We start from the raw sequence: 72,089 nt of genomic DNA, 5'->3' as shown, positions 1-72,089 counted from the left end.
TACTTGTCTTTTTTGGTCCTTCGTCATTTCCTACCTTCTCTACCTCATATCTCCCGTGGTTTAACTTAGCGGTTATAACGTATGGTCCCAGATATTTAGGTTTTAATTTTGTGTTTGTTCCAAATTGTGTTTTCTTTATCGCAACAAGTTCTCCTACCTTATATTCCTTCTCTGCTTTTCGATTCTTGTTAAAACTTTTCCGATTTTCTCTTTGGATTTTATTTATATTTTCTTGAGTTTTTTCTCTAATTGTGTCTCTCTCTAAGTTCAGTTCCTCTAAAGTTAATTCGTCAAGTATATCTTTTAAGTCGGGTAATTTTCCTACACGCATGTCTAAGCCAGTAAGAACTTTGAAAGGTGATGCTTTCGTACTTCTCGGAGCTGTACTATTTATGATCTGCTGAACTTTGTCGACGTGGCTGTACCAGTGAGCCGGTTCACTATGGCATAGCTTCGCAAGCATAGGTATAACTATTTTGTGGACTCTCTCCACCTGACCGTTTCCTCTCGGAACCCCTGTTGTAATCTGTAAGTGTTGTACGTTTTCTTGTTCGCAATATTTTTGAAATGCGTTTGAAGTGAATGCACTTCCCCTGTCCGTTATTACGCGTTTCGGATTACCGAAAACTGCCGCCTGCTTTGACAATCTGTCAATCACCTCTTCTGCCCCTGTAGATTTCGTTGGGTATAACCAAACAAATTTACTAAATCCGTCTATAACAACTAGTATGTGATTGTATTTTTTACGAGTTTCTGCCAATGGTCCGACGTGGTCTATATGATAGGTGCCTAAAGGTTCACATGTTTTATCGATTGGATTCAAAAGTCCTTCTTTTTTCCCTGACTTGGCCTCAATGACTATGCATTCTACGCAACTTCCAGTTACTTTACCAATTTTATTTTTTAATTTTGGAATAAAATACAATTTTTCAATAATGTCTTGAGTCTTCTTTGTTCCAAAATGGCCTTGATTGTGTGCTATACGTATTATTTCGTCTTCCATTAGAGGTGGGTATCACTAAAAGTTCTTTGTCAGAGGTCTTTATATAAAATTTCATTTCTTAAAAAGTAATCTTCGTATTGTTCGTTTATCAAAATTTTCTTGACAGCCTTAATCCACTCATCATTTTCCTGCGCCTCTCGTAATCCAAACTTTAGCGAGTCTTCGATTATTAAACAATATGCTCGACTGAGCGCATCAACATGCCTCATACGCGTTCCTGCTCTGTGTTCTACCGTGTAATCGTATTGTTGAAGATATATTGCCCATCTCATTATTCGGTCTGTAATGTCACGTTTGTTCATTGTCAACGCGAAAGCATTGCAGTCCGTCACTATTTTAAACTTCAAGTCCTTGAGATAAATTCGCCACTTTTTTACCGACATAACTACTGCTAATACTTCTAGTTCATAAGAACTATACTTTTCTTCTGCTGGGGTCGTCTTCCTACTCATGTATTCTATTGGATGTAATTGTTGATCTTCTCCGACTTTCTGTAACTACACTGCTCCATAACCATATTTCGATGCATCAGCATGAACCTCTGTATATGCTGTCGGATTAAACAATTTTAGAGCTGGCGCGTTCACTAATGCGATCTTCAATTCCTGAATAGCTAAAAAATGTCCGTCCGTTAAAACAAATTTCACTTCCTTTTTCAATAACTCCGTTAGTGGTTTAGCTATCACAGCGTAGTTACAAACAAAGCGTCTAAAAAATGATGTTAATCCTAAGAATCGTTGAATTTCCTTCTTATTTGACGGTATCGGAAACTTTTCAACAGCCCTAGTTTTTTCACTTGAAGGCAATATTCTACCTTTTTCTATGATGTAACCTAAAAAGTGTATCTGCCTCTTTAAAAATTGACATTTTGACCATCTGATATTCAACCCGTTTTCACTTGCTCGATTTAAAACGACCTTAAGCTTTTCTATTCCCTCATTTTCATCTTTGGCCGGGATGACAATGTCGTCCATATACACGATTATGGTGCCATCTCTCAACAAGTCATGGAGAAAATTGCCTGGATGAACCTACAAAATACTGCCGGCAATTAGATATACCAAACGGTACGCAAACAAAATTCATACTGACCCGTTTGCGTCACGAAAGAAGTGAACTTCTAGACTCTGGTTCTATCGGAACATGGAAAAATCCATCCTTTTAAATCTAATGTCAGTAAAAACATATGTACACCATATAACCTATCAAGAACTTCATCGATAACTGTCATCGGAAAATTATCTCTTATAATTTTCTCATTTATTTTCCTATAGTCTACGCATAATCTTTTTGATCCGTTTTTCTTAGTCGTTGGTACAATCGGCGAAGAGTATTCGAGAATTTGCCTACTCATACGGATGATGCCTTCTTTCAACCATGCACTGCCACCTGACTATTTACAAATTCACTGGTCTTTAAATGACATTCTACGAGGGCGCTGATAAACTGGTAATTCGTCCGATAAGATTAATTTCATTTCTATTGGTGACTTTTCCGGTTTCCTAGGCTCATAAGTTTTTATTAACTTTTCAATTACCCTCACATTTTCTTTACTGATATTCGATAAATCCTGCGTTTCCCCGCTCATCAATTTCCTCAAAATCGCTTGTTAAACATAACATTTCAAATTCTTTTAAACAAACGTTTTTCCCCTCAATGCTATTCCCAGCATCCGTTTCATTGCTTTTTTGCATCTCGTCCACAGAAGTGATATTGCTACCTGTTACCGCAGCAACAGGTACGACTGATACCGCAGCATCATCCGTCGCACATGGCCTACCATCACTCTCGACACGTGTTCTCGCTACTGTAACCGCAGCTACAGTTTTCGTTAGTGGTTTAAACAGAATTTCATCCTTGTTAACAACAAGTTCAAATTTCATTAGGACATCGCATCCTATAATTGCAGCGTATGGTATGTCCCTTTCTTTTACCACATGAAAAGCTATTTTCAACAAAACTTCATCCACATAGATTTCGGCATCAAAGCAACCCAATGTCGTGAATTTGCCTTTTCCTGCTCCACTCAAATGTAACTTATTCTTTCCTAGTTCTACGTCACCTAACATCATAAGTGTATCATATCTCATTACACTGTATTTACTTCCTGTATCTACTAACGCTGAAAATGTAAAATTATTCATAGTAATGTCCAAAAAATAAAAATCTTTTGATTTCTTTGCGATACCTTCTGCTTTACCATCTTCTATCACGCTTAGATTTTCTCGTTTTACATCTTTTGTCTGTTCTTTACATTCATATGAAAAATGTCCGGTTTGTTTGCATTTAAAACACTTAACAATGTTCTCTTTCTGACAATCTTTTGCTATATGTCCTTCTTTCCTACATTTATAGCAAATCTTTCTTGAATTATTTGGACTATTTTTAACGTCAACTTCACTTGTGTGAGAATGATTAGGTGCACTTGGCTTGTTTAACGAATAGTAAGGCCCTTTCACTTTCTCGTACACACGCAGTTGATCTTTCAACTCTCTTAAGTTCTTTGCCTGGTATAACATTGTCTTGTTCGCCCTAGCATCTGGTATGCCATCTACAAAATATGTAATAATGCTCTGGTCATCAAGTGCTATCGGTTTTCCCATTTCAATCAATACATACAGATATTCATTTAAAACTTTCTTTGTATTGTTTACGCCTATTTCTCAGAGCACGGTGAATTTCTGCTGCACATATTTTCTCTCCAAAACTCATCAATAAGGTACATTTTTTAGAGTTCCCCAATCTCTCACTCCCACTAACCCACGCGCAAATATTTTAGCAGCGCCATTCAGCAGTTGTTTCGCATAAAACAAACTTTTGAAGCTCATCCCAATTCACTGTGTCAGCCATACATCTTCAAACTCAACAATCCAATGATTGACGTCTATGGAATTGTCACCAGTAAAAGAAGATACGCTATCTCTGATATCGCGAAGTGTAAAAGCAACCCTTTCTGTTCTTCCCGTACGTGTTACATTTTCCCTTGCGTTAGCCACGGTCGTATAAAGAGTGTTCGCTTTCACTCATATCGTCACCCTGATCGTTCATTCGATTTTCATTAAAATGCCCTATCAGTCTACTTTGTAAATTTTTTTTCAGTCCATGTGTATTTAAATTAAGATCCCTTAATTTCGTTCTCAACTCCTCAACAGTCATCCCGCGTATTTCTTCGATATTCATTTTGTTACAAATATCTTAACTTATATTTACATAAATATGTGTTGTATAAAAATGAATATTAGAATATTTCTTATTAGAATATTTCTTACGAACTATCGTCTGCTCTCTCTTGCTCTTTCTGTCCTGCACGTTTCTGCTTCTGGTACAACTGCTTCTGTTGTTTCTGCTTCTTCTACTGTTTCTGGTACTATTGGTTTAGCTATTTCTGCTTCTTCAGCTGGTTCTGCTTCTCGTCGTTTTTGCAATGTTGCACCGAGTACTTGTTGTACTCTTTACTCAGCCGACACACTTTCGATTTGCGATTTAACGATATACTCAGTCGATGTCGCGACTGCGCTTTTTCCGTTAGACGCTGATTCGGCGTCGCTTTAAAGTTCAAATGTTCAACTGTTTGCACTCTTTTGCTTTGCCGACGCACTTTTGCGATTGCGCGATATGTACAGTTAATGTCGCGACTGCGCTTTCTGTAACATTCGTTAGACGCTGATTCGGCGTCACTTCAAATAAAGTTTTAAATTGCTGTACCTTGCTGTCTTTTTGTATGTACGTATTTATGTATACGCAAACTTGCACGCACTCACATATAAACACATATAAATACTCTTATGCTGTCTTTTTTTTCACTCTTTTTGGTTGAGCCCCCAATTGTGGGATTTTGCTACCACAACACGCTTCCAATTGAAATAAACAATACTTCACACAGTTCCAAAATTACGCTTTATTGCTAACTTTAATTCAAATTACAGTTTGTTAATTATAGTTTTTTGATAACAGTTTAATTATAGTTTGTATAAAATTGCAGCTCGCAATGACATTGAAAATGATTATATTAAAGTAACGTTCGGATTACACTTAACTTCACAAACTACCGAAAATATTAGATCAGGAATACCGAAGAAACACCTTGCGACGACGACACCAGTTTAACGACTGACTTTAGCTTCTGCTCCCTGTTGTCTTTCGCACTCTACCCGTCTTCGTTAAGCGGAGTTGCCACCGATCTATATTCCCACATATATATGATTTACTTGAAATTTTGTGTGAACCTTCTTTATGTAATCCTTTATCATTCTTACCAGCATCGTGTCAAAATTTTTGTTTTTAATATTTAAAAAAAATTCAGGAATTTCAGTTGCCATTTTTCAAAAAAATTTTGTTTCGTGTTCCCTGAGGTAGGGGCTATACCAGCATCCTTACTGATTAAGAATTTCTTTTGTTTTTTTTTTCAGACCACCAGCAGAGTCAGGATCAATGTCACCAGGATGCGCCATTTATTTTACACCTGTCTTTCCCCGCCCCCTCTAATTATTTTAATTTTTAATATTTTTTGTAAAATTTTTTTTCTGCATTCTTATGATATCAATAAAAACACCATAAAAAATGGATAGTAAAAATACTAATTGCCTTTTTTTTCGACTCTTTAAAAATTCCCTAAAATTCATGCTTCTAGAGTAGAATACCCCCTTAAATTGAAAGCAGCTCTGATGGACATGCCGAACTCTTAGTATAATAAATAATTATAATTAAAGGGTGATCCATTTCAAGGTTCCTTAGTTTTTTAAAGGAAACTCACAGAAACTTCAAATTTATTGAGAACTGTTTACCATTCGAAATAACTCTGTTGCCCGCGGCTTCATCTCAGATGTTCAGGCACAAGCTGTATTTTGTACGCTTTCAATTTAAGATATCGTCGTAAAATGTGTCAGGTCGTTCCATACGTCAGTCCGAGTTGCTGCAAACGGCCGTCTTCGGGCACACTCTCAGCTACGGCTGCTATATTTTCTTGACTGCGTGCTGAACGCGATCTATTCAGTCGAATATATCCAATAATGAGTTCTGGATCTCAGGGTTGGTGATGGTTATACTCGTAATTAAGCGTTGGCATGAATCATTTGTAGTCGGCAGCGAGCACGGAATTTGTGAAGAAAATTTACTGGATTTAATAAATTCAAAGCCTTAATAGTTCAAACAACTTTAGTAGCTCATGAGATACGTACGTAGATTAAACTTAGCAATCTCGGTTAATGTTCGGTGAAACAAACAAAAGTAAAGGGAGGAAAATTGTATAGTTTATCGGTGTAATGGGCCGGTGAAAATATGAAACAATTTTCTATTTAACAGAAAAGGTTTTCTTTATCAGAAACAAGCAAATCCCATCAAATATTTGGTAGCAAATCCAATTACAGTCATGGCTCGTGTTTTTCTATTTTGCAGATAAAATCACTTTGATCCCATTTTTAAATGCATTAAAATTCCTTTTGCCGTTCAAAATTCCGTTGAATAAATTCATATTAAACAAAACAGAAATTAAATCAATTTATGCTGCACATGTTATATAATATATTTTGATAAAAATATGGCTCAAGATTTTAAATAGAGCTAAAAGTAGGGGCATACATTTGGGCATACATTATGTATGCCTACACATGAACATATATTCATATACATATGAATACCATATAGATTGTACAAGAAAATAAATTAGCTGTGAAACAGCACAATATATTATAACAGCGCTGGTAGTGACATATCCAAAACAACAGCAACTCAAAAGAATCTGCTGATTCTTAATTACAGCGCCCTACAAACTTTATGAAGGTTCTTTAGTAAGTATATGCATATCTTCTGTATATTTATTGTTTATGTATATCTTCTGCGCTATCACTTGTCATCTCAACAAAAACCATTCTAGCAACAGGAAGTGCCCTCTTCAAAACATGCGAACGCAAAGCACTATATACATACATAATGTATATGTACTATCTTAAGTATGTATGAAAACATGCTTCAAAGTTCTTCATTGAATATACATAAATATAACTTTAAGTACATATAAGTATGTACATATACAGATGTGTATTCAAGCCATTGCTGTAATAGGGCATATTGAGTAGCTCTACAAATCAATAATCTACAGATGGAATCTTCATAGTAAAAATATGCGACTATTCGCCACAAGTCGACTGATGTAATTACATATTTGCGTATACGTGTGTGTATTTATGTATGCATATGCACAATATGTAAGTACCCATATATTTTCATCTAACAAATTTGGTTAAGATGTAAGGGCATACTCCCCATTAGAAGTCTATAAATAAAACCTATACACTTCGATTACTGTTCTCAATATTAAATTACCATGGCGACAGCGATTTGCTTCCGGTGTTGTACGCGACTAATACAAAACACTAACACATTTTTTACATAATTACAAAGGAGTATAAATATATATGTATATATAAAGTATGCTTGCTTAGGCGCATTCGCAAGCCTCAGAGACATAATTATACTGGTTTATGCTAAGCATAGCTATTTTAATATATTTACAATCTCAGCGCGATAGGCGACAATGCTTTTAAAATTCTTTTTTTCTTCATTATTGGCGTAGACACAACTTACGCGGTTAAAGCCGAGTTTACAACAGCGCGTCAGTCATTCTTCTTTTTCGCTGTTTGGCGCCAGTTGGAGATTCCAAGTGGTTTCAGTCCTGGAGAGTTTTCATTCATTCGGACGACATGACCTCGCCAGTTTAGCCGCTGTCACTTAATTCACTGAACTATATCAATGGCGTCATATCTTCTATAATATTTTATAAGAAACTGGCGTTCGCCGAGTTAAGAATTATTGTATAAATATTCTCACCAATTAATGAGTGGCCAGAAACGATTCTTTTACATATGACTCAAGCAGCTCACGACTTCTGGTCTTTGACCAAGTATCCTCTGGGTAGCCTAATAACATCCGTTCGAAGGTGAGCTAAAGTGAGAAGGCGAAACATCCCCTGCATAGGGTTGTGCGATGGGTTTGGGACCCGCCACGTAAAAAGCCTACCCCAATGAAAAACGACAAACAGCCTAGGATGAGAAACCCCTCCTTTGATGACGACCATGGCAAACGAAATAAGGACAACGATATCAGGGCATGCACCTGGAATGTCCGGTCCCTTAATTGGGAAGGTGCCGCTGCCCAGCTGGTTGATGTCCTCGTGAAAATAAAGGCTAACATCACCGCCGTCCAAGAAATGCGATTGACGGGACAAGGACAGAGACGAGTAGGTCCTTGTGACATTTACTACAGTGGCCATATAAAGAAGCGCAAGTTTGGTGTGGGATTCGTGGTGGGAGAGAGACTCCGTCGCCGAGTACTACCATTCACTCCGGTGAATGAACGTCTAGCCACAATCCGCATCAAAGCGAGGTTTTTCAACATATCGCTGCTCTGCGCCCACGCTCCGACGGATGAGAAGGACGATGTGACCAAAGATGCCTTTTATGAGTGCTTGGAACGCACTTATGAGAGATGCCCCCGCCACGATGTCAAAATCGTGCTTGGCGACTTTAACGCCACTGTGGGCAAAGAAGGTATCTTTGGCACTACGGTCGGTAAATTCAGCCTCCACGAGGGAACATCCCCAACTGGGTTGAGGCTGATCGACTTCGCCGGGGCCCGAAAAATGGTTATCTGTAGTATTAGATTCCAGCACAAAAAAATTCATCCAGCTACCTGGCTGTCTCTGGATCGAAAAACTACCAACCAGAACGATCATGTTGTGATAGACAGAAGACATGTCTCCAGTGTTTTAGATGTGCGTGCGCTCCGAGGTCCTAACATCGACTCGGACCACTATCTTGTTGCAGCCAAGATTCGCACCCGCCTCTGTGCAGCAAAAAACGCACGCCAACAAACACAAGGAAGGTTCGACGTCGAAAAGCTGCAATCACTAAAGACTGCCGAACCACAACACGTGCGGGATGGGATAGATACCGAGAATTGAAGAGGGAAGCGAGACGCATTTGCAGACAGAAGAAGAAAGAGGCCGAAATGCGTGAGTACGAAGGGCTTGATAAGCTGGCCGACAGGGGTAATGCTCGAAAATTCTGCGAAAAAATGCAGAAGGTGTCAAGACCGGAGCATACTCTTGTAGAACCCCCAAAGGTGATCTAGTGACCGATGCCCAGAGCATACTTAAATTATGGAGGGAACACTTCTCCAGCCTGCTGAATGGCAGAGAATGCACAACGCCAGGAGAAGGCGAACCCGATACCCCAATCGATGACGATGGAGCAGACGTCCCATTGCCCGACCATGAAGAAGTTCGAATAGCAACTACCCGCCTGAAGAACAACAAAGCGGCGGGGGCCGATGGATTGCCGGCCGAGCTATTGAAACACGGCGGCGAAGAACTGATGAGGAGCATGCATCAGCTTCTTTGTAAAATATGGTCGGACGAAATTATGGCCAACGATTGGAATTTAAGTGTGCTATGCCCAATCCATAAAAAAGGAGACCCCACAATCTGCGCCAACTACCGTGGGATAAGCCTCCTCAACATCGCATATAAGGTTCTATCAAGCGTATTGTGTGAAAGATTAAAGCCCACTGTCAACAAACTGATTGGGCCTTATCAGTGTGGCTTTAGACCTGGCACATCAACAACTGACCAGATTTTCACCATGCGCCAAATCTTGGAAAAACCCCGTTAAAAGAGAATCGACACACACCACCTCTTCGTCAATTTCAAAGCTGCTTTTTACAGCGAGCTCCGTCAGAATCGGGAAGGACCTCTCCGAGCCGTTCGACACCAAACGAGGTTTCAGAGAAGGCGATTCCCTATCGTGCGACTTTTTCAACCTGCTTTTGGAGAAAATAGTTCGAGCTGCAGAACTTAGTAGAGAAGGTACCATATTTTATAAGAGTGTACAGCTGCTGGCGTATGCTGATGATATTGATATCATCGGCCTCAACACCCGCGCCGTTAGTTCTGCTTTCTCCAGGCTGGACAAGGAAGCAAAAGAAATGGGTCTGGCAGTGAACGAGGGCAAGACGAAATATCTCCTGTCATTAAACAAATAGTCGTCGCACTCGCGACTTGGCACTCACGTCACTGTTGACAGTCATAACTTCGAAGTTGTAGATAATTTCGTCTATCTTGGAACCAGCGTAAACACCACCAACAATGTCAGCCTAGAAATCCAACGCAGAATAACTCTTGCCAACAGGTGTTACTTCGGACTGAGTAGGCAATTGAAAAGTAAAGTCCTCTCTCGACGAACAAAAGCCAAACTCTATAAGTCGCTCATAATTCCCGTCCTGCTATATGGTGGACGATGTCAACAACTGATGAGTCGACGTTGCGAGTTTTCGAGAGAAAAGTTCTGCGAAAGATTTATGGTCCTTTGCGCCTTGGCCACGGCGAATATCGCATTCGATGGAACGATGAGCTGTACGAGATATACGACGACATTGACATAGTTCAGCGAATTAAAAGACAGCGGCTACGCTGACTAGGTCATGTTGTGCGGATAGACGAAAACAGTCCAGCTCTGCAAGTATTTGACGCAGTACCCGACGGGGTAAGCAGAGGAAGAGGAAGACCTCCACTCCGTTGGAAGGACCAAGTGGAGAAGGACCTGGCTACGCTTGGAATATCCAATTGGCGCCACGTAGCGAAAAGGAGAAACGACTGGCGCGCTGTTGTTAACTCGGCTATAATCGCGTAAGCGGTGTCTACGCCAATTAAGAAGAAGAAGATTCTCACCAAAACTGCTAACACCATTTAATTCACTTGCATAAACAAAAAACGAAGGAATAGCTGTAACAAGAGACTTTAAGCTTCGATTAAGTTATGTTGTATTGAAGATTAAATATAAAGAACAGAACGATTTTGACAATCAAACGATACAGCCATCGAATTCGGTTTTCGCGGTGCCAATGCCTAAAGGATCATAAGTCTTCCGCAGAATCTTTCTCTCGGAAACTCTTAACGTCGACTCATCAGATGTTGTTATCGTCCATGCCTCTATACCATATAGCAAGTCGAGAATAAATAACAAGTGACTTGTAGAATTTAGTCTTTGTTCGTCGAGTGAGATCTTTACCGAAGGAGAATCTGTTGGCAAGAGTTATTCTGCATTGAATTTCGAGGCTGACATTAATGTTGGTATTGATATTAATTCCAATATAGGCGAAATTATCTACGGCTTTGAAGTTATGACAGTCAACAGTTACGTGGGAGGAAATATTTCGTTTTGCTCTCGTTCACCACCAGACCTATTTGCTTGGCTGCATTATCCATTTTGGAGAAAGTAGAAGCAACGGCGCGGTTGTTGAGGCCGCTGATATCAATACCATCGGCGAATTAATAATAATACCAATGTTGTTGGTTTGAATGCCAAAATCGCTCTGCTCTTTATTCCTAATCTTCAATATAACATGATTTAATTCTAAGCTTAAAGCTAGTGTCTCTTGCTACAGCTATTCCTTCAAACGTTTTTTGCTTATGCATGTGCACTAAATGCAGTCAGAAATTCTGGTGAAAATGTTTATACAATAATTCTTAACTCGGCGTACGCCAGCTTCTTACGCACAATTACGCTTTGTCTGAAACCTCGTTTGGTATCGAAATGATCGAAGAGGTAATTCTGTTCCTGACGGAGCTTTTGGTATTACTTAACGTCAGTTTACACAGCCGTATTAGTTTCGCGGGGCTATCAAATTCAGATATAGCGGCATAAAGGCAGCTCCTTTTCGTGCTGTCAAGAGGTGGTGTGTGTCGATTCTATTTTAACGGGTTTTCCCAAGATTTGGCGCATGGTGAATGTCTGGTCAGCTGTTGATTTTCCAGACCTAAAGCCACACTTATAAGTTCCAATCAGTTTAATGATAGTGGGCTTCAGTTTTTCACACAGTACACTCGATAGTATCTTATACGCGATGTTGAGGAGGCTTATCCCATGGTAGTTGCAAAGATTATGGGGTCTCTTTTTTTTGTGGATTGGGCAGAGTACACTTAACTTCCAATCATCGGACATGCTTTCGTCGGACTAATTTGACAAAGAAGCTGATAAATACTCCTTGTCAGTTCTTTGAATCCGTATTTGAATTGCTCGGCCGGCAATCCATCGGCCCCGCAGTTTTGTTATTTTTCAGACGGATAATTGCCATTCGAACTTCGGTGTAATGGAACGTCTGCTCTATTGTCATCAATTTAGGAATCGGGTTCAACATCTTCTGGTGTTATGCTTTCACTGTCATTCAGCAGGCAGGAGGAGTGTTTCCTTCATAATTTTAGTATGCTCTGGGCATTAGTCCTCTGGGAGTTCTACATTTAAATACTCCGGTCCTGAAAATTACTTAAGTGAAATGATCGTAATTACTTTTTCGTAAGTTTCTTCTTCTAAGTATAAGTTGACATTTATATAAACTCAATAATTCAATGTCAAAATATTTTCAAAATAAATTCTATCGGAATACTTACCCGAATGTTTTCTTAAACGGATATTTGGACACAATCTGTAAATTCATTTTGTTCAAGCTGAGAACGCTTTTCTAAGATAGTACGCGTATGAACAAATTTTAGTCGACCGACTACCATTTCTTTCCTTGGCTTGTTCAAATATGATTTTGCAGTTAATTTAAAACCAACTACACCTCGGCAAACAATTGAGTGTCAATGAATAAGCATTCATAGCTTGAAGATTTTTTTCCTGCTCAAATTGTACTTATGTATAAAGTAATATGTTACGTAGTTTGTAGTCTTCATGTGACAACTTGTTTTTTTTTGTCAATTCATCGGTTCAGCTTTTTCAACAAACCGATTTAATAAACTCCTAAATTTTGTTTGTGTAATTTTTTATGATAATTGAATTTGATTATAATTAGTTTAGTAGAATGAAGCGATATTACACCTCTTCTAAAATTCATTTTTCTAAAGTTTAGTTTTTATGTAATCATGTTCAATCATATTTTTACACCTTTAAAAGTATATGGGCATATATATTTTTATTCGATCCCACTTTACAACAAATGTTTACTAAAATATCTTTGAATGCATAAAATCAGATCAATGAGCTACAGCGCTGAAAATGCGTATATTTGAAAAGTCTTGTGAGTATTTGCCAGTGTCAACACGCTCGCATATCGAGACAAAATGAGCGTCATATATTCTTGTTTGTCCAATGTCGCTACCACTGACAGCTAATTTAAATAATGGTACTACAAATCTAATATATTCCACTCAGGCAATGGCAATGTGCACTTATCTTGAATAAAATATGTTTGCACCTAAAACTTCGTGGGCTTAGTGTTGGAAATGGTGCACACACTGCGCTTCATTAGGTTGGCACACATAATTTTTATCAAAACTAAAAAAGCAGAAAAGGATGAATTATAAATAATAAAATTTTTATCGGATAAATTTTCTGCTAAACAAAACAACAATTAGTTAGCTATTCTGTTATTAATAATACTTTATTATATTGTTTAATAATATTTTTCAGGAAAATTACAATTTAAATTAGGTCACCAAGTTAGCCATTTTCATAGTATTTTTTAACATTTTTAGACAAGAATATATTTTTAAATTTATGTATTAATGAATTTAAATATTTGTGAATTGCTTTAATCATGAATCGATTCCGCGTTGTTGAGAATGATCTCAAAGATGCGAATGGGTATTGATTTGTATAATTTTCCAATAAAACTAAAGGAAATTAATGACCAAATACTTTTAATACCTTCAACAAAGGAAATACTTTGCGAGCCAACTATTACCACACCTTTTGAAATGAATGATTATTACTTTTCCTTAGGTTAGATTAGATGGATAATCAAAGATCGCACGTGAACTGCGATATGTAGTCCTTTGTGAAGAAAAAAAATAGAAAAGAATAACTCCTGTGTTCGAACTTATTAAATATTAAAACGCTAGTAGCCAATACAAATTTGCACATGCGTTTAATTTTCTTTCCCGCCAGTTTGGTGGAATGTTTGAGCTTATGCGCTCCCAAGTGTCGAAGGCTTGACCTCCCAAATGCGGCACAGTAAAGAAGGAAGTATTGAGTTGTTTCCACCAAACCTTCTTAAATACAGTTTCTGCAGATGGCGTCTGGTAAGATTCCCAATATTACAGCATGGACTTCAATAGAGCAATGGCCTGTTAAAAGCCCACAACTAGGCAGAGGCTAGCCTTACGGAGGGCAAAATGATCACTAGTTCTTTTGCGGTCGATCTAAGGCCGAAAGGCTTTTGCGACAGCGTATGTACCAATGGTGGCCCAAGCTTCTACGAAGCCCAGCTGTCAACTAATAGAACAAAAGAGGATACGGCAGCAACGACCCTTTCCTTGCTCGCTCGTCAGATTTTTAATTTCCTGTGACTCCGCTATGATCTGGTACCTATAACAGTCTTATCACAAAAACACTCTGTGCTATTGATAGCGAGGTTAGGCACTCCTCGACTAACCCTGAACGCACTATTAATGACTTCAACAGTAGTATATACATACATATATATGTATAGCCAGTTATATTCGGCTGACGAAGGTTTACTAACCTGGTGACGCGCAGTGTATCTGACGTGATAATCTCTAAAGAAATATAATCACAAGATACTTGACAACTGAGAATATTAAAAAATGGTTTTCATATATGTATATTAAAGTAAGAATGTTATAAAGGAATCGTGTGCCTGAATATGGAGTTAAGCACTCATATGCACTCCTTACTATCGGGTGATTTTTTAAGAGCTTGATAACTTTTTTTAAAAAAAAAACGCATAAAATTTGCAAAATCTCATCGGTTCTTTATTTGAAACGTTAGATTGGTTCATGACATTTACTTTTTGAAGATAATTTCATTTAATTGTTGACCGCGGCTGCGTTTTAGGTGGTCCATTCGGAAAGTCCAATTTTGGGCAACTTTTTCGAGCATTTCGGCCGGAATAGCCCGAATTTCTTCGGAAATGTTGTCTTCCAAAGCTGGAATAGTTGCTGGCTTATTTCTGTAGACTTTAGACTTGACGTAGCCCCACAAAAAATAGTCTAAAGGCGTTAAATCGCATGATCTTGGTGGCCAACTGCCCATGCATCCCGAAAAATGCACTGTTTGGTGTGGTTTGTACGCTGGTGGAATCATTGGACCGTATTTTTCAAAGATGCTGTTGGACGCAACGTTACGGTGAATGGCGATCGCTATCGTTCGATGCTAACAAACTTTTGTTGCCAAAAATGGAAGAACTGAACTTGGTTGACATGTGGTTTCAACAAGATGGCGCTACATGCCACACAGCTCGCGATTCTATGGCCATTTTGAGGGAAAACTTCGGAGAACAATTCATCTCAAGAAATGGACCCGTAAGTTAGCCACCAAGATCATGCGATTTAACGCCTTTAGACTATTTTTTGTGGGGCTACGTCAAGTCTAAAGTCTACAGAAATAAGCCAGCAACTATTCCAGCTTTGGAAGACAACATTTCCGAAGAAATTCGGGCTATTCCGGCCGAAATGCTCGAAAAAGTTGCCCAAAATTGGACTTTCCGAATGGACCACCTAAGACGCAGCCGCGGTCAACATTTAAATGAAATTATCTTCAAAAAGTAAATGTCATGAACCAATCTAACGTTTCAAATAAAGAACCGATGAGATTTTGCAAATTTTATGCGTTTTTTTTTTAAAAAAAGTTATCAAGCTCTTAAAAAATCACCCGATATTACAAAGTTGTTCCTTACATATATTAAGACTCTTGCGCCTTGTACCCATTCAAATCTGATTAGGCTTTTAATTTATATTCCCTCTAGCTCAGGTGGTTGTCTGACGGCGCGAGATCCAAGATGTTTAACTTTGATTTCGCAGATGCGAAGTAAACAAAAAGAAAGTTTTAAGGTGTTTCAACAACGCCTTCTTCCAAGCAGCAATTTCATCCTGCAAGATTTTTAGTCCTACCGCTAGGACAATGTTCAGTTATAACTTCTACAATTAGGGCGACAATTCACATCACTAACTTCCAAAAAAATTAAATAATGTATAAAGAATGGACTATATTTGTTCCATCTACATAAGTATGTACCTCTTAAATTTGACTTTCGAACTTTCGTTTTTGTACATTTGCAGTTCCGAAGAAGAACGCAGCATGGACGACAAATTGGTGTGCGACGAAATACATTTACGTACATTAAGCCAATCACCGCTGGCGCTGCAACGCCAACAACAACGTAGACAAAGTAATCAGAGCACGCAGAGTACAACAAAAACCAGCACACCACTTCAAAGGCGGCGCTGTTCAGGCGGAAACGCCATAACTATCAGCAACGAATTTGAGCTTCCACGACCGCCGCTGGCTCAGCACGAGTTACTCGACGATGACGACGACGTTGACCCCAAATGTCAGCGAGTTAGTGTGAAAAATTCCATGCTCGACATAACAGATAACGGTGATAGTGGCGTAGGTGCAGACGATGAAACCGACTACGGTCCCAGTAATCCCGCAGCACAAACTGAGGACAGCGTAGGAGTTGTAATATCTGAGGCACATAATGAGGATTTAATTGACGCGAGCATATTGCGTGTGAAGGTAGGTAAACACTGTAATTAAGCAGTGGTCAGCAAGGATGATTAACACATAAACAAATGTGAGACAAAACAAGTATTAATTAACTTTTTGCAAAATAATATCTAAAATAACGTACTTTATTCAATATCATATTACATGCAGCAACTTCCCGACATGTCGAAAATACAGCGCCTGGCTGGCGATGGTGCACATTCAGTGGACGACCAACGTACAGCCAACTCCTACCCCTCCGCCGCACCGACCAAAGCATCCGCTGTCAATTCGAAACAAACCACAACGGACATTGACCGCGTGAGGGCTATTAAAAACGCCCCGCTGCGTGTGCAATCCGTTCGCATTGTAGAGCAGAGAATGAAGCTCGGACCGAAAAGACGCACCGCAAGCTGCAGCATATTTGGCAATACGAGCAATTATAGTAAGATAATAAATACAGATGAATCATCCACAAGGTTGCCCGTTGCCATAAGTGCAATGCCTTGTAATGAGACTACTTAATCGAAGCTTATCGTCCCATTTGTTACAAGAATACACATACATATGTACTTTAATTGCAATGTGTAATTTGCCGTGCGAGCACTTAATTGAAATTCTTTAATTTCCGGTCAACTTCGGTAATTTCTCTCCCATCCTGCTTACGTTAATCCGTTGTGAAGCCGAGGAACGCGTCAAAAGTCACTGATCATTGTCAACCTGGTTGACATTATGCTTAAAATGACGCTCGCAATTGTTTGGTTCAGTAAAGAGACCAAGCGGAGTAGCAACGCGGTGAGTATGAAGAAGTATACTATAAACATTTATAACATGAATTACTAAAATTAGAGAGAGTAATCTTTTATTTTGATGATAATTTTATATAAAGGCCATTGCTTTCAGAAAATAATTGACCAAAAATTAAGACTTTGCTCATAATTTTAAAATTCTTATTTTATTCTTTAAAATTTATACAAAATAATCCCCATTAGCCCCAACACACTTGTGCCGACGTCAAAACGTTTTTCCCAATCCTCGAAACAGTTGTTAAAGTCAATTACCGAAATACCCCTCTATGCACATAACTATGCACGTTTACTGTCTTCAATTCATTCAAAACCGTTTCCCCGGGGAGTCGTTTGAGTTTGCTGAATAGCCAGAAGGAGCTAAGGAAGGCGAATACGTTGGTTACGGCTAACTCCGGCCTCTTCTTGCGAATAGCTCCGCGCAAACGACGGCCAACATGCAAGTAGTTGTTGACATTTTGACCCGTCGGAAGGAATTCGGAGTGCGCCAAAACTCGCTAATCGAAGAAAACTGTCGACATAATTTTTGACTGTTTTCACGTGGTTTTTTCGGCTTCTGCTCACCTTTACTACGATACAAGTATATACATCCAAGACTCTTCACCGTCGAAAAGTATTTGACAGACGTTAACGCGATGTCGAAAGAATTGAATGATTTTGGAACTTTTTTTAGTCCCGAATGATCTTTCGAAATGTTTTTCACTGATCCTTTCGTTATTCCAACGATGCCAGTAAGATATCTGACTGTTCATCGTTGATTCTCAAGCACCCATTCCTTTACTGACATACCCATCGAGCCATTATAACGAAGAGATGTCGCTTGTGATGGTCGAACCGCTTTAGTTCTTGCACAAGCTGTATTTTGTATGCTTTCAATTTAAGTTCTCGACGTAAAATGCGCCAAATCGTTTCATACGTCAGTCCGAGTTTCAAACGGCGCCGAATCGATTTTGTGAATGGTACGCTCACTAGGCCGATTTTGTTGACCATAAGTAGAGTAATAAATAATAAAGTTATTGATTTGTGAACGTTTTTCAAGCGTAAGTCTTTCCTTGATGAAATGGCAAACAATACCGGAGAAAAATAACATGACAGCTTGACAGGATTCACGCATGATCTGTCAAAAACAGGTTATTGAAAATAAAATAATAAATCATCTATGACTTATGTTTCCGTTGATGTCCTAAGTAAAGGTAAAGGTATATAAAATACTGTACAATTTCGCTAAGTATAGTTTTTGAAAACTTCTTCCTTAGATCTGAGAACTGTAGGAGATCCTATTCCGCGTATAGTAAAATGATATAAGATTTCAAATTTAACAAACTATTTCCGGGAATGAGTAAATCCATATTAACAGCTTATAGGAGCTTATAATCTATTGTGAGTATCACCCGAGCACTTAATGCTGCCAGAATTTTGCTTGAAAACTTAGTATAATTAATTATAAGTATAATATTCGAAAAAGCTAATAGTACAGTCTTTGAAAGCAAAGCTAGAGTCACGGCTTTGAAACAAATTTAATTAAAGATTTTTACACGGACCGACGTGTCACCGAATCCCGTGACCCACACAAGAATTTTCTTTTCTCTTATCTTATTACAAGTACGTAAACCGATATCAACTAAATGATTGCCAAAATACTGTCAATCAATGGAAAGTTTTCGGCACCAGGAAGGAAACAGGAAACGAAATGCCAACAAATTGACTGACTGAGAATATAGTATATTATATACATATGTATATAAGAATATACACGCACTCAACGTTGAAATAGGCATGCTGTTATTGTTTGACAGGAGCATCATGCCAAGTATATCTAAAAATTATATGTTTGTCTATTTTCATGTAGGAAAGCAACATTGGCAGCACGATAACGTATTATAGCGATGGAGAGATTAATCTGACCACGGCAATTACCTGGTCGGTTTTGTGTATTCTTGCCAATGTGGACATTTGTTATTTGGGAATTGAAGGTGCTTCGCCAACAACTATTTACAGTGGACAGCTTTGTTCACTTGGATACTGATGAATATACAAGGTAAGCCATTTGTGGTTATTGTTTTTTTTATTGTTTTGGAAGTATGCACCACTGAAGTGGTGCGTCGTCACCGCCAGTTGTCATCTGGCCGTAATTACGATAATTAAAGTTAGGCGAAACGAAATACGTAACCGACAAAAGCGCAATGTCAATGGCACAGTCGGCCGCATTACTATTATTCTATTGTATTGCATATAGCACACGCTGTCAGTGGGCTTTTTGAAAATATTTTTTATATTCAAAAGTGCCTGCAGAGTGTTGTGTTGTATTTATGGTTATACTTTCAGCGTGAAAATGTCAAAGGGTCTACGAATTTTATACTCTTTATTATTTAACATTTGTGTTTTTGTTTTTTTATTTCCTTACCGTTTGTGCTTCGTTATGTTGTCAGCAACCAGATTGCATTGCATTTCAAGTGGTCGCAAACTTCATATTGTACACGGCAATTAATGTGGCTGGCATGTACACCAAGTATCTGACAGATAGTGGGCAGCGTCTTGCTTTCATCGAAACACACAAAGCCATGGAACATAAAAAAAGTCGCAGAAGGAGTTGCAGCGAACACAAAAGTTGCTGGACTCAAGTGAGTATCAAAAGAAGTATGTAAATCTATATTCCTATGATAATTAAATATGGAAGTAACCTAATTTTTATACCCACTGTATGCCACAAAACTATCATTGTTTTATAAAATACACATAAACATATAAATGAAGGTGATTGGGTCTTTTTCGAGGTACACATCTCACACTCCTAAGGGTTTCAAGTAAGCAGTAGTTAAAATCGTTACCAGCAAAAGTTAAGAGAATTGAATATTTTAAAACATCAATAAATATGTTTACGTCAAAATTTTATCAGAAAAACATTTTTCAGAAAAATATACCCCAAACCCTTTCTTAGAAACTTATTTCCTTTTGGCTTTTATTGTAATGTTCACATGCCCCAAACTGCTTCAAAAAGGCATTGATCTAAGCACCTCCCCTTTCTGTATGCAATCAATCGTATCAAGTAGATTAATCACTCAGCTGGAATGATTCCCTATAATAGGCTTCAAGGTTTCTAATAGGTGGTAATTGTTATTGAACAGTGTTGCTTTTAAAGAATTTTCGCACAGAGATTAAACTTGATCGGCTTATTGTATTACCCGCCTAAGCGTAAATCGAACAGAATCCCCACGCTTTCTAAGTTACACAACAGTCGTATTTCAGTTTGACAACAAGACGAAAGTCACGTAAAAAAAGTACTTTCATAACAACAATGAATATTGATGTTATGCTGTTATTGCAATACAACATTGGGCTAAGGTTATATAATGCGATTTTTTATAGGGACGCTACAAAAGTAGACCAATAGGTACAGCAAACGTGCCGCTCTTTTGACATTTCTCTTTAGTAAGGTTTGTCATTTCAACATGGAAAGATATACGAATCAACAACGAAGCGAAATGATTAAAGTTTACTACCGAAATTTGGAGTCAGTTGCCACAATTTTAAGAGCGGGTTCTTCAATGAGAGCACTACAAAAGTTTTTTTTTTTTTTAATTAAACAAAAACGGTTTGGTATATCAATGAAATTCCTTATTTCTGTGAAAGTACATTCAGACATACTCCATGAGTCACCATTGCGTCCCGAAAAAATTACGGTTTGGTGCGGTTTATGGGCCGGCGGCGTCATTAGGTCGTACTAATGAATGTGAATCGCTACGCTGAATGATAACCGAATATTTTTGGCTTGAATTAAATGGTATAGACTTTGACAATATGTGCTTTCAACAGGACACCGCAACAAGCTACACCCGAATGTCTCAATCGATTTATTGAAAACCAAGTTTGATGAAGGTGTTATCTCACGAAATGGCCCAGCCAGTTGGCTGCCTCGGTTGTGCGATTTGGCGCAGGCAGACTATTTCTTGTGTGGCTACGTCAAGGCTATGGACTATGCCAACAAGTCAAATGAGTCAACAAACTCCTTCTTAATATCCCACACGAGTACTTCGAATCAATAGTCATCAAGGGTATTATAAGCCTACTAACTTATTGAACTTACAAATTCTATTCAAAAGCCTTTTAAATTTTACATTCAAAAATATTCGTAAATATATGCATAATAACATAGTCAATTATCACAATCGTATATAACGGGTGATCCAATAGAGGTACTTTTCCCTAAAGCCTTTGTTTGACAGATCACGCGTGAGTCGTGTCAAGCTGTTTTGTTATTTTTGTTCAGTCATGTATGGCATTTCATCATGGAAAGACTTACACCTGAAAAACGTTTACAAATCGTTCAACTTTATTACGAAAATTCACGTTCTGTAAAGAATATGTTTCGAGCGGATCCAGCATTCATTATTGGAAAATATTCGACCGAATAGATCAGGTTCAGCACGCAATGAAGAAAATGCGAGTATAGTGGCCGTAGCTGAGAGGGTACTCAAAAGCCGTGGAGAGTCGGATTGGTGCCTTTCGCAGCAACTCGGACTGACTATGGAACGATTTGGCGCATTTTACGTCGGTGTTTAAATTGAAAGCGTACAAAAACTGAAGCCGCTCGACCTTCTTTGGCGGCTTCGCTTCGCTTTATGGGCTCTTGAAAAGTTCCAATAAGATCCCTAGTATTCGAGCTAAATTTTGTTAGCTATGAGGCCCATTTCTGAGTTAATGGGTATGTAAAGAAGCAAAATTGCCACATTCAGGACGAAGAGCAACCTGAAGAAATGTAAGAGCAGCCATATTATCTAGACAAAGCAGCGGTTTGATGTGGAGTGAGGGCGAGCGGAATCATCGGTTCTTATTTCTTCAAATATGATGCCGGTGACGGTAACCATCAAGACAAGACGGCGCCAATTTCCACACATTGAATCAATTAATGTATTTATTTAGATAACAATTCGGTGAGCAGATTTCACGTTTTGGGCCGGTCGAAGCGGCCACTAAGAACGTGTGATATCACACCGTTAGACTTTTTCCTGTGGTAATATGTAAAGTCTGAATGGATAATCACGCTATGTTTCAGGCCTTGGAGCAAAACATCACGAATGTCATTTGCCAGTTACCAGTCGACATGCTCGAACGAGTTATTGAAAATTGGACTCAACGGATGGACCATCTCAGACGTTGCTGGGGCCCACACTTGAAAGAGATAATCTTTAAAATATAAATTTCAAGGGATATTCTTTTAAATTATAATAAACATTCCCCAATATATTTAGAGTTTCTATGATTTTTCTTTAAAAAAGTTGGGAACCTCGAATAGATCACCCTTTTCATATATAGTTTTATTCGATTAAGGACGTAATCATCCGAACACCGCATAAGAGCAACTTTTTTTAGAGCATTTCTAATACAATATGATTTGCGGTCCCTTAAAAGAGAAGATACCTTTTCTCCCTTCAAGCAAAAGCAGTCATCATCACTATCCAAGAAGGTTGACTAAATCGAGAATATGAAGGCGCGCAATGTTTTTTAATTTTGGACCGCTGATACATCCTAATATGACACTTAAATGGCGGCTAAAAAAAAAATATTTTTTCCTCCTTGATTAATTTCCTGGTAACGCTGTTTAAATAAGCAAATCCTCTTCTTACCATAAAACTCTACTCGGGAAAAACGAGCGCACTCTAGTACAGCACACCACACTCAGGAAGATGTCACCACCCATGCCGCAATTAACATTCTTTATACACAATTCGCACATCAACATCCGTTTTATATATTTGATGTCACACAGCGCCGCGTCAACACCACCTTCTACTCCGATCGACAGCGTTCCGCCCGCGCAAACTTACAGCGATCTAACACATTAGGCATTAATTTGATGCCACCGCAATTCTGCGCGAAAGATTATTTCGCGCAAAAATATTGGTGTAAATAAAGGATAATAATAAATAAAAATTACTCTTCTTCAATACAGGGGTTTTTCATTTTCAACACTCGCGCGAATGTGAGTGCTCCACAATAAATTGGGTCTATAAAAAAACAAACGCATTGTGGCTAAAGACAAGGTGATTAGTGTTACCGGATTAAATAACTAACTATGATTTCGTTTAGAAGAGTTAGCCAAAAGATTGACAACACAAAACTCACGCGTCTTCTCTGAGGCCAAATTTCCCATAAATATACCAACATTCTCAACCACTAACCGCAACCTCGAAAACACAGTTAACTTATTTATTTATAAATAAATAGTCAGTTAGATTAAGTGTCCACAAATAGTCAATTAGTCGGAGTCATCAACCGTTTGGTTACACTTCTTTTGTGAAACCCAGAAGGAACCCCCGATATCGGATGGCTGTGGCATGGAACTATCATACAAATTGAACGATCAACCTTCAATCCTTATACGGAAACTTATTTGATTTGTCAAGGTATCTTCATGAAATTCGGCATAACTTGTTGCCCCACTCTTCGGGCATATTGTTCAGGTCACACCACATTCCTTACAGCTTCTATTCTAACTGATTGATTAAAATCATAATAAAGATCTTGTTATAAATAATGCTTCTGTGCTGCTGAAGTTATCGTTCTTTCTTGTTTTTAACTAAGTATCGACTGGTTCACAAAGAAATTCATAAGGTAGTTTATTTGGTTGAATCTCAAAATTCTTCACACCGAACGTTATTAAGAGATGCGAAAGATTAAATTTAGTCCGACAACTGAACCCAGAAGTTTTTTTTTTAATCGTCAATCTCCATGAGGTTTGACAGAAAGGACGAATATGGAAGTAATATATTTCCGTAGTTCGAAGTATCATTAACCGAATCAGATATTGGTACAAAATAAATATCGAAAAAATACCGGTTTAGTTTTAAGCCGTGTACTTATCAAGCTATTTGTAAAAATCCCTTTCTATTTGTTACAGGGTTTCACTGAGTTAGCAAGCAAAACATCCGCCTAGCAGCTCGTCAAAATTCTAAACGATTTGTTTGCACGTTTAAGTAACTTTATTTACTTTGTTAAGCGATAGTGTTGAGATTCCCTCTCACATTCTTCCTTACTTAATTCTCTTTTACAACATAAATTTCAAACATATTATATGCACAAAATTCCTTTTACAAATTTTGAAAAGATTATTCTGGAAATAACAGACAAATGCCAATAATTTTCCGGTAACTTCCGGTACCTTGCTATGAAAGGCCGAAGCAAAAGCTTATTTTTGCATTCTGAGTATTAAAACTGTCTGAAAATTTATCCTCCAATCATGTCATGTAATTAGTCACAAATTCTGAAATATATCGAATTATGTGGGTATCGATATGGGTTCACAAATAGCGTACACTGATTTACATAATGTTTTGCAGAGCGTCTGTTGCATTATAATCTTATTTATAACTTTCTTTTTCAAATCTTCTTTTTTTTCGATCAGTAAAAATACAAATTTTCTTGCGCTTCATTTTCTTATGTGGTCTTGACCATTCAAGCTACAAGAAACTGAAGACAGTACATATGTATGTATGTATGTCTGTCACTTAGCTCAAATTACTTTGACATTTATCGGAAGCAAATAGCGCACTTAAGTGACGGCATCATCTGTCACTGTTCGCAAATACCCGACACCCAAGTTACGGCGTCTCCCCATACGTACTATACATGGTTGGCAGTAAAACTTGAATTACATACGTAAATCTGCAGACACACGAAAACCAACAACAATAATAAACAATTGGCCAAGTAGTAAAATGAAGCCAAATTGCTAAAGATAAGACAATAATGTAAATACAAAATTTTTACGTTTTTCCGGTTTGGCCCTGGACGTTGATGCATCGTATTGTGTCCACTATTGGTATTGTTGTTGTTGTTATAATTGCAACTACATGCTGACGCTGTGGTGTTCGCTTCATTTGACCGCAACCGCAGGACAATCACTGTTTACGTTCGAGAGCGACAATTGGAAGACCCGACCAGATCATGCGGTGTGCAGTGTGGAGAATGGACTGGATATGATAAAGGCCATCAAGGATGCGCGGCTACAATCGAAAACGAAATCTAGACCAATAATTTGAGTAAAAATTAAGACATGTGTGGATGTGTTCCTTGGTAATTTTGCTATTACTGTTATGGTATTTTATATTACATTATGAAAATAGGCGAAATCGAACCAAACACATGCCTACTTCCATAATTACAAAATCGCCTCTTATAAATTTTGGATGAAGTTAATCGTTTAAAATTACTCCTAAATTATTGTCAACCATGCCTATGCATATCATATATTGAATTTTCGAAACTGTATATCAATTAGTATGTAGAGCAATGGAAGTTAATATTGTTTCCAAATGAGTCCAAATTTAATTTGCACAACTCAGATGGAATGATACGTGTACGAAGACTATCAAATAAAGGGTACAGGGTACAATATACATGGTGGGAGTAATGTAATGGTGTGGGGATACTTTCCTGGTCAGGAAGTAGGACATATATACAAAATAGAAGGGAACATGAATTGGTTTCAAAATAAAAATATACTGCAAGCCCAAATGTTACCCCACGTTATCCAAAAAAGTGCCGCGACATGACAATGACTCCAAACACATGTCCAAAGTGGTGAAGGATTCATTTTTGGAAAAACAGGTTTATGTTATGAGATGACCCCCCCACTCTCTTGACATAAACCCGATAGAAAACTTATGAGAAATTGTCAACAGGCAGATTAATAGTGAACAGATCCACGCTAATAAAAACAAGCTATTCGATGCCTTGAAACGAGCCTGGAATGAAACAAATGACACACATATTAGTAATTTAATTTCATCTATCACTATAATGCGATGTTGTATTGCGAAAAATTGTAGTGGTTTGGACCCAATCGTGCTTTCACTTTTCTAAGAGCCAAATGATCTTTTAAATGGTTTCTACAGATCCTTCCGATATTTCAACAATTCCAGTAAGATTCTGCCTGTGTTGATCATCTGTTCATGTCGCTGGCCTTCCTGGAAGGCCTTTGATAATTTGTACCAATCAAAGCCACTTGTTCGCGACAAACATCTATCACCGAAGGCCCTTCCAACATTCTGAACATTTCGGTACCAGAAATTTAATTCCGCACACAAAATTTCGAAATTGCTTACTATTTTTTTGTCTACAGTAGTATATTGACAACAAGTTTCGAGGAAATATACTGTAAATGTTACTGGATATATTAATGAAGGAGATACATATGTATGCACCTACATGTGTATTGTCAATTAATATTAAAATCACACCGAAAAAAGGCAGAAAGTCACCTATCAATATTTTTGCAGAATTTTATTTTCAATAAAATTGTTCATCTGACAAATAATTTCTTCGAAATACACAAAAAAAATAATAGGAACTATATCCACCCAGTTTTTAAAAACTGGTTCACTTTATAAAGGGTGGCTCAAAACTAATCCTCCTATCAGAAATGCTATAAATTTTGCAATTGACCTCTAATGTCAGTTCTGTTTTGACATTTGTGTAGTAAACACATGCAAAATACACGTAAATAAACAATGGTACGCTTCACTGCGTGCCACAACCGATATGCTGAAGGATGCATTTCCCGGGCGCCTAATCTCCCGTTTTGGCAAAATCGCCAGATTTGACCGCTCCAGACATCTTTTTGTGGGGCTTTTTGAAGTCGCTGGCTTATGTCAGTAAGCCTCAGACCCTTGCAGCTCTTAAAGACAATATCCGTCAAGAATTTGAGGACCTATAGCCGGAAGTTCTGGCCAAAGTGATGGAAAATGTCATAAAAAGAGCTCAAATGACAATCAATGACTTGATGTAAAAAATTTAAAAGGCCAAACAAAAATAATCCACAAGAAGAATCAAAGTTTTTGATTTTTTAAAAAAGTTTTTCATTTTCCAAAAAACATCGGTAGGTAATTTTTGCACCACCTGCTATAAATCATAGAAATTCGAGTACATATTGGTGACACAAAACTCAACCATTAACGCCTTGCTGTATTTCAGAGGCGCTTACAAATATTTATGTATGAAACATGTACGAGTTTATGTATATACATATGTTTGTTGTTGGAGGCATAAAAAGTCACAGCAGCAGCCGTATCAGTTTTGAGTCGGCAGAAACGGAGTTTTTATTGACCGGCAGTTGGCTTTATTGTGTGTTCATACGGTCGCTATCGAACCAAACCAAAAATTTACAACCAACATATGAGCACACATCGTATATATGTGACTTTTCACCCCTATTCGTATGAGCGCTGATTACATGTATGTACGTACATATGTATATAGGTATGCTGCTGACACGAGCGATTCGAGGTTCGAGGTAATGTTGACAATTCATTTGCATGGAAATCGCTTTGAAAGCATTTTGCCCTGTCAGCAGCAAACAAAAATGCGCCAGGCACTCACACACACACACGCACCTGTCCAACAATGCACACAATGGTCAGCTAAATGGTGGTGACTTGGTGCAGGTGAAAAATTATTAAATTTAATGCTTAAATTATGCGATAATGCAACACAACGCGAAAGCGTAAACAATACCGACAAAAATCGATGAAATCTGTAAAAGTAGTGAACTCTGTGCCTCTCAACTAACCGAGCGCTTTCTGCTTCTGCAAATTATGGCCTGCGAGTCTTTGTGTTTGCATTGGCTTTGAAACCTACTGGTACTTGCGAATCCTCTTCAGTGCATATGTCTGTAAATACTTGCTCATTCATGTGTATGTGTGCTATATTATTGTATATGTTTGGATGTACATATGATTTATGTTGTCTAGAAAGTGTACGTGAGCCCAAAATCTGGGGCTACAACCACAACTTCAACCACTTTATCACCCATTTTAAAAGAATAATCTATTGCACCCGCCAGTTCAGTTTACATGTAAAACATTGTGTATGGTTTCAACGAGGATCAATGGCCTTGCATCCCTACAATCTAACGATATACAATATAAACTGCACATGTGAATTCAACATGCATGCAGTATATAAGAAACCGATATGAAAAATAAAACCTCAAACTTTTGGCATTGATATACCTACAGCATTTAAAAGAAATTGACTTTTAAATAAAACAGATAAGCCATGAATGATTTACTGTTGAACCCATATTTAATCAGAAAGTGCAATAAAGTTTTCTCCGCACTTAGCAAATTATTACTCCCCAGACCCATCAAACTAAGTTAGTAATTATCACTTTCTATTCAAAACATTTAGGTACCACCAAATCACACCTAAAGCAAAAAGTTTGGAAAGTATGTACTGAAAACGCAGTAGGTACTTCACAGTCACATCAATAATCATTGGTGTCCAACTTTAATTTTACTACTTAAGATACATCTCAATATTTTGGGTACATCCTTCGAGCATTCACGTGATTTTAATTTAAATATTTTAAGGAAACTATCCTCGGTTTTACTGACGTAGACGGCACTAATGCGGTTATAGCCGAGTTAACAATAGCGCGGATTTTGTAGTTTTTTCTTTTAGCTATTTGGCGCCAATTGAAGATACCAAGTGAAGCCAGCTCTTTCTCCATTCGCTGAACCATGTCCATGTCACCGTACAACTCATCGTTCCATCGGCTGTGGTATTCGCCATTGCCAATGTGGAAAAGACCATCAATCTTCCACAAAGTCTTTACTTTCATTTGCTTACTCAGCAAGCGATGAAACTAACAGAACTATGTTTGAGGCCAATGGTGTCAATATCATCGGCGCCCGCCTGCAGCTGTGCACTCTTATAGAAGATTGTACCTTCTGTATTTATCTCTGCAGCACGTGTTATTTCAGCAATGCCATAGAAGGAAAAAATCATACTTTCACTGCCGTTCAGCAGGCTTAAGAAGTGTTCCCTCCATCCGCTTTGGGTACTACAAGAGTACTCCTTGGTCTTGAAACCTTCTGTTAGTCACCACATCTTTTTGTTGAATTTTCAAGCATTACCATTGTCTGCGTATGCATCCTGATTCCTTCCTCAATTCTCAGTATCTATCCACCCTGCTCGTGTTGTGGTCTATCTCAACAATGGGAGATAGATAGTCTGCCATTTTTCCACTGCCTTAAGCCAATCTTCATCGTACCAGCTGTTCTTTAGACTTTTCCGAAAACCAGTAGTCCCCTTTTCAAGTGTTTTCATGTAAAGAATTTGAACCATCTCACAGTTCCTTTATACCAAGCTGCTGATGTACTACTATACCATAGGATAAGAGTACAAATCGAATAGAAAACCATTTTGCTGTCCGTAGCGATTCCAGCCAAGTAGCTTGACCAATTGTTCTGCAATCTAGTACTACAGATAACGATATTACGGGCCTAGGCAAAGTCGATCAGAATAAACTATTTGAACATATTTCGCCATGGAAGCTAATGTTTTCAAACATTGTGTGTAGTATGCATTATTTGCCCAACCTGGCGTTAAAGTCGCCAAGCACAATTTTAATATCGTGACGGGAGCAGCTCTAATAAGTGCCCTTCAAGCGCTCATAATAGACATATTTGGTCGTGGTCGCAAATCAGTGTTTTGTTGAAAGTCTTAGCTTTGATACGGATTGTGGCCAGGCGTTCTCCACCAAAATGAATTCCAAGACTGAACGACTGAGTCTCTTTCACACCACGAATCCCACGCTCGTACTCGGCTCCGTCCTTGACCCGTACACCGCATTTCTTAGGAGGGGTGTTGTCAATTTTTACTCTTACGAGAACATCAACTAGATACCTAAGTATAGGGTCTTTCCGAGAGGCTGTTGTCCCTTTTTCTTTGGAGGTGGTTTCTACGTGGCAGCTAAAAGCTACAGTTATCTTATCGTTTAAAGCTTGTTCTTCCGAGGCAAATATTTAATTGAATGAAACTTTAAGCATATTTTCATCATATTTTCACACATTACCCACCTAATTGAAAAGTTGAACTTTTATTTGAAGGTGTCAATTAAATGAAATACATACCTTTGTTATGTTTAAAACAACTTTTTATTCCAAATCAATTTAAGGGATTACATGGGTTTTGCGGGTAAAAACAGTCTTTTTTCAATAATTTTTTCTCATATAAAAAATTAAATATTTTATTGGAATTTGTTACTGTTAGAAACATACACTTTTAATAAAAAAATTCTGAAATTTTTGGATAAAATATTTCAAATTAGGCCATTGCGACGCCATTCCCGGTGACCCCTCAAAAAAAAATATGCGACCCGTTGGCAGGATAACTCCTTAAAAGATCATCTAAAGTTAACAAAATACGTTTTTTAGTTAAAACCTTAATTTAAAACTTGAACGAAGGAGAAAAGCTGAAAATTGGATTTTTACAGAAATTTTTAAACAAGAAATTAAAATTTCGCAACGTTTTTTTTTCCTCGATTACATAAGTTCTCAAAGCTGTATCTCGGAAACTATTAATCTGATCAACTTAAAAATTTAGGTCAATTTTCTGGAGGTGTTGTCGAATTTAAGAAGATAATGAAAAATTCGATTTATACTAAACCCTTAAAGCCAAGTAACCCCTTATATGTATTTAATTAATGTCAGCGAAAAAATTAAAAATAAAATACAACAAAAACATAAATCCTACACATTTTCGAAACAGTCATAAATCTTCTTACACAATGTACTAATCCAATTTTTTAGTCTGTATATATTCAATTATAATAACTTATGGCTAATTTTAATATTTAGTATGACTACCCTTAGAATTCACTTTAAGTTGGAGGCGGTTTTTAATGGATTGCATTAACTTTGATATGTAATATTCCAGTTGAATCTTATGCCACTCTTCGAGTGTGGCAGAGTTCAGTTAGCCATTTTTTTCTTTAGGTAGAACAAACAATTTTCGAAAGGATTAACATAACATTGGTATGTTGTTTTACAATAAAAAAAAATCTTTTAACTTAGCAAAAGTGTATGATATTATCATTTAGAGTCAAAATGTGAACATTAATTTCAGTGTGTGAAGCGTTTTTCGTAAAACTGCAAATTGCCTCTTTTCACTCTAAATCCCTCAATTACAGAGAGTTAATTACTTCCGTCGCAAATATCACTTCTGTTACTTACAATTGAATATTTGTAACACCCTTTCTTCAAAACGGAACTAGCTTTTTGAGACCCGCGAAAAGTGGAGTTATTTTCGAAAATTACTGCAGTAAAAATATTTGCATTTCATGTGCGTTTATACAGTACATACTAAAATATGTGAAAATATTTTTTTATGCACATAAAATACAAATATCGTATTTGCCTTACAGTAACAATTTGTTTTTGTTCGAACTCTCACACAGGTCGATTTGAATATGCGCATCGGCATTCATAGTGGCTCGGTGATGTGCGGCGTGTTGGGAATAAAAAATGGCATTTTGAAGTGTGGTCGAACGAGGTTATTATTGCAGATCACATGGAATCTGGCGCTATTCCCGGGTGAGTATTAAATTTCCAAGATTTGTGTTCCAAATGGCAGGAAAAAGTGTAAGCGAAAAGCTTTCGGAGCACTCATATAAAATTACTCTAAAAATGATAGAATATGAATATTGCATACTTCAGAAAACAATTAATACTATAATATACTATAACATGCATATACATATTTACATATCACACGAAAATTAATCAAAATTTACATAGCGCTCTAAAATGATATTCATCAAAAAATTAAATAAAAATGATAATGCCACCCGCCTACCAAAGTAAAGCAGAAATTTTGTAAAATGGCGACTTGCTTATTGGCATTGTCATTGTATTAGCTCGAATCCTTGACTTAGCGATGCTCAAACTGCTTTAATACATCTGTAAAGTTCGTTTTCTAGAGACTTCCAAACGAATACCTTTATGTGATCGTTATTCGAGTCAAGTTTTTGTACGACTTTGACTTATAAATTTTGATGTTAGAGCAGCAGTTCATAATATGGTTAAAGTGACGATGGATGCGTCACCAGTAACTTGAAGACAGTGAAAGAACAATTACAATCAGCCCCATAATTCAACGTAATAGAGACCGTTTTTCCCTTCTTCAAGTGTATGAAACAGATCACACGTACCATCTTCATCTTCTTTATATTTGGTTCGCCAAATGATGTCTACTGTTTCAAACGATCGTTGGCCAGTAAATCCATCTTTCGTCGATAGTCACGGTTACGGAATGTTCTTAAACAGAAACACACACTACTGTGAAGTGGTCTCATAGTTGAGCTTATGCTACGAAGTAAGCAAACGCGACACCTATCACGCTGACCCCTTACTTTTAGCTTTTACGAGATTATATCTTTTTTAAGTTACCCTCCGCCTAGAGGTTTTCAGGTCAGCCAGTTGTGGTTCCCTATAGAACGACGTGTTTCTGGAACCCTATTTAACCAAGCTGACATTAGCAGCATCCATGCGCTGTGAGTCTTAGAATGTCAGCAATGGAATTTATGCGGAATTTTCTATGAGTCTTTTTGACTTTGCTCTCAGAAATTTATTTAGATATATGTATTTTCCCCAAACAGTTTAATATATTATCACCTATATCTGCTCGAACTGATTTTCGATTCGTATTTGCACATCGAGTTTAAAAGCTAAAGCTGGCATCAAGGAGATAGTTGATGAACTCATTGAATCCCTGTCGATGTATAATTAATCATTTTCGATACAGTTATGAGTTGTCACATTCTAAAATAGGCATCCTCTCACTTTGTATAAAGAAATCGCAAGACAAACTTTTCGCGTCGTAAACAAATTGCTACCACACGTAAACTAACTGACATATGAAAGTCACATCTTCTTCTTCTTTATTGGTGCAGACATCGCTTACGCAGTTATAGCCCTGCTAAGAACAGCACGCCAGTCTTTCTTCTTATTTCAAGTGTAGCCAGGTTCTTCTACACCTGGTCTTTCCAACAGAGTGGAGATCTTCATCTTCTTCTGCTTCCCCCGACGGGTACTGCGTCGAATACTCTCAGAGCTGGAGTGCTTTCATCCATTCGGACAATATGACCTAGCTAGCGTAGCCCCTGTCTCTTAATTCGTTGAATTATGTCAATGTGGACGTATATTTTGTACAGCTCATCGTTCCATCGACTGCGCATTCGCCATTGCCAATGCCCAAAGGGCTATAAATCTTTCGCAGAACTTTTCTTTCGAAAACTTGTAACGCCGACTCATCAGATGTTGTAATCGTCCATGTCTCTGCACCATTTATCAGGACGGGGATGGGATGGAGAGCGACTTGTAGAATTTGGAGAATCATCTCTCCCAGGGATGTAAAAGAAGATCAGATCACTTCACACAAAATACAAAAAAAGGTTGTACTAATCTAGGAAAAAGAATTTATTGATTCGGCTTATGTGCACAGTTTAAAGAGACCAGCCCTAGGCAAACGTTTTTTTTTTTTTTTGAGTATACAGGGCGTTAATATACATACATATATCAAAATAGAGTTATTGAGTATATACTTAAGGGCGCACCATGGGTTCTTTCCAAATTAAAATCATTGTCAGTTTGAAATCCGAACAGTTTATCACACAAGACTGCCAAATTTATTCCCATTTGCAAATATAAATAGTTTGTGACGACTTATTTGTTTGATTGACATTTTTTCATTGAACGACCTTAACTTTCAACTTTTTGACAGACATGCGTACGTCAGTCAACGTCTCTAACTTAAATTAACTTTTACCTGCATTAGCTAATAAAGCAGTAGCTTTAACTAGTATGTTTGGGAATATATGTATAGTTTTACATACTATATTTTTCCACCCCAGCATAACATAATGAATTATATGTTAAAGTTGTTTTCTTGTATTCGAATTTACATTTCTCATTACATGCAATCAATCGATTATATTTATTATCTTTCGGCGACTTCGCCAGACAACTTTCCGCACGTGTTAAGAAGTAATTCATCTTCAATTACCATTACAGGCGTGTACATATCTCCGAGGCCATACTGAAGTGCCTCAACGAGGCCTACGGAGTGGAGCCGGGCAACGGCGGTAGCCGTGACAATCACTTGAAAATGATGAACATCAAAACGTATCTTATCAAGCGCACCAAGCCGTTAGGGTGAATGATTGAAGCAGAAGGTGAAATGCATAAATAAACAATTAAATGAAATGCCGCAAAGCTACGCCTGTCATACACTAAGACTGTTTCAACTAAGTTTTAAGTACCTTCACACACACAAACAAATAAATATGAAGATATTTGCCTCAAATGTTTATGCTTTAACTAGAACGAGTAATTAACTTTAGATTTGCACACATACACACACAAACAACTTTGCATTGTTTATTTATTCTATTTGGTTTCGCTTTTGTTTATGACACTTGCAGGCCGAAACGTCGCTTTGGCACGCGCAGCAGTCAACACTTAGCCAACACCATTGGCACGGGGACTGGTGGCAGTGATGCCAGCATCGCAACCGCCTGTACAACACCCACCAGCTCCAAATCCATACCGACCGCAGGTGGTTGAAAGTCCAACAACAACAACAACAACTGGCCCATCTTCCCGTCACACCACTCGCAACGCATTGCAGAAGAAGAATATTTCGGTGAACTCGCTGCCAAATGGGAGGGTAGGTGTAGCATTGGGTAATGGTGGACGTATAGGTGATGGTATTAATGGCCTTAGCAGCAACGGTGCGAGCAGTAGCGGTGCTGCGGATTCAACTGGCGTATCGACTGTCTCGTCGCCGACTACGATGATTGCGCCCTTAACAGTGGTCGATCAGAAACCGCTAAAAATGAACGGCGCAACAGCGAGTTCTCATAATCTGGCAAGCACCATCGACCCGAAAGCATTAATTATTGAGGATGAACCGACCACGGAATGGACACCGGAAATCCCATTCAAAAATGTACGTGCGTACTCTAATATTTGCTTGTACCTACAGTTCGGTAAAATGCATTCATGTTATATGCATGTTGGTACACATACAGTTATATTATGTGTAAAAAAAGAATTTGAAAATAGCGCAATAGCAGAAGTGAGCTTTGAGACTGCCGCGTGTAACGCAATTCAATGGTGATAAAATGCAATGAAATTCGCAAGTTTTTTACACATTGTGTGGAAATAGTACCCAATTTTACAAGAAACAATAAAAAACGTTAGCTTCGGTTGCACCGAAGCTAAATACCCTTCACAGGTGCATTTCTGTTAGTAGCTATGTGTTCAGTTTGTATGGAAGCTATATGCTAGAGTAATCCGTTCTAAACAAGTTTTTTAGAGATTACATTGTTGCCTTAGAAAATAACATATACCAAATCTCGTGAATATATCTTGTCAAATGTGAAAGTTTTCCATACAAGATTTTGATTCCGATCGTTCAGTTTGTATGGCAGCTATATGTTATAGTGGTCCGATATCGGCCGTTCCGACAAATGAGCAGCTTCTTGAAGAGAAAATGACGTTTGCAAAATTTGAAAACGATATCTTAAAAACTGAGAGACTAGTTCGTATATATACAGACAGACGGACAGACGGGCATGGCTAAATCGACTCAGCTCGACATACTGATCATTTCTATATATACTTTACAGGGTCTCCGACGATTCCTTCTGGGTGTTACAAACTTCCTGACAAACTTAATATACCCTGTTCAGGGTATAAATATACGCATGTGCAAACTAGACTTTGCAGCAAATTTTTATACTCTCGCAACAAAGTTGCTAAGGAGAGTATTATAGTTTTGTTCACATAACGGTTGTTTGTAAGTCCTAAAACTAAAAGAGTCAGATATAGGGTTATATATACCAAAGTGATCAGGGTGACGAGTAAAGTTGAAATCGGATGTCTGTCTGTCCGTCCGTCCGTCTGTCGATCCCTCGTCGTCCGTCCGTCTGTCCATGTCCGTCCGTCTGTGTCCGTCAAGCTCCGTCGTTAAGCGAGTAAGTAAAATTGAGATATCATGATGAAACTTGGTACACGTATTTCCTTGGCTCCATAAGAAGGTTAAAATCGAAGAAGGGCAAAATCGGCCCTGCACGCCCACAAAATGGCGTGAAACCGAAAACCTATAAAGTGTCATAACTAAGCCATAAATAAAGATATTGAAGTGAAATTTGGCACAAAGGATCGCATTAGGGAGGGGCATATTCGGACGTAATTTTTTTGGAAAAGTGGGCATGGCCCCGCCCCCTACTAAGTTTTTTGTACATATCTCGGAAACTACTATAGCTATGTCAACCAAACTCTATAGAGTCGTTTTCTTCAGGCATTTCCATATACAGTTCAAAAATGGAATACAAAGGTTACGTTGAAAATCACTAAAAGTGCGTTAACCGACTAACAAAAAACGTCAGAAACACTAAATTTTACGGAAGAAATTGCAGGATGAAGCTGCACCCAGGCTTTTTTTTAGAAATTGAAAATGGGCGTGGCGTCGCCCACTTATGGACCAAAAACCATATCTCAGGAACCACTCTACCGATTTCAATGAAATTCGGTATATAATATTTTCTTAACACCCTGATGACATGTACGAAATATGGGTGAAATCGGTTCACAACCGCGCCTTCTTCCAATATAATGCTATTTTGAATTCCATCTGATGCCTTCTCTATATAATATATACATTAGGAACCAATGATGATAGCGGAATAAAACTTTACACAAATACGGTATTTGAAAAATATGTAAATGACGGATAATGAAATCTAGATTATCACTTTATCATGCGAGAGTATAAAATGTTCGGTGACACCCGAACATAGCCCTTCCTTACTTGTTTCTGAATAAAATTACTCACTTCATCCGTTTTGAGGAATTACATCGTTCCATCGACTGCAATATGTATTCGCCATTGCAAATGGCAAAGGGCCGTAAATTCTCCGCACAACCTTTCTCTCGAAAACACGTACCGCCGATTCATCAGATGTTGTCATCGTCCAAGCCTCTGCACCATATAGCAGGACGGGAATTATTAGTGACTTATATAGTTAAGTTTTTGTTCGTCGAGAGAGGATTTTACTTCTCAGTTGCCTACTCACTCCAAAGTAGCACCTGTTAACAAGAGTAAATCTAGGTTGGTCAACAGTGTTGAGTCTTGCAATAGTGCCTTGGGAGCCAAGTAGCGAATGCGACGACTGTTTATTAGATGATAGCAGATATTTCGTTTTGCCCTCGTTCACCACTAGGCCCATTTGTCACTTCTTTGTCCAACCTAGTGGCATAGCGGCAGTTCCCTTTCATACTGTCGAAAGCGGCTTCACAATCGACGAAGAAGTGGTGTCTTGATATGTTTTACGTGTCTTTTCGTATTTTCCAGATCTTAGTCACACTGATAAGGTCCAATCGGTTTTTTGACGGTGGGTTTCATTCTCGCACACGTTACGTTAGATAAGACCTTATATAGAATATTAAAGAGGCTTTTCCCCGGAAATTTTCGTAGATTGTGGGGTCCAGATTTTTGTGGATAATATCATACCACATCTTAAAAAGAAGCTAATGTAGGCACCTTTTCAGCAACCCATCGGTCCCCACCTCCTTGTTGTTCTTCAGACGAATATTGCTATTCGAACTCCTTCATGCTCGATTAATGGAACATCTGATTCAGCGTCAGCGATTTGGGAATAGATTTCACCATCTCCTTTTACTGCCATTAAAATCATTCGCCTATCTGTTGTGATTTCTGCTTCTCGACGTCGAACCTTTTTTGTGTTTCTTGACGTGTTTTTTTGGTGCACAGAGGCTTCTTCTTCTTTACAAAAAGATAACGATTCGAGGCAATGCTGGGACCTCGGAACGTCAGAAACACTGGAGATGTGACTTTCGTCTATCACAACGTGACCAATCTGGCTTTTCGATCCAGAGACAGCCAGATGGCTTGATGAATTTTTCTAGAGCAGGAATCTAGTGCTACAGATAATCATATTTCGGTCCCTGGCAAAGTCAATCAGCCTAGGATGGGGATGTTTCATCATGTAGGCTGAATTTGTGGGGATGCTTCATCATGTAGGCCTGATTTACCGACCATTGCGCCAATGATACGTTCCTTGGCCGCTCTGGCGTTAAAGTCGCCAAGCACTTTTTTGACATCGAGGCGAGGCAGCTCTCATAGGTGCGCTCCAAACGCTCATAATTCAGCATTTCCTATTTCAAACAAGTAAGGAAGGACTAAGCTCGGGTGTCACCGAACATTTTATACTCTCGCATGATAAAGTGATAATCGAGATTTCATTATCCGTCATTTACATATTTTTCAAATACCGTATTTGTGTAAAGTTTTATTCCGCTATCATCATTGGTTCCTAATGTATAAATTACACAGAGAAGGCATCAGATGGAATTCAAAATACCGTTATATTGGAAGAAGGCGTGGTTGTGAACAGATTTCACCCATATTTCGTACATGTCATCAGGGTGTTAAGAAAATATTATATACCGAATTTCATTGAAATCGGTCTAGTAGCTCCTGAGATATGGTTCTTGGTCCATAAGTGGGCGGCGCCACGCCCATTTTCAATTTCTAACAAAAAGCCTGGGTGCAGCTTCATCCTGCAATTTCTTCCGCAAAATTTAGTGTTTCTGACGTTTTTTGTTAGTCGGTTAACGCACTTTTAGTGATTTTCAACGTAACCTTTGTATGGGAGGTGGGCGTGGTTATTATCCGATTTCTTCCATTTTTGAACTGTATATGGAAATGCCTGAAGAAAACGACTCTGTAGAGTTTGGTTGACATAGCTATAGTAGTTTCCGAGAAGCGGGGCCACGCCCACTTTTCCAAAAAAATTACGTCCGAATATGCCCCTCCCTAATGCGATCCCTTGTGCCAAATTTCACTTCAATATCTTTATTTATGGCTTAGTTATGACACTTTATAGGTTTTCGGTTTTCACCATTTTGTGGGCGTGGCAGTTGGCCGATTTTGCCCATCTTCGAACTTAACATTCTTATGAAGCCAAGAAATACGTGTACCAAGTTTCATCATGATATCTCAATTTTTACTCAAGTTACAGCTTGCACGGACGGACGGACAGACGGACGGACAGACAGACATCCGGATTTCAACTCTACTCGTCACCCTGATCACTTTGGTATATAACCCTATATCTGACTCTTTTAGTTTTAGGACTTACAAACAACCGTTATGTGAACAAAACTTTAATACTCTCCTTAGCAACTTTGTTGCGAGAGTATAAAAATATGTAAGTATGATTGCAGAATTTTACGCCTTCTCATGCAACTTCCAAAAAATGTTTGTACTCGTATTTACATTATAATATCTGATTCACCTGTAAAGTTATATTGAAAAACTTCAATATATTTATTTCAAAAATTTTTAATTTTCAAGTGACTTCAGGAGCTACGCTTTACGTCCATCGATAAAATCAAAACGGTTGGCGCGACATACATGGCTGCTTCCGGTCAGAACTCAGCACATCTACATGAGCGCGGCGAAAGAGCAGAATACAGCGTTTGTGACTTGGTGGCACTTGCATTTGCTATGAAGCAAAAACTATAAGAGATCAACATGGAGGCATTCAACAAATTTCAGCTGCGCCTAGGCATCGGTGTGATTGGTGCGGGCAAGCCCGTCTAAGATATATGGGTAATACGGTGGCCTCGCGTATGGACTCTACCGACGAGCATTGGCGCAGCGTTTGCACCGCTATCGCAGGCGCCCAGCTTACCACGGCAGATCATGATTCATTAGGCGCCGTTGTCTTCAGCATATTGCAAGCATCGAAACGTTGCACGACTATTTGCGGGCACACGTAAGTCATCATAACAGATGTGTGGATTTATTATCAGATACATACAAACACACTTACATACTTTAATAAATTTATATATGTATATACATGCAATAGTGTTAATATGTGCAACATTATTTAAATATACCATTGATTCTATTTTGATTGCCCCTCATGCAATTCGATAAGAAATTCACTAATGTGTTCATTTTGTCGTCTTTTTTCACTTTGCAGAGCTCGTCCAACAACTTGATAGTAACACAGACCAGTAACTCGTATGTATTGTCCTTCCGACGCATGCTTTATAGACTATGCGTAATTGGGTCTAAGCTACCCTGTGCATAACAACAACAACAACCACAATTTTAATTACTTAGTATTTAAATAATGAACTTATTTATTGTAAATACTAAGAAATTTCTAGTTTAGACTAATTTGCGAGTGTATACATATGTATGTACACCACGGTGAGGCACTGAATGTAAGCTAATTTCAATTAAGCGAAAAGTGCATTTATTTTTGGAGCATTTTTTAGGTTAGACTATTGATTAGATGAAAATTTATGTATTTGACGAATCATTTACTTACTAAATTCACACACATTTCAATTGTTTATGGCTTTCAAATGTATGAAAAAAACATTAAGAAATTTACAAAAAACAAAGAAAAAAGCAAAGTAAAAAATCCTAGAAGCTAAGAAAGCAAAGAACGGCGAACAGTAAGTATATTTTTATGCATATACATATAGTATAAGAGAACGGTCTTTTATACACAGTTGCAGTGGCGGATTTAGAGGTGGAGAATGGAGGAAATCTTCCAAAAGACTAAGTGGTTTATTCATAATTTTCCTACCTTGAAAAAGTATAAAATAGCAGAAATATAATCCAGAAATTTATTTCAGAAGCAAAATTAAATAATGTCCCCATTTTTTAATATAATAAATAATGTTAAGATATCACTGAAGTAACAAAGTGTAGCAACGTATGCAGGTTAAATTGTTAATAAATTCAATCAGATCCACTTGAACTTGAAATAGATGCTGGATTCATCTCCATTTTTGATATGTTCGACTAATACATTCTCCGCGACTTATCCTCCAAGTTTTCCAACATAGAAAAATTAGTAACTAGAAAAAACTGGAATAAAATAAGGAAACAGCGAAAAACGATACTCATCGCAGCCGTGAGCTAATTTGAATTTATAATTAAAGCATAGGCAAAAGCCTATGTGATATTCTATCTCTAACACATTGACTCCGCGCTATTATTCTAAAAAAGATCGATTGATCTGGCTTGATTACTTGTAATGTTCCGAAATCGAATACAAAAAGCTGAGGAACATTTCGATCCATTTATTCAGACACGAAAAAAAGGCGGCAGATCTAAAAATTGACAAAGAAAAACCAAGAATCCTCGGAACTTGCGAAGAATACCACAGGGTCTCAACGTACATTCCTCTGTTGGATACAATCAGCGAAGATTTAAAGACGCGCTTCTTTAGAGAAGTATTGGATTCCAACTGAGTTTGCTGCTTCCAGAAAAAGTAAGTACTTTGAAAATCAAAGGAATGGTAAACCTTATTTACTACTTGATAGAGAGCTTCAAAGGCCTTTTGGAAAATGACAACTCAAAGATGAACTCGATCACTGGCGCTGCCATTGGGATCTGAAGCAAAAGTCAAAAGACAACAAGTTACCGACTACTATATTGAACAGGCTGAAGAACTACGATTTAAGCATACATCCCATAACTCATAGTTTGATTCGCATGTTCTGCACACTTCCTGTGATGAATGCCACCCCTGAACGCTCTTTTTCGACACTTCATCGCATGAAAACTTGGCTGAGGACGAACATGCTTCAAGATAGGTTGATCGGCCTGGAATTGCTGCACACGCATCATGACATTGAAGTCATTGCAGATGAAGTTCTCGTAAAATTCAAAAAACACGACCCTCCCATAAAGTCACTAGTCTCAGTTTTGCCCGAAATCCCATGAGTAAAGACTAGCATCAGGGAAGGTTAAGAAAAATAAAATTATGAATTATAGCGTTGCGGCAAAGTAGACAATGCGTTTACAAACAAACTGTACTATTGAGACTAGGTGATTTTTTCCGATGAGCAAAAGTTCAATCTTGATGGTCCAGACCGTTTTTTGGGGAGAGATTTTCGAAAAGAGCTGCGACATTTTTCAAGTCAACAAAAACGTGGCTTCAACGTAAAAATATCGATCTTTTGGAATGGTCAGCTTGATCTCCTGATGTAAGTCTTATTGAGAATATCTGGTGATGGCTGGTAAGAAAGGTTTATGAGGATTATCGTCAATTTAATTCGATTTCCGAGCTGAAGGCAGCTATTTTGGAATCAGGACTTTATTAACCTCAGAAATACTTTCTCATTACAACAACTCAATGCAAAATCGAATATTCACGTTTATAAATTAGAACGTAAGCACAATAAATTATAAGGAAAAAGGTGAAATTTGTTTCTCTCATTTTCGTAGTGGTAAGGATGTATTTATAGCAATAAAACAAAAGTTTTCAGTGAATTGCGCTTACTGTTTTTACAGAATTGTCAGAGTTCCAGTAGAGCTTTAAAATAACATCATTCATTTTTGGAATGGGAACACATTTTGTTCAGTATTTCACAGAAATATAATATCTTTGTAGCACTTGCGTTCATGGGGCCCAAGTAAGTATAGACCCAAAACAACCAATTTTTGATACACAGAGATATTATTAACAGAAAAAGATCTGAATATTTATCGTATATCCTATACATTGACCGATATTTTCTGTTAAAAGTCAACTATAGATACTGCGGTCCTCATATTTGGTACCTAAGGGCTTGAAAAGCTTTGATTGAATTTGGGCAATGTTTGGTCTTCTTGACTTGAAAGTGAAAGAAACAAATGGAATCTAAAACTGTGTTATATGGAAAGTAGGCGTAATTGTTGTAAGATTTCGCCCATTTTCGCACTGTGAAATGGAAATATGACGTAAGAATGTCACATACTAAATTTAGTCGAAATCGGTCTGTCGGGTCCCGAGATATTTGAATTCACCAAAAAGTGAGCGGGCCACGCCCATCGACTATTTTCACTCCGGCTCCCAAAAACCTTTTCATACCATCTCGGAGGTACAATTTTTTTACCACAGCTGACCACTCCTACTGCGATCCGCTGTGCTAAATTACAGTTTTATATCTTATTTATGGCACTTTATCGGTTTTAGGTTAATAGCGATTTGTGGGCGTGGCAGTGGTCCGATTACGCCCATCTACGAACTTGACACTTTTTTTGTACCAAGGAACCCGCATACTAAGTTTCATCTAAATATATCAATTTGCAGTCAAGTTACAGCTTACATGAAGCAAAACTATTATACTCTGTAGCTTTTGGGACCATATTCGCGCACACCTTGCGCATGTTCAAGTGCTCCGTCCCACTGCCATGAACCATAGGTTTTGATAAATTTAACATCTAAGCACTTAAGTGAATACTTTGTCGACGGTCTGAGTTCAAAACTTTGCGTACACGAGTCACATTGACGGTGTTTGTCGAAGCCCCAGGTCTCCCAGCACGGTCTTCATCAGCGTCTTTTTGCCGGCCCTCTAAAAAGGCGTGGTGCCACCGAAACGCACCACCTCTACACTGGTTACACAGGTCTGCAACAAAAATGCTCTTTGCATTTTTTCAACTGATTTACCATACATGCATTCTTCTTCTTTATATACGTAGGAACCGCTAACACGGTCACAGCCGCGTTTACGACAACTCGAACATTTTCAGAGCTGGAGTGTTTTCATGCATTCAGAAGACATGACCTGGTTGACCGCGGTCATCAGATATTGTCATGTCCATGCCTCTGCACCACATAGCAGGATGGGGCTGATGAATGACTTGTTGAGTTTGGTTTTTGTTCGTCGAGAGAGGTATTTACTTCTCAATTGCCTACTCAGTTCAATGTAGCACCTGTTGACAGGAGTTATTCTGCGTTGGATTTCGAAGCTGACGTTGTCGTTGATGTTAATACAGGTTCCAATAAAGTAGAAATTATCAACGACTTCGAAATTATGACTGTCAACAGTGACGTAGGAGCGAAGTCGCTGTGCGACGACTGATTGTTGATGACAGGAGCTACATATTTCGTCTTGCCCTCGGTGACCACCAGACCCACTTGCTTCGCTTCTTTCTAATTATACAGTCAGCTTTGCAGCTCAAATTATAATGTACATTTGAAGAAGTCGCACGGTAGTGAGTCGCCTTGTCTGAAACCTCGTTTGGTATCGAACGGCTCGGATAGGTCCTTCCCGATCCTAGCGGAGCTTTTGGTAGTACTCAACATCAGTTTACACAGCCGTATTAGTTTTGCTGGGATACTAAATTCAGACATCGTGGCATAAAGGCTAATTTTCGTGCTGTCAAAAGCAGCTGTATAATAGATGAAAAGGCAGTGTTTGTCGATCCTCTTTTCACGGGCAACTTTTTACCAAGATTTTGCTCATGGTGTATTTCTGTTCAGTTGTTGATTTTCTAGGCCTAAATTCATACTGATAAGGTTCAACCAGTTTGTTGACAGTGGACCTTAATCTTTCACACAATACGCTCGATAGTACCTTATACGCGATGTTGAGGGGGCTTATCCCACGGTAGTTGGCGCAGATTGTGGGCTCCCTTTTTTTGGATTGGGCAGAGCACTCTTAAATCAAATCGATGGGCATGCTTTCGTCTAACCACATTCTACAAAAATGCTGATGCATGCTACTTATGAGTTCTTCGCCGCCGTCTTTCAATTGCTCGGCCGCTAATACATCGGTCCCAAAAAAAAAGCGTTGAACCAGTTCTGCTTTACAATGCCGGTTGCATACTCCCATTTACGTGAGTCATTCTGTACACTTCAAGGAAACCTACAAAAACTTGGAATTGGTTATTTGCAATTTAAAATGTAAAGAAAACGTTTGGAAAACGATAATTTAAAACTACTGGGCATGTTGTTTGGACAACAATCTGGATTTATCGAATTCCTTTTCTCTTTGAGTCTTGTGATTGTAGAGACCGAGCAAATCACAGGACCAAAAACGTGCTGGCCTCCAAGGTTGAACCAGATATTCGACGGGTTATATCTGATCCACAGTTCAGCAAACCCTGATCAGATTCTCAAAGAGAAGGAAAATTTTAGGTAATAAGAGAGGCCTTTACTACAAAAAAATTTCAAACGAATGTTAAAAGAATTTCAAGATTTTGAATGCCCTATGAGTCTTAAAGTACATTTTCTTTATTTCCAACTCGACTTTTTTTCTTCTTTCTTTATTGGGTTAGACACCGCTTATGCGGTTATAGTCGAGTTCACATTAGCGCGCCAATCGTTCTTCCTCTTCGCTGTTTTTCGCCAATTAGAGATTCCAAATGTAGTCAGGTCCTTCTGCTCCTGGTCTTTCCATGGTGGTCTTCCTCTGCTTCCGACGGCGGTTACTGTGTCGAATACTTTCAAAACTGGTTTCATTTCTTCGGATGACAACTCTCCGGGAAATTAAGAATATGTTTAAGTAAAAAGCAATGTGATTTCACTAAAATATTTAGCAGATAGAAATATGATACCAAGGAAGATGATGGCAGACTACGGTTGGAGGCTTCAGAGAGACCTACAAGCGAAAATGTAACAAAAGAAGCTCACTCGAAAAAAATAAATGTTTTTATTAACAGATAATCCAAGAGCCTCCTTTTTAAAAAAAATTAAAACAAATGCACATTTTTTTTGCATGTTGTATTATCCACGACAACGGTGCAATCTCTATATTATAGCATTTAGCTGCTATCCAAACTGGCCAATCAAAGTTCTTGTAAAGAACCTTTTGTATTTGTGAAGGGTATTATAGCTTTGGTGCAATATCTTTTCTTGTTTTTTATACAAAGTGCATTCCAAGTAAAGAGACTTAAAAAAAATGAAACAAATGGTTTTTTTCTTTAAAATCAATTTATTTTATTCAAAATAGTCTCCTTCTTCTTCAAAACAGCTTTTTACGCGGTCTTAAATGTTCTCTACGTCTGCATAACGCTTTCCTTTCAGGAGCAAATGCAATTTTCCGAAAAGAAAGAAGTCGCACGGTGCCATATCAGGTGAATACGGGAAGTGGTTAATGGTTAAAATGTGATTTTTGGTCAAATAATCGTCCTTCGAATGTTGGATTCTGAGCAATTTTTTGTCGTCAATGAACTTGTGCGGAACAAACCGCGTATACACCTTTCGTAAGCCCAAATGTTCGGTCAAGATGCGATAAATCGATGTTTTTAACCTACAATTTCGATGGAATTTCCCATGATCACGGAATTTATTGGCCCACATGTTGATCGTCATTTTTGTCGTCACGACCACTTTGAAAACGTTGAAACCACTCGTGCACTCTGCTACGGGATAGGCAATCATCGCCATAAACTTGTTTCATCAATGAAATGTCATGAAATTCTCACTGGACAATCGATAAAGACAGCAGGTTCTAACGATTCAAAAAGTCCTGTTTACTTTGGAATGCTCCTTGTAAGTCCTTTATCGGCTGCCCTTCAACACGGTCTTTGAAATTGTAAGGAAATGTGGACTACATATTTTTGCTTCAGCACAGCTTTTAATCTATTGGGTAATAAACATTCGCTAAATAATAAACATTGTTTCAAGTATACTTTGCATCAAAATGCTGACTGGGAAGCCAATAAATCAGTGTCTACACAGCTACCTAGAAAAGGAGATCATAGCATTCTTTTGCATTACTATGCAAACATATTGATTTTAAAAAGAACAAACAAACTAGAATAGTTAACTAGTGTGATCATGGCTACAAACAGTGTAGTATAAGAGAATAAGGAATTACTCCACTCGTAAATTATAACAAACACATTACATTTTAATTATAAACATATGTTAAGGTAGGAAGAATAGTTTGAAGAGTCAATATAAAGAGGATATTTTTTTTTCCGTAGCAATAATAAGCCAATAAAAAAGCGGCAAGAGTTTCCTCTTGGTGCCAACTAATTGCTGTATAGTGCCATTACCACGGTACGAAGTTACATGTGTTTACGGGTTTCAAAAAAATTGAATTTTGTTATTATCTTATTAAATTCAACACCTCTAGAATATTTTCCATTTCAAGTAGATCAGAGTAACAGCTTCGGATATACAGCCTTGAGAACTTCTGCGCTCGAGGATAGTGAAGCAAAGTGCGCCGGCTTTAAACGCGTTTTTCTCGACACTATGCTTTTGAAGTCGGCTGGCAAGATTTCTCGAGAACTATTCAACTGATCTTCATGAAATTACACGGGTCTTTGAAGTACAATTTTTAAAGACATGAACGAAGCATTTCTTTCGATTACAACAATGTATTTAGAAACAAAACCGCGAAATTTTATTTTTTTTTGTAAAAATGTCTGCCAAAAATCCACTGATCCTCTAAGGAGTTATCCTACCAACGCTAGCGCATATTTTTTGTTGTCACCGCAAATGGCGTCGCAATAGCCAATTAAAAATTGTTTTTTCAAAAAATTCAGAAGTTCCTTGTTAATAAAGTATGTTTGTAACGATAAAAAACTATAGCAAAATATTACATTTTTTATGGGAAAAAAATTGTTGAAAAAATGCTGTTTTTTATTCAATGAAACTTATTTAACTCATTATTGCTAGACTTAACCTAACCTTCAAAAACATTGAAATTTAAGTTGTCGAAGTATGGTTGGTAAGATATCGTAATTTAAGGTTTTTAAATAAAAATCATTCATGGATATTTGTATATGCAAAAACTTTGACCAAAGTGACCACTGCTGTGTTGACAGCCATTAAAAGAATAATAGCTGGAAAATAATTCAGCAGCTATTTATAAGTAAATAAATTTTATTACAGCAATGATATCGGAAAGTTATAAAACAACTGTAATTGGTATGTGGCCCTCACAATTTCATAAAAAAATCGAAATTTGCTTTAAAACTTGTTTTCCTTTAAAAAATTGCGCAGAGCAACCGATCAGTTTTCAGTCGAACAGCAACAATAATGCTAGATAAGGCATTCTTTTAATAAGGGTTGCCGATTTATTTATGCAACAAATGCTAAAACCCGTGATTTTTTGTTATACATACATATATGTATCATCTGAACAAATTTGACTCTAACTAACAAAACGAAAAACTACATTTTCACGTATTTTTATACAAATTTTGGATTGCCTTAAAAAAGGCTCCAATGCATGCGAACGTTTAGTCTAATTGTCCATACATTTTCGATAAATCCTGGTTGATAATTGAACAGTTTCAACGTCATATATTCATAAACCCAAGTCTGTCCACCTGTAAATTCGTTTGATGAATGTAGAGTGAGGGCTGATGTGAGAAAAAGTGGGAGCAGGGTTAAAAAAGTGGAAAGCCCTCCCTATTCCATATTTTTAATTTTCTTCCCACTTACTACTTCAATGTTGTTAAAAAATAAGTCAGATACGACTAAGTGTTTCCCGCTCTCATTATATCTGTAATGAAGATTCTTTTATGTAGATGTTGAGTTGAACAAATTTATTTTGCACTATTTTGAAAATCAATAGTGTTTAAACCAGTTCAAGCATAGACTTTCAGTCAAACATATTTTTTTCAGATTATACCGGAATATATGAATATATAGATAGCAAGATCTATCTATCTGACGGTTAATAAGAATTTAACCGATAAAACATTTTTCTTGGAATATCTTGACTATCATTAATAAATTTTTGAACATGCAGTTTAAAGTCATCAAATGTTCAATTATTTGGAACTTATAAGTTATAAGAGCTTCCCGAGCTTTGGTGACAGCGCATGCATTAATAATAGTCTGGCAATCCCACTTCTTTGACCTTCTAGGCACAGTGTAGCTAGTGCTGAAATCCTATTCTGTGACGAGCATGATCGATGAACGTTTTTGATCCTAGCAAAAGCTCTTCAACATTTAAAACAGAAGCGTGTAAAGTGCTAAATATTCTCAAAGAGATGCAAATATTTAGGAAAGGACTTCTTAATTTTCAAGCATAGATGGAAATCAATAAGTTATAGTAAGGGTTTCAACATTTTCATCGTTAACGTGTCTGAGGTGAAGAGCTTCATTGAACAACTTATCAGATATATTATCACATTACTTGTTTGCTAAATTGTTTACAGCTGCGTTGAGTTAAACTTCTTTCAAATCTTGGAACTGTCATAGAAATGAAAACGGTTCGTGTTTGTCACTCACTACGGCGAATCTTCTCTTCTTTCCACAGATAAGTCAAGTATGATGTAGAAAGTGTTTTTGAGTTCAATTTCTTCTTTACTGCATTTTTCATCCAATTCTTCACGTAGGTCGTTTTTTCTTTCTTATGGTAACATCTGCTGATACATCTATAAATTCTTTGAAACAACTTTGCATTCGGAATTTTTTAACTTCGTTCAAAGCAATTATTGATCCGGGAAAATTTTTTGCTAATGAATTGGATACTTTGGATTTCAGAATTTTTCAACGTTGTGTATTGCTACCGAAAATATTGATGTATTTTTGAATGACTTTCTCGAGGACAGCAAACAGCCAAGTCGACTCCAGAAAAATTTGGCGTGTGGGCAACACAAAACGAAAGAAATTCTTTTATCATTACTGATCAGAAATGATACTTTGATGATAATCAAAGCTAAAAGAAGGCATTTAGTTACTGAGTTAATAGTTGCTATTGAATAAACATATGTATCGGGTGATTTTTTAAGAGCTTGATAACTTTTAAAAAAAAAAAAAACGCATAAAATTTGCAAAATCTCATCGGTTCTTTATTTGAAACGTTAGATTGGTTCTATGACATTTACTTTTGAAGATAATTTCATTTAAATGTTGACCGCGGCTGCGTCTTAGGTGGTCCATTCGGAAAGTCCAATTTTGGGCAACTTTTTCGAGCATTTCGGCCGGAATAGCCCGAATTTCTTCGGAAATGTTGTCTTCCAAAGCTGGAATAGTTGCTGGCTTATTTCTGTAGACTTTAGACTTGACGTAGCCCCACAAAAATAGTCTAAAGGCGTTAAATCGCATGATCTTGGTGGCCAACTTACGGGTCCATTTCTTGAGATGAATTGTTCTCCGAAGTTTTCCCTCAAAATGGCCCATAGAATCGCATGAGCTGTGTGGCATGTAGCGCCATCTTGTTGAAACCACATGTCAACCAAGTTCAGTTCTTCCATTTTTGGCAACAAAAAGTTTGTTAGCATCGAACGATAGCGATCGCCATTCACCGTAACAGTTGCGTCCAACAGCATCTTTGAAAAAATACGGTCCAATGATTCCACCAGCGTACAAACCACACCAAACAGTGCATTTTTCGGGATGGCATGGGCAGTTCTTGAACGGCTTAAGCTGGTTGCTCTTCACCCCAAATGCGGCAATTTTGCTTATTTGACGTAGCCATATCAACCAGAAATGAGCCTCATCGCTGAACAAAATTTGTCGATAAAAAGCGGATTTTCTGCCAACTTTTCTAGGGCCCATTCACTGAAAATTCGACGTTGTGGCAGATCGTTCGGCTTCAGTTCTTGCACGAGCTGTATTTTATACGGTTTTACACCAAGATCTTTGCGTAAAATCTTCCATGTGGTCGAATAACACAAACCCAATTGCTGCGAACGGCGACGAATCGACATTTCACGGTCTTCAGCCACACTCTCAGAAACAGACGCAATATTCTCTTCTGTACGCACTGTACGCATTCGTGTGGTTGGTTTAATGTCCAATAAAGTAAACTGAGTGCGAAACTTGGTCACAATCGCATTAATTGTTTGCTCACTTGGTCGATTATGTAGACCATAAACCGGACGTAAAGCGCGAAACACATTTCGAACCGAACACTGATTTTGTTAATAAAATTCAATGATTTGGCAAGCGTTGCTCGTTAGTAAGTCTATTCATGATGAAATGTCAAAGCATACTGAGCATCTTTCTCTTTGACACCATGTCTGAAATCCCACGTGATCTGTCAAATACTAATGCATGAAAATCCTAACCTCAAAAAAATCACCCGATACATATCTGAATAACTACACAATAACACGGTAATGTTTGAACTTTAAACTTAGTTTGAATGAAAAAACATATATCTGGCAATTTTTTCTACTACGACTGTCATATACTTAAATATATACGTTTATATATAATAAATGTACAAATGCGCATACATACATACGTGTATATATCCATATGAAAACATCTTCAATAATTTGATTATGATGTTGTTATCTTCCAAACATAAACACAACATCAAACACAGCCGGCTTAATTATACAACAACAGCTAACTGTCAAACAGGTTGCGATGCCGACTATGCTATGTTAACTAGCATAACACTGTAAGAACGTTAACATTAAAGTGGGCTGTAGATGTGTTATTGCACGCCAAGCTAATTTATTACTAAAATGCTTACACAACCACTAAATAATGAAGAAAAGGCCAGATTTAACTGAATATCGAAAAAAATTATTAAATCCAACATTTAAAAATAGTTATTTGGTTATGTTAATGCTTAGTCGAAAATTTCGAATTTAACTATCTTTCTCCGCGCTGAGCTTTTTCTAACAGAAAGCTCAGCATCAGCATATGCTTGTTGCAAATACCTTCCGAATGCCAAAGCAAGAAATTTAGATTTCAGTTGTCGCATCGTTTTACTGTTGAGCGTTACAGAAATCGCATGGAATCGTCGGTTAAACATACGCACTGGCGGTCAGTGATTTGAAGTGTGTTAATATATGACATATTGGCAGATGCATTTAAAAGTACATATTTCCGAATTTTTGTTAATAATAATAAATATTAATGTGCTACTACGTTTCGTTAGCAGAATATTAAGAATAGTGAAATGATAAATAAAAGTGCTTAAGAGAAAAAATTTAATAGAAAATTTGTGTGCTCATTAAGCAAAAAAATTAAAATTATTATTAAAATAACATTAAAGTTATACACAAAAAAAATGTGCTGTTTGTGTATTAAATTTTTAAAGTGGCAATTATTTTTGAAATGTATAAGTCATGACAGCGTCCAAAGTGGTCAAAATAAATGCAAGCGTAAATAGAATACAAATAGCAGAAAAAAGGCGCCTTTCAAAGGATTCTGCCTGAATTCAAATTCAATTGAATTAAATTTTCATAAAAGCATAAAACGCAAAACAACAAGCACAATCCATAAAAGAATAATTTTGTATTGTAAAAATTTAAAAATTATTGTGCGAATATAAGTGGCTCCAACTACTACTTAACGTCTAAGAAAGGCGGTAGGTGATCTGCGTTTGCTTATTCAGCAAGAAGAGGTGAGCGACAAAAAGGAATGCAAAGACGTTGTTGCCACCGTGTTGCCTGTAGGCCCACCTTATTCAAGTATGAGCGCTTGCTTTGACCTTTTTTGAAGTGCATAATTCTATTGAATGGTCAAAACAGCGTTTTGTGTAAACGAAAATGGTTATAAGTGAAAATTTATAAAAATATGGAACATGGATTTAAACCCTCGAGATGGGAAATTCATTCCATTTATTTCTGCACAAAAGTGGCTTTGATAAATAAAAATTGGCGGTGAAGTGTGTTCTAGTGCGACATTACAATTCCTAAGAAACAGCAGAAAGGACCATTGATAAGGGTTCAGGAGCTTATAGTTATTTAAGTGAAAATGTGGGACTATGATCAAATTGTAGTAATCCGAGCTTTTCACCTTTCATTGGAACAATCGTCTGCATGAAGCTATTTGCTTTTGTAGTAAGACCTTAGTTTAATACGCAATAACTGTTACTTTTTTCTGCGAATATTATAAAATTGGTTGAGCTTTCCTGTAATTTTGCAGCAAGTTATACCAAGTAATTATATCTAACGACTGATACTGACAACTAAAACTAAACGAAAGACATTCGATATACATTTCCATATGCCATAACTCAGTCACTAGTTAAATTATAGAACTCTAATTTCATTAAGATAATTTTTTGGGTATAAAAAGCCTCTCTCAGTCGAGTTAACCTCAAAAAAGAAAACTCTGGTTGCCATCATGTGGCGTAAGTGTTCCTGAAAACAATTATAATTTACACCTAAAATAACCACAAGATTGCTGCCCCGGTAATTTTGGTTACAAGCGACATCCAAAACAATGAGATGTGTCCAAATATAGTCGGAACAAAAGCATTTGCAGCATAAATATTATGCCGAAGTGTGCCACTAGAACTTTTAGCTGGACATAAGAAGGTCAGACTTACCTTTGTTGCGAAGTACAGGATTTGGGGCAACGAAATGAAAAAGTCATAATAAACGATTAGAATGAGTATAATATAGGCGATCCAAATGGAAATCAAAAGTCTTGCCGTGACTCAATCCATCCCTGGCAATATTGCTATGAGAGAAAGGGTGGTGGCTCTCTCATGTTAATGGCAGCTTTTAACTTATTTGGAGACGAATCTCCTTTAAAGTGAACGTATACCATTTGCAGAAGAGTTTCGTGGCGGGGTCTAGATACTTCACCAGAATTTCTCAAGGTATATAACGACCTTTCTGCTTTCTGGGGGTCTTTGTTCAAAATGAGTAGCCAAAGATATCAGTATACTTAAAAAAACAGTAATTTCGATACCCCAATGTTTATAATGTCGCACAACAAAAAAGAGATTTAACATATATCTTACTATCTAATCAATTGCCGAAATTTCGAGAGTAAATAACACGGAATTTAATTAATTTTTCCATATACCATTGGTTAGCAAATTAATTTTTTAATAATAAAATTATTCACAATCTAATAAATTTTTTATCTATTGAATTTCAATATCAACAACCAATTTAAAATGAACATTACAAAAACTAGTCGAAAAGGGTTAAGTTCGCGCGTAACCGAACATTTAATTCTGTCAACTTACTAGAATCATATACATATATACATATATCTCATATATTAAAAAAGATTCGAAAGAGTTAAATATCCATTATTCGATGAAGTTGTGGATAAATTTATATCAAAATTTGGTATCTTCTTGACTTATGTTGAAGGCCATAAGCTTCGACTTATTTTTATTGCTTTATTTTAGTTCGCGTCAGCTAATGATATTTGTGTGAATATCACACATATTTGACTGCAGAATTAATACTATATTTTAAGTTAATGTAGAAAACGTTCTCAGAGGATTGGAATTCATTATATTAGGAATATGAAGATTGACTGTTATCAGTAAAACACATTCGCTTATTTACATTGAGATAACTCACATATTGGCAAATATATGCGGTGTAAACTACCTGGAAGTTCGAAAATCCCTATATTAGGTATTTGGGAGCTGGAGAAATTATTTATCCGATTCAACCCACTCACACTTTATTCACAGGCACAATTATAAGAAAAGGATTTTCTCAGAATTTCAATTATATAAAGCTCTTAGATTGACCGATTATTTAGGTCAAAGTTAACTAAAAGTACTGGGGTCCCCAAATTTGATTCTTTGGAGTTCGAACAGTTTTGGTTTTATTTTTCCGAAATTCAACTTTTTCAATTTTTTTATAATATTAATTTTAAAAAGGACTACAGCCACGCCTAGTTCCCATAGACATTTTAAATTCCATTTTATTCTTTCACTTTTCAATACGCAAATTAAGAATCAATTAATATAAGAAGATAAAACTTTGCACAAAGAGTATCAGTGAAGTATGCATCCGATCCGATCCGATCTAAGCAATTTCTTCGGGGATAACATTATTTCCTTAAAAAATAATCCATGCCAACTGGCTTGGTCCCGGCTGGTCCATTTAAACTGCGCGAATTTCATTTTATTTTAAAAGAATTAACAACGAGTTTGTTTAAAATATGTTGTTCCCAATATAATCACGGTTACAGAGTCGTTGAAAACGTTGCTGAAGTGTTTTGAGGTGTGTATTTTAATCATTTGCAAAAAGGAAGTGGAATAAAGGTGGCAACTTAGCGGAGGGCTCTACATTCTTTAAACGGAACATTACTGATGACAAGACGTGAGTTTATGAAATTGGTGTTGAAATTGTTCAAAACTGTAGTAAACGGCGCACCAAAAATGAGCCGAAACCAAAACTCACTGAATTCATTGACGTTCATCATAACCGAGGCTTATAAAGAGTGTGTAATAAATATATGAATATGTTGTTTCCGTTAATCGGAGGGTATAAGATAGTCGGGGAATATTTCAAATTAAAAGAGAACACCAGCGAAGTGAATTGACAGAGTAATCAAATGATTTTAATTCCTCGATATTTATACTTGTAGAACTTCACAAATTCTTTCTCAAGCGTTAAAGTTGTTACTTACCTCTCCACTGATGCAATTAGGTAAGTCATAGATGGACTACTGTTTAAAGTTTAAATTAAATGAATAAGCTTGAAAAAGTACTAAAAAGTAAAAGATTACACTGAAATTTTAATACCCTCAACAGGTTCATTTTGAATACTTAAACAGATATACATATATAGATATCTGTCAGTTTGAATGGCAGCTACAGCCATGGACATATAAATGGCACAATTCCGAATCCAATATTACTTCTAATTTCTTTAATCGTAACTGAATAACAAAAATTTCGTATGAGTCTAAGTGTCAATGTTATGAGGCTCATTTCGCTGCTTAAAAATACCGTTTAATTTCTATTAAATTTTGGAGTGGACACAAATAATAGAAATAATGCATTGCTCTACACAAATGTTATATAACATGCAACAAAAAAGACCCACCTTGTGTCAGCAAAAAAATACCAAGAACACCAGGACCACGTAAAACTGATATTGGTGTTGACGAAACCATAATACGGAAGAGCAAAGACGATCCGTTTAAGTCAGTCAGAGAAATCATGAAATTTCGGTCGACATTTACAAAGGCGCATAGCGATAAACTAGCACAATTTGGAAGAATGTAATGTGGAGCGACGAAACCAAGATAAATAGGATGGCTCCAAATGGGAAAACATTTGTACGTCGTCCACAAGTTCAAGCCTAGGTATACCAAAAAAAAACCATTAACGGTGGTGGAAGTATCATGGTCTAAGGCGCGTTTTCATGGCAAGGCATCGTGCCATTAGTTCGAATTAATGATAAAATGGACCAGTTTTATTATTTGGATATGCTGAAAACTAAAATGAAGCCTTTGTGTTTGAATCCATGCTCATAAATTGGATATTTTTGCAAGACAATTTTCCGAAGAACATCGCAAAGGTAGTAAAGCATTGACTCGACTCATGAAAAAATTTAGAAAATTGGAGTGACCTGACCAAAGCCCGGAGCTGAAACCAATAGAAAATTTATGAAATGATATCAAAATGAAAATAGCAAGCAAAAATGGTGGATATATACCATTTTTTAATCGTTTTTATACAGTTTTGTATCTCTTTTATACCCTTTTCAGATTGTACTATTTATGTGTCCCAGCTGTGATACAGGATCATCAATGTTTTCGTCTTGTTTTGACGATAATAGGATATTTATTGTCTAAGTGTTTCAGTAACATTAAAGTGAATGATTTTCAAAATAAAACGCATACCTCTCTAAATCCCTAAGTGATAAAATGTTTTCTTATTTGATAATCAAGTCTGCTATTTATGCGTCCATGGCTGTATATGCTATAGTTATCCGTTCTGAACAATTTCTTCAGAGATTGTAGCAATGCCATAGACAAAAATTTTTGGAAGAAACTTTGTCAAATTAAAAAGTTTTGCATAAAAGGACTTGAGTTCGATCGGTCAGTTTGTTTGGCAGCTGTGCGATATCGGCAGTTCCAATAAATCACCCGCTCTTTGGTGAGAAATGGATGAGTAGTAATTTCAGATCTATATCCAAAAAAACTAAATAATTAGTTCGATTATTACAGGCGCACAAACATGGCTTAACCGAGTCCGGTCTTCAGGTTGGTCATTTAAATATTCTATATATGTATATATGTATAAATATATTTCTATGAGCAAAAAATAGTGAGACCTTGTTCATGATTTTACATTTCTTTTTATTTATTCTTCGAAATCTATGTTGTTAAAGTCAATTTTCGGATTATTTCTCAATGTGCTTAGCGATTCACGTTGAATGTCTTCAATTAGGTCAAAACGGTTTCGCCAGAGCGGTAGTTTGAGTTTGCTGAAAAGTCGGAAGTCACACGGAGCTAAATCAAGCGAATACGATGGTGGTGGCACGATATTGGTTGAGAATTTGGCGAAAAACTCACGCTGTTCGACCCATTGATTGTCTGTTGTCGGGTCGCAAGCATATAGTAGATCCAAGATCAGTAATAATATGTTTCATGGCATCCTAGTAGTCGCTGTTTTTCCAAAAAATTAGTGATTTTGAAACCAATCGTGCTTTCACATTTTTTTTTCAAAATAGTCTTCACTGTTCTGAACGATGCCAGTAAGATCGTTGATTGTTAATCGTTGAAATATTAATTTTAAGACAGAAAAGAAAGAGTTCAAAACTAAGGCGCAATTAATTTGATTTTCTCTTATACAAATTTGCTTAATTTAAAAAAATCCTCAATCTAAAACATTTTCTAATTCTATATTAACGAAACGAGAATTTTTCTACTTGTCCAAATATCTTTGTCCGCTACTGTAATTCTTCGAATGCCACAAAGCGTTTGTTTGATGTTTTCTACATGCTTTTGTAGAAACTAGTATTTAAATTCAACTATTTAAATATTCTATCACAGTTAAATCAAATATTTGCATAATAGGAATCAATTGAATAAATTTTTATGGCTTTTAAATAATTAGCAAGTCACACAATCGCAAATATGTAAAATAAATAAAACACACACAGCCACAAGCAAACTAAATTGTTAACGGCAAACACTGGAGCGCCAAACAAACATGAAATATTTGCACAGCTTGCAAGGCGAAAAATAAAATTAACACTATGAAAACGTAATAATATTACAATATTAGTATATAATAAAGAAAATAATAAAAAATAGTAAAAAGTTGTGCTGTGGTAAAAACTTGTACAATTAATTTTCTTTATATACATTTTACTGTAGCACACACATATTTAAAGTGGCAAGAACAAAATAAAACCGACATATTCGCCTGTGTATCCGTGTGTTCACTTACACACACAAATCAAGCAACACGCGGCAGGACAACCGTAATTAAACTTCATTTAACGTGCAAAATGCCGCGCAAACAAAAAGAAATAAAACGCTTTTATTGGCACACATACGCACATGCGCTTGTGTCCCTAGCTGCAATACAGCTATTTTTTAAGGCTATGCGGACAAAACCCCAATGGTAGGCTAAGGAAAATTCTAGGTCATTGCTATGCGCATATGCTTTGTTCTACATGCGTATGTGTGTAGAAACAGTTATGTAAATGCGACCACACTTTGCAAAGCGAGAACTCGAAATGTCAGCGCCAAAAACCCACACAAGCTTAACCCAATATGTATGTATGTGTTTAAATACATATATGTATATGAGATATAGATGTCTGCGTGACCAATTTGAAGAACGACACAAAATCAATGCAAATTATTGCAGCATCAGCGGGCAACAGTTTAAAAATAAATCCCAGCCGAATAAAGTTCAATGAAACGTCGAGCCATTCGAGCAGCCACCGCTCAGGGCGAGTATGCTACTATGTTATGTATTTGAATGCTAGCATTGGAAAACAGCAATGGCGCAATTACGGCATTTAAACATTGCTAAGGTTTACCAGGACCTACATACATGTTTATTTTTAAAATGGTTAATTTCGTCGGTGTTCTATTTAAATTGTCACCCAGTTGATTAAAGGGTGAAATTGCGGTGAGTTGGTTTGAAAAATTACAACTACAGTTGTATGTATGTGTTTGTGAAGAAAGCAGACATCGTTGGGCACTGACATACGCACGTATTTTGTTGAAAGTGTTTATTAACTAGACCGCATAGAAATTACCGCATAGAAAACTTAATTTTGGGTGAAATGTTTTAGCATAGTACTATTTAAGTGGGATGCCTAACTGTAAATGTAGCTACAAGGAAGGTTCAATAAACTCTTAATCCAGAAAGCAAAAACGAAAACTTGTTTAAACGGTTTCATAACTAAGTTTTCTAGAGGTCTGTAAAGAAGGAGGAGTCTTCCCGGCGAGTTAGGTTAGGTTAGATGGCTAAAGTAGAGATATCGCACGTGGACCGCTATATGTAGTCCTTTATAAATCCATAGAAAAGAACACCTGTGTTTAAATTTCCAAACCCGTGTGTTCGGTAGGGTATCAGAAGGTATGCGCTCTCTAGTGTTGCCCTAACAAACGCGGGACAGTAAAGAAGAGACTATTGAGGCATTCCCACCTCATCTTCTTCCTTACAGCTTCTGAAGATGGCGTCTGGTGAAATTTTCAGCCTCACAACATGGACGCCAATAGGGCAATGGCCTGTTAAAACACTCACACCTAGGGAGAGTTTATTTGGCTAATTCGACTGATTTCGCTGTGGTAACGAACAAGGAAAGAAGTGTGACCTTTTATCAAACGAAAATCGCCAAGCTCGTTAGAACGTGTCTAGCTTTAGGGACTGTTTAATACAAAATATACAATGAATGCAGTTAAATTTCATCTTATTACAGCGGCATGTAAATATCTACCTGTTTTTTTCTGAACACTCCTCGTACTACACAAAAAAAAATTTCTCTGCCTGTCATGGCGCCGTCGGAAAGTAAAACCAAACCCTTATTGGACTACCCTCGTATTAACTCGCGTACTGAACTGCGCTTGCCTTTATGAATGTGATCGTCCTATAAAGAGTGTAATTTCTGCAAATATATTTCTCCGTGGCTTCCGCATTTTCTATTTATGTTTATAAGTAAATACCAGAGAGTCCACACGGTTATCCTGCACCTTTGCTGCTTAGTTTCTACTGCGAGCTCTTTTATTTGAAGCGCTTCAGCGTAAATTCATCAATGTCAGCACTTGGATGATTAAATGGAAACAAATGAAATTAGTGGCAAAATTAATAAAATTGATTAGCATTTCGCTTCTTGTTCTTGCTTTCAAAATAATGCCCAGTAAACTGGTTTCAGTTGTAGGGTGGACAACAACTGCGCTACCAACATTGAGGATCAAACGGAATTTATTCGCAAGCAATTATGGAGCAAAAGCAGACCACACAATATATGCACATTTAATTAATTCACTAGCATATCAAATTTTGGTGTTTTAAATGAAGGATAGAGTTCGTTTCAAAAACATAATTAGCTTGCATATCTCTCGAACGTAGTAGAGGTCTTCCACTTCCTCTGCTTTCACCGGCGGGTACTGATACGAAAACTTTCAAAGCTGGAGTATTTTTTTCATTCGGAGAACATGACCTACAAGCCCAGCCGCTGTCTCGTGATTCGCTGAATTATGTCAATGTCGCCGTATATCTCGTACAGCTCATCGTTTCATCGACTAGGGTACTCGCCTACTCAGTCCTAGAAGCTGCTGTTTGCAAGGATGATTCGGCATTGGATTTCAATGCTAATATTGTTGTAGGGGTTAATACTGGTTATAAGGTAGACGAAATTATCTACGACTTCGAAGGTAAGACTGTCAACAGTGACATGCGAGCCAAGTCGCGAATGCGATGCCTGTTTGTTTTATGGAAGGAGATATTTCGTCTTGTCCTCATTCACAACAAGACTCATACGCTTCACTTCGTTATCCAGTCTGGGGAAAGCAGATCTAACGGCGTGGTTGGCGAGGCCCATGATATCAATATTATCGGCGTACGCCAGCAGCTGTACACTCTTATAGAAGATTGTCCACTCTCTATTTAGCACTGCAGTTCGTATTATTTTCTCCAGGAATAGATTGAGCAAGTCACATGAAAGGTAATTTCCTTATATGAAACCGCGGTTGGTATCGAACTCCTCGGAGAGGTGCTTCCCGATTCTGACGGTGCTTTTGGTGTTAGCATAGAAACAGTTTCTTTTCGTGCTGTTGAAGGTGGCTTTGAAGTCGGCGAAGAGGCGATCTTTTTTCATGGGTATTTTTCAAGATTTGGCACATGGTGAAAATCTGGACGATAGTAGATTTGAAAGGTCTAAAGCCACACTGATAAAGTCCAATCAGATTGTTGACGGTGGGCTTCGGTCTTTCACACACTTTGCTCAATAAGCCATATATATGTAATTGCTATCCGAACCTCTTCATGTGCGGTCAACGTAACATCTTTTCCATCGTCATCGAAGGTGGAGTCGGGTTTAATATCTCCTAGTGTTATGCTTTCATTGCCGATAAGCAGGCTAGAGAAATATTCCCTTCATAACTTCAGTATGCCCTGAACACACCACTTTGGGTCTTTCCGGTCTTGAAACCATCTGTTAGGAGCAACATATTTGCGTAGACTTTTCGAACATTACCCCTTTCGGGCAGCTTCTCAAGCTCTTCATACTCACGCATTTCGGCGTCTTTCATTTTTTAGCTGCATATGCGTCTCGCTTCATAATCAGGACAACTCAAATACCTCTGAGACATCTTAGCTCATCAATCACAAATTTTTCCTTTAGATTTGTTGAGTAGTGTTCACTCAACTAAATGTCCAGTAGACGCACACCGAACACCTCCCGCAGTCTATAAATTACTTCCTTATTGATCTGCAGTTCTGATATTATATATTACACTTTTAATTATATCTGACTCATTGATTATCATTCAAATCACCATTGACATTTACATACGATTCCTAAACATCAACTACTATACATACTTTGATCGCTTATAAAAACCACATTAAGTATTTTAAAGACAATTTGTATTCAAATCACTTTACCTTACAGTTTGTTATCCATAATGTTTACACTCGTTTATCTTTTTCCCGCCTCTGGGCTGCCACTACCCCCACTTGCCCTTTTTGAAAATTATATTTTCTTATACTAATCTTTACGCCGCTTATTTCCCACTCTCTGAACAGGTTATGGCTCACTGCGTCCTTTGGTAATTATCTTGCTGGAGAAATTCAACTTAAATTAATTTCCTTTTACTCAAAAGTTTTTATTAGAAAATTCTTTCACCCACTGTAGTGCAACCTTTTGGCGTTGGCTTCATTAAACAATTTGAAGATATTTTTTAAGATTAATTACTTCATAATGCGTTTTTCTGTGTACTGTAAATAATTTGCAAACAAAATTTGTTATAAAAAGTTTAAAGCTTAAGTTTTCTTCAGGCAAGTACAAAATTATTCTCTTTGTTATTTTAAAATGGAAAATATAATTAAACTGTGCCCTTTCATATTATAACCGGTTTTATGAAAGGATCTTGGTTTTGCGATCAAATCAAACTCGTGCATAAATTGAAGCCGAACGACCATCAAACGCGGCGCACGCCAACGATCCCAATTTTAACAAGACAATTTTGTTCAGCGATGAAACACACTTCGGTTGAATGGGTGCTTCAATGGCAAAAAAATAATCGCATTTGGAGTGTTAATATTCAACAAGTTGTTATTGAGACGACGTTATATCCTCAAAAAGTCGCTGTTAGGAGTGTTCTATGAGAAGTGGACATTAGTCCGCATTTTTTCAAAAATAAAGCCGGCGATAATGTTCAGTCTTTTTCTTGCCTACATCGGAGGATGTTGATTTGGACAAGCTTTGGTTTCAACAAGACGGTGCCTTACTGAAGGAAAGTTTTTATGAGCTCATGTCTTGGGTCTGTGGCGAGGACTTAAAGATCGTCTAGATCTCAGGCTATTTGTTTTGAACGCCGTCGGAGATCCCGTGTTACTCGAAAAACATTTAATTTTATTATTCAAAAATTTTACTGTTTATCCTTAAAATGTACCTATAAAATTCAAAACTGATCCAGTAGCTTATTTAATTCACTAAAGTTGCCTTGTTAGACTGTCATGTAACCATTGAAAAATGCAAAAATTTATATAATTCGAATATTATGCTTCACAGTTAATATATTTGTAGAAAGAAATGACTATCGCTGAAAAAAATATCGAAGATAGTCTAAAAACCCTTTTTCGTATCGCCACATTAGCGATTAATTTTTAAATTGACTGTGGGTCCTAGACCTATTGGCAACCGACCACGCATAAAATTTAGTTGCCGTTGTGGATCATTTTAGTTTCGCTTCCAACCACTGCAAGCCTTTGCAGAGCGTATTTTCACATATACTCTTGCTTTTACTTGGGTTGCAATTCGCTTTTTGGTGAATTCTGCCGCCCTTCTGCATCTTGTGCAAATATTGCCAAGAAATAAAGGAAAAATGGCTGAAACAGCCAATGCAACAAAACAAGCAATTATTTATGCCTTGCTGTGCATTTCACCGGGGCAACTTCCAGTAGTGGTTGAGTTTAAAGATTTAAGTTCTCTCCACGCCCTCTGTTGTCACAATAAAGTTTAGCGCAAATGCCACTTTTTCATATTATCCTGATAAAACAACACTGTTTTCTTTAAACAATTTCATCTTTCAAAAGTTCTTGTAAGACTATAACCACTCAAGATTTTTGTATCCTTTCAGGATAGTCAATATATGTAAACTATTCCATGCGACTTTCACAACATGTTTGGGCGAAATAATTTGCTTGCTGACTTTTGCGGCTTTCCTCACTTTGGACTCGGTCGTGCTGTCCACAAGGTTGACTGTCGATAGGAAATAGATGAAGTCGTATATATGCTAACCAGTTATATACTTCTTATAAAAAAAATCGGGTTAATTTTGAGACAGCTTCAAAGACTGCTCAGAAGCATCAGTTCATTGGTTCATTGGTATGAGTGACCGCGGTAAATTAATTTCATGTCCAACACATCCATTTTGTTTATTCTTTCGATATTTTCGCCGATAGGAGTCTCTTTTAGTCAGCCTATGCATTTAGCAAACCACTTACGAATGAAAACTCTGCCACCTATAATATTTTATTAATACAAAAATTTTGTAAGGGAATTTCAAGCAACTATGTGTGTGCTCTCTGTCTGTCCGTAAATACAGTATTGTATTCCAAACTATCAACAACATTACAGCTTTGACTGCAGTAACTATAAATCCTTTTGTAGAAATCTGTTAGTGCCTTTGTTACCTGTTATTGTCTGGCTAAGAGTATTATGGATAAGTAGTACTGATAAAAACTACAGCAAAGTTCTCCACACATATTATTATGTATATACATATATTGTCTTTAAATATATATAGTATACGTCTTCTACTATTTTTTTAATTGAAACGCACCATATGGTAATATTAGTTCCTACATCGGGTTTACCGGTTCAATGAAGTATTTATATATGTTTCACACTGCGAATGGGAATGGAGGAAATAATTTTTCGAAGAAAATTTAGCCACCTCTTGAAAAAAAAATCAAAATATTCAAAACAAATTTTATTACTCTAACATCCACGGCTGTATAACATTCATTCTCGTACGAAATGAACACCCTCTTACTCCTTTTAATTGCCTTCTCTTCATTTGCGCGTTTTATTTACTTCTCTGCACTTTGTATGCCGCATAGAGCTCGCATGCATTTGGAAAGTTAATGTTCGCAGATTTATTATCTGCAAGTGAACTATTTTTAAAGTCAGCAAAGATTTTATCGTTCATTTGTATGTCTGTATATACGACGGCGTAAATACATAGGTACAAGAGCTTTAAGCATTAATGATTTGTGACAAAAAAGCACCCGGAAATTGTGATTAAATTCCCAAGGTAAATGATACTATCCTATTTACCATTCCAAATATGAGCGCGATCAGTTAACCAGTTTGTTTACACCAGCTGCCTAAGTCGGTACACCTCAATACTGTTTACAATGGATAAAAATATCGAGCAAAGAATTTGTCTCCAATATTGTATTTCTAACTTCGTGTGCGGAATCATTTAGAATGTAAAGTCAACAATCATTGACATAGAGGGAAAAACGAGCTGAAACCAAAAAAAAAACTATATTAGTCTATAGCAGCGTGTTCATCTTCTTTATTGGCGTAGACACCGCTTACGCGATTATAGCCGAGTTAACAACAGCGCCAGTCGTTTCTTCTTTTCGCTACGTGGCGCCAATTGGATATTCCAAGCGAAGCCAGGTCCTTCTCCAAGTGGTCCTTCCAACGGAGTGGACGTCTTCCTCTTCCTCTGCTTCCCACGGCGGGTACTGCGTCGAATACTTTCAGAGCTGAAGTGTTTTCGTCCATCCGGACAACATGACCTAGCCACCGTAGCCGCTGTCTTTTATTTCGCTGAACTATGTCAATGTCGTCGTATATCTCGTACAGCTCATCGTTCCATCGAATGCGATATTCGCCGTGGCCAACGCGCAACGGACCATAAATTTTTCGCAGAACTTTTCTCTCGAAAACTCGCAACGTCGACTCATCAGTTGTTGTCATCGTCCATTCCCCTGCACCATATAGTAGGACGGGAATAAAGAGTGACTTATAGAGTTTGGTTTTTGTTCGTCGAGAGAGGACTTTACTTCTCACTTGCCTACTCAGTCCGAAGTAGCACCTGTTGGCAAGAGTTATCCTGCGTTGGATTTCTAGGATGACGTTGTTGATGGTGTTTACACTGGTTCCAAGATAGGCAAAATTATCTACAACTTCGAAGTTATGACTTTCAATAGTGACGTGAGAGCCAAGTCGCGAGAGCGACGACTGTTTGTTTGATGACAGAAGATATTTTGTCTTGCCCTCGTTCACTGCCAGACCCATTCGGTTTGATGCAGCATGAACTTCTTCCGGAGAGACAGTCGGCCAATAAAGAGTTCTATTTGGCCGTATTGAGACGTTTGCGTGAGAACATCCATCGAAAACGGAATTGTAGGAGAACAATTCTTGGATTTGTAACCGAATTAAAATCCAAAAACCCAATGAATAACGTCGATCAATCGCCGTATTCACCAGATTTGGCTCCGTGTGATTTTTTTGTTCCCTAAACTGAAATTGTCGTTCCTTGGAACCCGATTTCAGGCAATCGAAGAGACAAAATAAAATTCGCTGAAGGTGCTGACGAGCTGAAGGCCATTCAAAAAAGTACGTATTAAAGTGTTTCGGGGACTTAAAAAATCGTTGGCATAAGAGTATTACATTTGACGGGGATTACCTTGAAGGCAACAAAATAAATATTGTTGAAGAGTTAGATATTTTGCGTTTTATTTACAATTTTCGGGTATTTTTTTGTTACAATGTAAGTGGAAAATATCAAGAAAGTCGCAAAAATAACGCTAGATTGGAATTAAAAAGAAAATATAAATATTAGTATTTTTTTTAAAGAATCGGAAACTACATAAGGTAAAATAATTTATGGAATAATCAGACAAATGGCCTACATGACTTTCCATACACATACGCACTCATTTGTTGAAATTTTTCATGAATATTCTGCATAAACGCGGCAGAATTTCATTGAAACAACGTTGTTGTTGTAGCGACAGAAAACATTCCTGAAGTAAATTCGATGAATTATGCTCAGTCCTTAGTCGGATAAAACTCCGGGTCCGTTCCTTTTACTTAGAAGCGACTGTCGTGGGAAGGGATTGAAGCAACATTGCAGCATTTTTAAAACGTATAGTCCAATTATGCCTCCAGCCCGAATCCACAGCAAACAGTGACGCGTTGCGGACGTTATTTTTCGTCAATCACACGTTATTCTTTCTTCTATAGCTCCATTTTTAGTAAGCCTAAATTTTCAGCTCTCGGTTTGTTTTTTTTTTTTAGAGTCATCAACAGTTTACTACATAAATGGCGGCAAATTTCAATCATGCGTTATATACAACATGTGCTGAAAAGCCTATGTCTTCACCGAGAGACTACCCACGAATAAACAATCTCGCCTTATGTTGGCGCCTTAACTAGAACACAGGCACAGTTTCATGACATTCCAACCAATCGTCCTTAAATTCTTAGTCTCAAAGTGACGAATTTACTTTACTACTAGTTTATATAAAATACGTAATTAAGAGATAAAACACTGTTGCCAGATGGAAGAAATACCGTTGATGCAAAGCAATGTCTTGATAACTTCTTATCTGCTCCAATACATTCAATGGTCAACTACTGGTTTGCTGAATTTCGCTGTAACCATAAAAGCATAAATGATGCGTAATAAAGAAGAAAGCCTGAAGAAACATTAAATTATGTAAAATATTTAACATCATTAAATTAGTAAATATCATTCGCATAGACGCAATGCCAGAAGAAAGGGTCAGTGGTCCCCTCAATGGTTATTATTTTGTGTTTGGTCCAAAATGGTTCTGCTTTTTTTGTTTTCGTTATGAAGATAATATTATGAAATTTTTGATTTGAACACAATGTCGACCGAATGACCACCATTGTTCCGTTTGCATGTCTGTACCCGTTTACATAAATTTTCAATGACCCGGTTCAGCATTTCGGCTGGAATTTTGACTATAGTGCACTGGATTTTGTCTTCGAGCTTCCCAGGCGTGACGCGTTAAATCGCGTGACCTTGGCGGCTATTTGACTGTGTCATATCTCCGAAATTTACGAGTCACCAAACATTCCAAGCAATGTATTCATGTTTAGACTTAAAACATAAAGTGTCTATTTGGAAATAGATTTCTTTTAATTTTTGGAGATGCTATAACGTTTTCTAAATAACTCAAGGATTTCACTCACTTCAATAGTGACAATTTTGTCTGTTGATGAACTTTTAGGACACGATGAACGTACTTTAGGGTCCATTGGAAGTTTTTCTATGTGTAAAGTCTTGTTACTAAACATATTTTATTGCACCGATAAAATGAATGAAAATAAATTAAACTTATATTAATGCCAGATAAGACCATTAATATTACAATCGCTTGAGCATTTGGAGAAGCAGTCGAGGTATTTTGTTAGTCTTCACTGGGTGCAAATATTTGACGTCAATTGTTTGATATAAAAACAGTTCGCATTCTGTTTAAATGCCAAATGCCAGCCCAAATCACTGATGCAATTTATGAATATACACGGTATCATCAGTTTGATTTATTATCTTGACATCTGAAGGCGCACACGCTGTATATAACTCTCTACGTAAATATAGGGCTTATACTCTTACATGCGCATGTACGTAATTGTGGGTGTTTGAATTTCTCTGACACAATTTCTTTACATTTAACACTATTTTGGTCACATTATAAAGCAGCAGCAAGGCAGGTTCCACTCACATTTTTGTAAACATGAATTAGTATAGATATGGGTACACCTAGTTATGTAGTATATTTACAAAAGTTATCGGGTAACAAACGTGATTATAAATGTCACATTTTATCTTTATTATTTGGACATGGATTTTTAATGAGTAGTCATGATGTATCCGGGTGTTTTATATTAAAATTGAGTTAATCTTATTGGTGTTATTACATACTTCATCATTACAACCAACCTTTTCATGCAAATTACAAAAAGAAGAATTACAACAGTTACAGTTGAGTAATTTTTGAACTTAAATGTTTCTTACATACAAAAATATACCAAATCGAGCAATGTTTTATTGTGAAGGTGATTGAAAAAGTATCTCCTTCTTCTTCAATACAGCTTTTTGCACGGTCCAAAAACATGTCGAACGAGTGTTTTAGCTCGTTGGCCGGTATGGCCGCCAGTATGCCGATGCAAGCCTTTTGAAGGGCCTCTTCGTCTGCATAACGCTTTCCTTTCATGGGCAAATGCAATTTTCCGAAATGGAAGAAGTCGCACGGTGCCACATCAGGTGAATACGGGGAGTGATTAATGGTTAAAATGTGATTTTTGGTCAAATAATCGTCCTTCGAATGCTGGATTCTGAGCAATTTTTGGTCGTCGTCAATTTGTGCGGAACAAACCGTGCACACACCTTTCGTAAGCCCAAATGTGCGGTCAAACTGCGATAAATCGATTTTTTGGAAATGTTCAATTCCATTTCCATGAATTTCAATGAATCAAATCGAACCGAAATCGATTTTTGATGAATTCACGCACAGTTTCGATGGAATTTCCGGTGATCACGGAATTTATTGGCCCACATGTTGATCGTCATTTATGTCCTCACGACCACTTTGAAAACGTTGAAACCACTGTGCACTCTATTACGGGATAGGCAATCATCGTCATAAACTTGTTTCATCAATTGAAACGTTTCGGTAAAAGTTGCACCAATTTTAAAACCAAATTTAATGTTGGCTCTTTGTTCGAAGCTCATTTTCGCACCGATAACACAAACATACTGAGACTTAAAACGCAATAACTTCACACACCACTAACACCTTGTATATACATATGTATATACTCTATGTCTATCTCGATTTTTTTAGGTGATACAACCGTTAAGTGAACAAAACTATTATACTATTATTAGAGTATAAAAATGTTGCGAAAGTGATATATCTAGCATAAGCCTAACCAAATCGAATAATTTTAATTTATTGAGTTGATGTGCAAAATATCAACCAGATGAACGGAATTAATGATATTATGTATAAGGGGTTAAGAGCAAGGTGTAGACGACCATTAATATAATAAAGTTTCCGGATAAAGAACACTCCTAACATACTTGGTTATTAATATTCGTATAGAGAATATTTTCCTGATGGCAAAAATGGCTTGAATCGGGACATCTTAAATATTGGTGAGATCATCTTTTTCTGTTAATAATATGTGAAAATATCAAAAGTACCTTTCCCGCATACTTAATAAAATATTTTCAAACTTCCGTTTAGCCTAATTCCGTTATATCGGTCAATATGTCAGATATCTTAGCAAAATAAACTGAACGTATGTTATTGGATATACTTTAACGCCGAAAATATGTGAAAGAATTGCCGTTTTTCTAACAATCCTTATTATATTAATGATTTGGCGCTGAACATGATTGGAGTTGGTCCTTGGTCCTCATCTCTTTCGATTTTCTGGTTTTGCACATCAACTCAATATATGTATGTATACCCTCATTTGTGGATGTTTTTACAAACGTACGCATTTTATAATATAGCAACAAAATAACTACTCAACAGATCTTCATGAAATTTCACAGAGGCCTTTGATACATATACAATTCTTAAAGACTTAGACGAAGGATTTTTTTCAATTACAACTATTTGAAAAAAAGTCGCGAAATTTTAATTTTTTTGTAAAAATGTCTGCCAAAAATCCAGTTTTCATTTTTTTCCTTCGTCCAAGTTCTAAGTTAAGGTTTTAACTAAAACACGTATTTTTTCCACTTTAGATGATCCTATAAGGAGTTATCCTGCCAATGCTTTGAGAGTTTCTTTGTTAATAGTGTATGTTTGTAACAATAAAATATTCATTTTTTAAAAGAGAAACAAATTTTTGAAAAAGGCTGTTTCATAGGAAACGCCTTGTAACTCATTTAGCTCCATTAGCTTTCATTGAGATTGGATTCTCCCTCTTTGTATTAAATATAAGAAATTGGCTTCTTAGGAACTTTTACTGAAAAAAATTGCATTCCTTCAAAGTATATCGATAGACGGAAACGAAAAAAATCAAGCGAACATGCCCTTATCCCCAAAAATATAATGCAAGGGCCGCTTTAACAGGTTTTTGTTCGATGCAAATACCGAATAAACTCCTGCTCGTTTATATTCTTTTACTTAAAAGTCAGGCAAACGCAAAGAAAGCCATTAACAGCAACCTCGTATTGGATAATAAAAAAACTTTCACAAACAATCTTAACACAATTTGCACAATCAAGCAAAACACACAACAAAAATAAAATTAGAATTCAATGTTTGTTCAAATCAGATTAATTTTATTTAATTAAAGAATAATACAATTAATTTGCATAATAACCAGGCAGAGAAATATGCTTAAAATTAGCTGGTAAAATGCTGCCTTAACACCAGATTTATTTGTTTGTTTGTATGTATGTACAATTTCTTATGGTTATACACATATTGCTGTACTGTTGTTGTTGTTGTTGTTGTTGTTTATTTATAGCAAATTTAATATTTGTTAACCATATTCGGTGTATGGGCGAATCTTCGAATACGCATAGCTCTATTGATAATAGCCACAATAAATGTGGTGAGCATGTTGAACGCAATAAAATACAACAAAAATAGTAAATTTTCATTAGTCTGTGGGTGGTGTGAATGCGCTACGATTAAGCTTCAGCTTACGCGCATTGGCGATGAGCAATCCGTTGCAGACGACGCTACGTGCTTGGCCAACTGAACACGCTCAACGCGGTTTTTGAATCGGATTTGCGCTAGCGTTATTTTATTGCATGTTTTGTTTAGCAAAGCTTTTTTTTCACCGCATAATTCATTTGTTTTTCGGTTAGATTGTAGCTATATTTAAACGCCGCTTATCTGCAAGCGTAAACAAGAAAAACCGCTTTATCTTTGGAATTGGTTGAAGATTTGGAGGAGCAATTGCTGCCTCGCATTTTTATCTCACACAAATCTTTGCTACTTTGTTACGTATAGAAATCGGAGCCAAATGGCATTTCCAATTGCAATTTCTTGTAATATTTATTCGAACAAACGTTATCTCAGTATTTACGTGCATATTTGAGTATTAATCGCATAGCATTTTAAAAAATTTACAATAAGCAGGGAGCATATGTGTAAAATAAGCAACGTAATTCGGATTCAATTGCGCGAGTAGTGAAAAATTGCAAAAAAAATTATATTTTGATATTGTGAGCTGAATGGAATTTGAAACGCTTAAAGCTAGGAAATTCCATTCAAACAAATGCTTCAATCGAAAATATATATTATAAGCAAGTGTAGTCATAATGCGCCAATTGTATGCATTTAGTATGCAAATTGCAACGGTATTTCCTTTGTGTGTGTGTAGGTCTGGCATAGCATTTGCACGTGCTTCAATCAATCTATTTACGCATAAAAATAACAAAACGACACGGGGAAGAAATTATCTCAAATCATTGAACAACCGCTTAGCCGCTCAACGCCGCTTCGCGTACCGTAAACATCAAATTTCAAATGCGTCAATGAACTTGGCGCTCAATCAAGCGCAGTACAGTGTGTTTTATGCGTTTAAATATGGTAAATGCCTTATTTTATAATAGATGCAATTAGTGTAGACCGGTTAATTGCTAACTGGTTAATTGGTAAATGTTAAGGGTTTTTTATCATGAATTAATAGGTATAATCTCTTTAATTTGTCTAAATACCGTTATATGATTATTTTAAATTAAAATTCGCGTTGGAACTCCCGTTTGATTTAAAAGCTGTTTTGTTATAATGCTAATAATTATAATGTGGAATCGGATCA

At 37.1% G+C, this 72,089-nt stretch overlaps 1 pseudogene; it reads left to right on the top strand.

The window, feature by feature from the left end:
• The first annotated feature begins 13,591 nt into the window (after positions 1-13,591).
• LOC120778328 lies at positions 13,592-35,196 on the top strand (annotated as a pseudogene).
• Positions 35,197-72,089: the final 36,893 nt, after the last annotated feature.

Source organism: Bactrocera tryoni, chromosome 5, assembly GCF_016617805.1.
Source record: "Bactrocera tryoni isolate S06 chromosome 5, CSIRO_BtryS06_freeze2, whole genome shotgun sequence".
Classification (NCBI taxonomy): Eukaryota; Metazoa; Arthropoda; class Insecta; order Diptera; family Tephritidae; genus Bactrocera; species Bactrocera tryoni.
The sequence above is the reverse complement of the archived record's forward strand: the minus strand, read 5'-3'. Positions and strand labels throughout refer to the sequence as shown.